The 70,968-nt window shown below is 40.1% G+C and overlaps 4 protein-coding genes across 8 annotated transcripts; 2 read left to right on the plus strand and 2 right to left on the minus strand.

Annotated features, from left to right (window-relative positions):
• Window positions 1-5,023: 5,023 nt before the first annotated feature.
• On the minus strand, window positions 5,024-18,461 carry LOC103710190 (exonuclease 1). The gene is made up of 14 exons (XM_008795833.3): window positions 18,207-18,461; window positions 16,129-16,248; window positions 15,693-15,816; window positions 15,365-15,502; window positions 14,989-15,198; window positions 13,403-13,578; window positions 13,233-13,305; window positions 9,816-9,939; window positions 8,587-8,801; window positions 8,437-8,491; window positions 8,027-8,352; window positions 7,888-7,927; window positions 5,412-5,631; window positions 5,024-5,325 (listed from the first exon to the last, which is right to left on the minus strand). Exons 1-14 carry the CDS (start codon window positions 18,365-18,367, stop codon window positions 5,271-5,273), a joined length of 2,037 nt encoding a protein of 678 aa, XP_008794055.2. The 5' UTR covers window positions 18,368-18,461; the 3' UTR covers window positions 5,024-5,270.
• A 12,303-nt stretch (window positions 18,462-30,764) lies between these two features.
• On the plus strand, window positions 30,765-36,165 carry LOC103710191 (glucosamine inositolphosphorylceramide transferase 1). Of its 2 annotated transcripts, XR_001879639.3 has the most exons (5): window positions 30,765-31,342; window positions 31,450-31,572; window positions 33,500-33,667; window positions 33,804-35,626; window positions 35,738-36,165. XR_001879639.3 is itself a non-coding variant. In XM_008795834.4 (4 exons), the coding sequence occupies exons 1-4, from the start codon at window positions 31,073-31,075 to the stop codon at window positions 35,487-35,489; spliced, it is 2,247 nt and encodes a 748-aa protein (XP_008794056.1). In that variant the 5' UTR covers window positions 30,765-31,072; the 3' UTR covers window positions 35,490-35,709. The 2 variants fall into 2 exon arrangements, 1 of the variants encoding a protein (XP_008794056.1); XM_008795834.4 differs by lacking the exon at window positions 35,738-36,165 and having other exon boundaries at window positions 33,804-35,709.
• Window positions 35,914-41,268, minus strand: LOC103710192. Of its 2 annotated transcripts, none has more exons than XM_026805862.2 (5): window positions 40,801-41,268; window positions 40,511-40,644; window positions 38,442-38,589; window positions 36,314-36,474; window positions 35,914-36,235 (listed from the first exon to the last, which is right to left on the minus strand). In XM_026805862.2, exons 1-5 carry the CDS (start codon window positions 41,108-41,110, stop codon window positions 36,194-36,196), a joined length of 795 nt encoding a protein of 264 aa, XP_026661663.1. In that variant the 5' UTR covers window positions 41,111-41,268; the 3' UTR covers window positions 35,914-36,193. The 2 variants fall into 2 exon arrangements, with proteins under 2 accessions (XP_026661663.1, XP_008794059.1); XM_008795837.4 differs by having other exon boundaries at window positions 36,314-36,420; window positions 40,801-41,264.
• Window positions 41,269-46,855: 5,587 nt separating this feature from the next.
• On the plus strand, window positions 46,856-57,606 carry LOC103710193 (methylmalonate-semialdehyde dehydrogenase [acylating], mitochondrial). 3 transcript variants are annotated; one of them, XM_008795838.2, is made up of 19 exons: window positions 46,856-46,914; window positions 46,997-47,094; window positions 47,212-47,286; window positions 47,381-47,542; window positions 47,639-47,717; window positions 47,927-48,081; window positions 48,325-48,388; window positions 50,603-50,682; window positions 51,122-51,187; window positions 51,449-51,499; window positions 51,627-51,778; window positions 51,942-52,032; window positions 53,357-53,437; window positions 54,059-54,136; window positions 54,338-54,373; window positions 54,443-54,486; window positions 54,584-54,662; window positions 55,007-55,097; window positions 55,214-55,542. In XM_008795838.2, the coding sequence occupies exons 1-19, from the start codon at window positions 46,890-46,892 to the stop codon at window positions 55,318-55,320; spliced, it is 1,614 nt and encodes a 537-aa protein (XP_008794060.1). In that variant the 5' UTR covers window positions 46,856-46,889; the 3' UTR covers window positions 55,321-55,542. The 3 variants fall into 3 exon arrangements, 2 of the variants coding, with proteins under 2 accessions (XP_008794060.1, XP_038990447.1); XR_005515283.1 differs by lacking the exon at window positions 54,443-54,486 and adding an exon at window positions 57,227-57,606 and having other exon boundaries at window positions 46,868-46,917; window positions 55,214-56,910; XM_039134519.1 differs by having other exon boundaries at window positions 46,868-46,917; window positions 55,214-55,565.
• The last annotated feature ends 13,362 nt before the right edge of the window (window positions 57,607-70,968 follow it).

The raw sequence follows: 70,968 nt of genomic DNA on the forward strand, positions 1-70,968 counted from the left end.
CATATTCTCCTACATGTGACCGTCTCTTTCTTCTCTCCTCATGACCTCTTCGGCCATCATTTCGTGGGGCATGATAAGGCCTCTCCTCCGGCTCAGTACCCTCTTCGTAATACTCTTTCTGTCTCACACCTCCTCTGACCCTATCTACACAAACACCATTGCCTTCGACTCTACTTCTCTTCTCATATTTTTCCTCACATGATAACCCCCATGGTCGGTAGCCGACCCACTAGCACCATCACTCTCTCTTCCTTCTCTTCCTTGGCCCTTTCGTGAGGCATGCAACCAAAGTATCTCTCTCTGAATTTTTTCTCTTTCTTCCTCACCCAACCTTCTTTCCAACCTCCCCAAACTCACATTTGTCTGCCTCCTTATTTCAACCATGGAGGTAAAGAGTTCCTCCAAGAATTTGTTCACTTGGTTAGATTGGCTTTCTAGGGTGTCAAGTCATTGTTGATAAGAGTTAGAGTTTCTTCTGGAATCCATCTCCAAAAGGCTGCTGCGGTGTCTTCTTGGAATACAGAAATCAGCCACCAATCACCATAATAAGCCTCGGCCCAGATGGCCAAGGATCACCCTTAAAAAATTCTACTATGGCGGCTAAATCACACGCAGAAATTTTCTGCAACAAGAACCTCCCTTTCGGCTGCACACAAACTCCACTTCCGACCTATGGTCGTCACCCAACGAATGAACCGACTCTCTCTTATGCTTCAACCCATAATCGACCTCCAATCCCCCAAGGTATGGGGTTTACAAATTAGAAAAAATTATAACTTGCAAGTCACTCACCCCAAGGCCTTAGATACAATGTTTGTTCTCTGAATCACTGTAGTTGGGAAAGGGCACAAGGTATTACCGATGGTCTTCCTTTATGTCGTCCCTAATGTACCCTACAGCAAAATAGTTGGAAAGGAGTATAAGGTACTATCGGTAACCTTTCTTTATGCTGTCCCTAACTGAACAAAACAAGGATCGAGGACTCTTTACAAGTCTCTCCCATCTCACAATACAAAATTCAGATCTCACAATCAACCCTAAATACTGAGCAACACATTCCCACGCAATTGATAATGATGTTGAATTTTAAAGATAACCATTCCACACAAAAGATATAGCATGTACAGCTCTTTTGATAATGTAGATCTAGTAGTGTAGGTGTGGTGTTACCTCCAGAGATCCTTCTCTCAAGGTTCTCAATGAAAGCACCAATAGTGATGGGGTGCGTCAGTTGGCCGCCTCCACACCACTGGGGTCCTAGGCTCCTTAACATCCGCCCTTAGATTTGGTAGTGTCGCCTTGACCGAGGATAGGCAACGTCGAGTTGATTTGAATGTTCGGCACACTTAAAATCCTTTTGCCCCAAGCCCAAGATTACTAGCTGCAGCTTATCTTGAAAATGGCACAAGAAAAAGGGTGGCTTCTTCCTTGGAATCCTTGATCAATCAAGGGGATTACTAGTTGCAGCTTATTCCTTTGGTCAGCCAAGTGGAATCAACACGTGAGGCACACGAAGAGAGAAAAGATTGTTGATTTGATTCTAAAAAGAGAAACACAAAATAATATAGGGAGGGGTTGATTTACCCCAACCTTAGCCCAAGCTCAAGCTGAATACAAAAGGCACAATGCTTTCCCAAGCTTTTTGGCCGACTCACACTCTTGTAGAAAAAAACAATACTTCACAGGATGCCTAACTCTTCCTGACCCAAGCCTTATATAGGCTTTTACAAGGACTCTTTGCTGAATTTGAAAAGCAATCAAATTTGAATTTAAATTTGAAATGAGGGAAAGGGGAGGGCGACATGTGGCGTGCATGGTTGCTTGGATGGAACTGCCGAGCGCAATCCTTGGGCTTGATTGCTGCTGTTATTCAATTGCAAAATTTTGAATTCAAATTCTAAATTTGAATTCAAATGCTTGCTAGTTGGCGCGTGGGTTGTTGCTTGTTGGCCTAGTTGAATGCAGCTTGATCCTTGGCTGCGGTTTTGTTGGCTGTAGTTATTAAGTTGCAGAATTTGAATCCAAATTCATAGTTTGAATTTGAATATTTGCTGATTGGCGAATGGGCTGTTGCTTGTTGACTGAGTTGAATGCAGCTTGATCCTTGGCTGCAGTTTTGTTGGCTGCAGTTATTAAGTTGCAGAATTTGAATTTGAATGCTTGCTAGTTGGCGCATGGGCTGTTGTTGGTTGGTTGAGTTGGATGTAGCTTGATCCTTGGCTACGGTTTTGATTGGCTGCAGCAATTTGAATTTGAATTTGAATTTGAATGCCAGCTTGTTGGGCGGTTGGCAAGCGCGGGTGGGGCGCTGATCAGGGAAAGGTTTGCGCGGGTTGTGACTGGCCTGCGCAATGGCCTCTATCTGCACGTGGTCTTGGCATAGCCTGCGCTCGGCCGCGCGTAATGAGCTCGGGCTGCTGGGCGTGAGGCGCGCTCAGGAGTGCTCCAGGCAGCATAGTCGGCGGATTGTGCGCATGGCGAGCATTTGAATTCGAATGGCCCCATGATTGTCGCCCTTAAATGCGTGCAGGCGCGCTTGCTGCTGATGGCGCGTGCATGTTGCTGATGCGTGCGAGTGGGCTGCGCTCCAATTTAGTCATGCCATTTGGGTGCGGCCTAGCTTCTATGGCCATCAGACGGCCGAACATGGTGACCGAGCCCGCATCAAACTACACTTGGATGGGCATCTTTGCCGGGCAATTTTGTGGGGGTCTCGTCACAATGGTGCACGTGATTCAGCCATTTGTAGTTTTCACGCCTAACCTTTGCAGCAGAAGACTGCAGTCTCTACAGATACAATTTTGCTTGGCATTAAAGAACCTGTTTATGAAATGATCAACTCAAGCTGATAACTTGGTCTACTATCTTTTTTTCCTGTAATTCTAGCCTGGCGAACTTCTTGTCTTCCAATCATTATTTTATGTTTTGAACTCTGTGTACTGAGTTCATTTTTGGCAGGCATACATAAAGTACCATGTGCAATTTTTAGTATTGTGAGTTTAGAACAGGAAATGTTGATGGTTAGGATTTTGCCCCGGCAACAGCACAGTCCCAACCGATCCAAGCAGGAAAAGCGAGCTGCGTCCCCCCACGAGGTATTGTCCGCTCTGGGGCAGATCGTGCGAAGCGAGACGTAGGTCCCCCGCCCCCTCAGGGTACAGGCCTTGCGAGCTCGAACGTAGGTCTCCCACCCCTCATGGTTTTGTCCCGCAAAGGAGCCCTCGTCCGGAGGAAAGGCTTTGAAACCCTCTATTTAATGCACAGATCTTTCTGTTGAACGGTCGATATGGGACTAAATTCGAGAACCCCTCGTCATTTCTCTATTTAAAATCGCTCACAGATAGGTTGTGTAGTATGAGTAATTATGATATTCGAACTGACAGCATTCAGTGCAATGGCATCCACTTTCTCCTTTGTACCATTAACGTTGTCACTTCCATGCAACCACAAAATATGCAAGGAAAAGCACATGGAAGATCAACATGTTGGCCTGCAAGCTGTTCAGTTACGATAGAATGTTTATGTTGAGGTGCTCGAATGGTCAGTTGTTGTTACTGGAGTAGAAGTTTCACTTAAACGATAATTAGAAAGTTTTGCTTGCAACCCCCAAGGCTTAGGGAATTTTGAACATAACCATCTGGGTCTCTATGTGCGATACCTAGTTTATCTGCAAAACACCAGGAAAGAAATTGGTCATGATTCATCTTCCATTGAATCATTTAAACAGTAAGGCAGCTGTCTTTCGCCTGCACCATCAAGAAGCAGGACTTCTGAATGAGCGGATTAACTGCAGCTCCACATTATTGCATACTTTGACTGGGGCTTTTGTTGTATAATGAGTGCTGTAATCTCTCCCATCCAATCCATGAGTTGATGGGAGGCAATAATGACACTTCTATACAATGTGTGGATTTTGTGCATATTGCACCCATTCATTGCTCAGAATAATCATGGGGACCTGCACCAAATTTTTCAAAGGTGAAGTTATACTTTCTTTGATACATCATATGGAGATTCACAGAATGGAAAGAAATGTGCATAAATGAGAAAGTTCATAGTAAAATGCCACTAGTTTTTTTTTTCTTTGGTTGTTGTAGAGTCATGGGTTTTTGTTTGTTAAGAACTAAAAACAAAAGGTGCATTATGGGGTTCCACTTGGCGAACATACACCTTCAGTCAGCTGACGTTCGTATCTTCACACTTCCCATTAATTAAGCATTGGTGTCCAAGTGGTGATTTGTAATGGAATTACAAACATACAATGTGCTTTTTCTGAGCAAATACAAATATAAACTGTTAGTTGATGAGATGGATAAAGTTGCTTTATAAGTATGTAAGCCTTTGAAGGATAATTTGGGTGGATTACCCCTCCCCTTTTCTCCAGGAGGAAAAAAAAATGCTGCAGTCAAGTCTTTGAAGAATAGTACGCTTGGCAACGCTTGAGAGATTTTAGATATGGTAATACAAGGTAGTATCCTGCAAAGCCTAAACCCTTTTTCTTGTATAACGGACCAGGTCTTAATTTTCTTCTTTTTTCCCCTTTGACAAGCCCTCGTGAATTGAAACAATAGGAAACCCAGGCTTTCCTGACATAAGAAACAACAACATAATTGGCAAACAGCAAGTCCTTCAGCTTCCTAGAGTAATCGCCAGACTAGAAGAAGCTGTAAGCTAAGGAGATTGCATGGCCTGCTAGCCAGTCAGCCTCCTTGTTACTATCCCCATACTTGTGGGTAGAGAGAATAGAAACACTCCTGAAATTTCCTTATCTAATTTTGAAAAACCATCGTAATAGGAACAGCACAGTTCCATAACCAGACTGGCTATGCCCCTTCAAGATTACTGCCCAAATTGAGTTAGCATATTAGCAGTGCAGTCTTCAAAGCGGAAAAAAAAAAAAAAAGTTTGATAAGCTCTGATGCCTTGAATCAGGAGACCTGACTATAGTTAAAGGAGTCATGCAAGCCTTTCAAGAAACAAAAACTCAGAAAAGCCAGTAATCAGAATCTGAATACACGCGATGAAATTTTTTTGGAGTACAAGTCCTTAATATGTTATTTCCATAATTAATTTTTAAATCCTGAATAGTTTTCTACTTACATCTGTGCACCACAACAAAATGGATAAGAAGAGGCCATACAAAGCCTACTTCCACGCAATGGATAAATGAACATGAACACTGGCTATTACTTACAACATGTGAACTCCGAAATGCATAGCTCAGCTTAAGGCAATCATCACATCCTGGGACTGCAAGAGGTCTCAGACGGTTATTTTCTCGGTTTATATGCAAATTTGCCGATATCAATGGGTGCAACAGCCGTCCTTCAACAAAAAAGAACTGTGTCATGTGTTGGATAGCTTATAAACTATCTAAGAATAACCAAAAACAAAGATCATAAAATTTATACCTTACTGGGCATGTATTCTGCACATCTTTTAGAGGAGCACGGAGGCCACTTGCACGAGAACCCGATGAAGTGTATCTGAAGGAAGATATAAGTGACACAAATTTTTCCATTGATTTTTCTGCTATATCAGTATAATTGTTCAAATGGGAAACGTCACATCCAAAATTTCCATCAGCCTTAATATTTGCATCTTTATTGTTTAAATTAGCCACATGACAACCTGCAAGATAGGAGCACATCTATCAACAACAATGTCTTTTATCAAACAACAGCATATAAACTCTTTCTTTTTTTGAGAACTAGGACAGGAGGAACGCAGCCACAAAAAGATAAAGGTTTATAACATATATAATAAAAAAGATAGAAATATTGAAGATTATGTACAAAAATGAAATGCAAACTACTTTGACAATATGTTGCATCTGAATAGCTTATATTATGCAAGAAAATGATTATAAGGTAGTCTTAAAGATTGAGATCCATTAATCAAATCTGTAGGCAAGACATATGGGGTCCTACATAGTTTTGAGCCCAACAGATAATTTAGTATCCAAGACAAATGCAGTAGTTCTTCTATAACTGCTCATTTGTCAAAAGTCCTGGCAGCTGTTGAGAATTGGCTTTGGTTTATCTGGTAGACTTACTGTTTATTCTCTGTGGTTGGTAATGGAGAAGGAAAGCGTGTATTCACCAGAACTCTATGAGTGTGGGCTCAGCTAGTGATGGCCGTCAGTTGTGTGTTAAGGAGCAGAATGCAAGGATCTTCCTACAGGGAAGAAGAAGTCTTTTTCTGGTGTCCTTAGATCCACCCTACCATTGTTCAAGGAGTAGAATAACTCGGGTAATTCTGGACAGCAGGGAAAATTCAACGCTTTACGAGGTCATGTTGGGAGTCTACAGTTGAGTGTATGAGACTCCAAAATCTGATTGTTGGGATTCATCTATCCTCTCTTGCAATCCTTCTTTTCTCTCTTTAATAAATTATGGAGGGCTTTCCAGTCCTTTTTTACTAAAAAAAAAGATAAATGTAGTTATTAATTCATTGAGTAGACAAGAACTCTTTGAGACACTTGCGCACGCCAACACTTGCAGGCATCCATGCCCTCTTGGTCAGATGTAGAGAATATATAATCAAAACTGGAATTATTGTGAGAATCTTGTGTTGGGGGGCAAATGCCGTACATGTACACTTGCAATGGGCACTTGTCTCTCCATTTGAAGTTAATGAAGATGTATTAGTATATATGTCTCTAACATGCATAAGTCCATAAGCATGATTAATAAATAAGCTAATACAACATCATTGATCACTACAAGAACATCCATTCACGTGTTTATCAAGCTATTTCCTGTTTTCAGCATTATGAAAAGTACTGACTCCTTGCTCTCCTCCTACATCACTCTTATTTCATGAACCAAAAGGTTAAGTTACTTGATAAGTTTGAGGGGGAGCATCAAAGTATCGCAATAATAATACCTTCGAAATAATTTAGGAATAAGAATATATGAGCATGGGTAAGATCTAGGCATGTTGTTGACATCAAGCAAATATAAGTTCCTTGATGTAGTGAATGAAGATGTATTAGGTATACATGTCTCTAACATGCATAAATCCAAAAGCATGATTAGTAAATAAGCTAATACAATGTCATTGATCACTACAAGAACATTCATGCATGCGATGTCAAGTTGTTCCCTGTTTTGAGCATTATGAAAGGTACCGACTCCTTGCTCTCCTCCCACATCACTCTTATGTCATGAAACAAAAGGTTAAATAACTTGATAAGTTTGAGGAGGAGCATGAAAGTATTGCAATAATATACCTTCAAAATAACTTAAGAATAAGAATCTATGAGCATGGATAAGATCTAGGCGTATCGTTGACATCAGTCAAATATAAGTTCCTTGATGTAGTGAATGAAGATGCATTAGGTATACCTGTCTGTAACATGCATAAATCCATAAGCATAATTAATAAATAAGCTAATACCACATCATTGATCACTACAAGAGCATTCATGCATGTGTTTGTCAAGTTGTTCCCGGTTTTGAGCATTATGAAAAGTGCTGACTCCTTGATCTCCTCCTATATCACTCTTTTTTCATGAAACAAAAGGTTAAGTTACTTGATAAGTTTGAGGGGGAGGATCAAAGTATTGCAATAAGACACCTTCAAATAATTAAGGAACAAGAATCTATGAGCATGGGTAAGATCTGGGAAAGATGCTGACATCAGTCAAGTATAAGTGCACCAAAAAAAATAGTTAAGCCATATATTTCTGAAACAAATATTTAGAAGACATCAAAAGCCAATTGGTTAAAGACGATGGCAAGACTACTTTGTTGTTTAACAAAAGCATATTATAACCAATGAAGACAGGTACAAATAAATTTGGTCAAGAATTAACAAATAATAATTTAGAAGAATCAAATAAAAGAATGATTTAATTTATTCGTCATTAAAACCATTGCATACCACTACTAGCTCCTCGTGCATGCTTCAATGGCAGAGGTCCCTGAATGGATATGTTGCATTAAAGAGTGTGCAGGAGCATAATTTGGTGAAAAACCATGAATCATTAACCCCAACAAAATAAGAAAATTGAGAAACATACTCTGTGCACATTAGGGACATCGATTAACTTTCTTTTCTTGCCAGGTGAGGTTGTCTTGGAAACAGGACAGTCTTCAGGGATCTCACAGGCATTTTCCTTATTTATGCAGGGCTCCTCATTTTGACTTTTGCAATCATTGGCATCCAATAACTTATTCCTGAAATACTTACTTCTTACTATGATTTTTCTGTTAACAGATTTCATATTGTTTTCAACAGCATCCATTGCAGAGTCACATCTTTGTTCCTTTTGTGATGCTAAAAATGATTTTAGTGCTTCATGCTTTGGCTCCATTAGTGAAGGATGTTGTAAACTGAAAAAATCACCTGGCACACGTGTCATTTAAACAAACAAAATAAGTTCAAGTTAATACCTAGAAATAATGGTAAATGAGAAATATTCAAACTTACCATTTAAAGGTAACCCCATAAGCTTCTCACTTTTACTGGAAAAGTTGACTTCCATCTGATATGACAAAGAAAAATAACTTGATTCAGATCCTTTTAACTATCTAACTATGAACATGAAAGGATGTATACTGAATTGCTAGCATCACTGACAGAATCCTCGGAAGGAAGTCTACAGCCAAAGTTTTCAGAATTAGGCAAAGAGCTTTCTGTTTGGTTTATGGCATAAGTAACTGTCTCTTCAGCTGAAATAGGTGAATCAGAATCATGATTTTCAGAGCTTGGAGAAGATGATTCCGTCGTCACCAATTGCTTTGTCATGACCATTGGGGCCCTGAATTTCCGCTTTGCTTCCAGTGATGCTAGACCTTTCAATGTTAAAGAATGTCATTATGTGAACCAAGCATATACAAGCATAAATTAATGTGTTTATGCAACAAACAGTAATCTATGAAAGAGCTGTTGTGGGAAGTAAAATGAAGCTTCAAACTCAATCAGTTTAGTGATGTTTCTCAGGTATAGCGATGCACTGTTGTAGACATGATGAACAATTTTATCAACACTATTCTGAATTCAAATAATCATGCATTTATAAAAATGAAAAGGCAATAATAAAGAAACCAAATGTGACAAACAGTTGTTAATAAATCCTTGCAGATTGAGTAGCATAAAGTAGCAACGTCAGTTATACAAAAACTTAATGTTACAGATGAACAACAGGTCAACAGGTAGCAGCTTTTTAAAAGAGAAGAACTGTAAAAGCTGTTCTAGCTAAACATACAGCTAAACAAATCAATTGCTTAGTTATCATACTTGTATATCATGAGTAACAGGCATCAAACTATTGGTTGTTGATCTGACACTATTAGATTTTGTAACTGGCAATCAGTTAAACATTCAAAATTATAAAAAAGGCTTAGAAGAAAATTTAGTTGGGGAAATATCGATACTAAAATTACTAATTACATCATTATGATGTCACTTATGCATAGAATAAGACTTAAGAGTTTGACATTTGAAGTTCAGAAGAGTAACCAAACAGATGACAAACTAGTGAGTGGTCACATCACCAAAGCAAAAATAAATAATAAAAAAATAAAAATAGAGTTCTATGAAAAAGACAGAAATAAGATAAGGAACCTAAAAGTATAACCGGTGATCTTCATATGACAGTTCTAGGAGTTTGCAAACAAAGCTCATAAATTTATAATCATCATGGCTATAAAAGAACTAGCAGCATGGTTACCCAGCTGGTAGATTTATATGATAAGGATCAACTATTAATGTAAATCAACTTTTTCCATGTTGACTCAAGGAGTTTCAGGTCACTAGATTATAATACACATGAACATGGTTAAAAGTAAAAGTTATTTAATGGATACAGAAGTAATTGGTCAACACATTCTTCTGCACAGGCAAATCTAGCTTTTTCCTTCCATTTGCAGGAGCAGATTCTTTCATTGAGTATTTCCCATCAAGCATCAAGCTACCGCATGTTACCTTCCCCTGTAAATAAAATCGTATATAGCAGAATCAGGGGATAGATGTAGAAAACAGTCCCTAAAGCTTATGAATCATCCAAATATGTATAGCATAATAGTGGCTGGTAATCATGACAATATAGAGAAGCAATTTATGAGAGGAACAAGATCAAAAAAATACATACAAAACTACATGAAGTAAGGAAAATGAAAATGAATGCACAGCAGAAGAATTTATGGACTAATAGGACAGCTATGTGAATTCAGAAGATACAGGCCAACAAATTCTAACTCCTATTCATCAAAATAATTTACTTTGAGACCATGGCTAGATTCCTAAACATTGCTAAATACTGCATACCAGAAGTTTTCATTTCTGATCAATCATGATGATATGCTATTAGCCTATTATTCTGGTAGGGAACCCATAAATCCAGTACATTTCATTAGGAATATTGTACAAGATCTAATCTCCTTGTCATAATCCAATAAGTTCAAGTCCTGAAAGAGCTGAAGCCATGAATAAATTGAAATAACATTTGTAAATGCTCACTACCAGCTACATATTGCAAATGTCTTGGTCAGAGAAAATTTTCTACCAGCATGTATCAGAAGTCAATCAGCATCATCATCAGTGATGACCCTTGTGGACAGTACTTGTGACTTGATGAGCATTGTAGTATTGAACAGTTTGACCCTCAAATAGACACTGGTGACCCAAAAAGATATGGGATGGCAAGCATTATTTATGTTTATACACAAATAGTAAAATAAAGTACCAAATCACAGAAGAGTATGAAAACCGCACAAATTCAGCATAAAATCTTAAAAACTATCTGATCAACGAAAATTCCAGGATAAGTTGCATAACTTGATTTGTCAAAATTTCTTATGGCCTATTTAAGGACAGGATAGCATGATTAGCAACGAAAAACGAAAGACCAGAATATCACAAGCATTCAGAGAATGGCCTTTGTCGTTGAGTGGGCTACCAGAATTGTATAGTGCTTGTGCTGCCAGCAAGCCTAAGAAAGACATCTTAAAAACAAAATAAAGTTGAAATGACTATCTGGTCTTGAAGACCACTTGCACAAGCATGGTTCGCATGTTCCTTATACATTGTCAATTGAAGAACGATATATCTGTATTTCAGAACTAGCTAGCCAAATCATCAAATCCATCAAGAATAGTTTACCTTAACAAATTATTCTCCATAGAATAATTTGAAAAGCTGGTTTTCCAGAATAACCTGTAGAGTCTCATTTCTTCCTCTTAGTATGCAATGATATTACCAATATAACAGCAACATTTCTAGCATACTTCAATATATGGTGAGTGCAAAATCTTTTACGTATCCCCAAGATTCCATCCTTATATCCGCAAAGGATAGAACTTAACAAAAAATAAATGAGTAAAAGAGAAAAAGACAGCACAGAACACCGTAAAGAGCTCGCCTTATCCCAACTGTCTAGGCCAACCTTATACTCATAGGCCAAGAATTTCTTTTAGGGCTACCTCCAATCAACGTCAGCAGAATAGGTACCGGGCACTGTACCGGTTGCCCAATAGAACGAGTCGGTATGGGCCCGCGTCGTGCCTGGCCGGGCCTGTACTGACACAGTAGAAGAGATGAGGGAGAGGGAGAACAAGAGAGGAAAAGAGAGGCCCTCCTTCCTTCCCCTCCCTCTCCCTCTCCCCCCGCTCTCTCTCACACTCTCTCTTTTCCTCTTTTCTCTTCTCCTTCTCTCCCTCCGGCGATGGCGTCTCAGTTTCAATGCCGGATCCGTCCCAGTCCACCACCGGTATGGCCTGGGCCGTCCCAAACCAGGTGATTCAGGACGGTTCCACAGACCTTGCCTCCAATGTTATTACAAGAGACAACCTAGACAATGTTGGCCTGCTTCCACCACTATTAGGCTAGTATGCAGCATCATCTAAAATAAAGGGGCACCCTAGGATTCACAAATGTTGAATTTTGGATTTATTTCATAGTTTGAAACAAGGTCCGCTGTACCGACCATATCGACGTACCAGTAAGCACCGATACCGGCACGGTACCGGTACCATACAGAACCGAACCGGTACTATACCAGTTTGGCTGGTTTGGGCCAAAAACCAAAAAAAAATTGAGGTCGGTACGAGCCGGTCGGTACGGGCCAGTACCGACCGATACGGGTTGCGAATAGTCGGAACCGAAAAATATAGCTGTACCATACCGGTTCCATTCAGTACCGGTACGTACCGGCCCGTACCAACCTGTACCGATCGGTACGGCAGACCATGGTTTGAAATATTTTTTGTCACTAGCTGTCAACCTAATGTGGCCTCCATCTTTTTTCATCCAAGCTTGGGTCCATCGTTGGTGATGTTGGAGCACAAGATATCATGGTTTAGAAAACAAGCATAGGATAGAACAAGTGACGGTAATGTTAGCACCACTTCAAAGGCTCAGAGTCTCAGAATCTAATTGATTGGTTAGGTTACTGCTCCTAGTGAATTATTTTATGATGATAAGCTATCAAGGGATGAAAAGAAAATCAAAAATGGCGATGTACCTAGCAAGCAAAAGCTTACAAATTCACAATAATCCTATCTAAATGGCAAACACTGAAATCTAGATGAGCACCTAAGGTCAGTTATCTACCCTTTCCACATCACCCCTGCATCTGTACCATTCTAAATTCTCCCTTCATTAAGGCATGAGTAAGTTCAAAGGAGTGAATTTCTTACGAAGACTGTTCACATAGGATAACTACTCAAATTAAACAAGCCAATTCGCTCATGGAGCTCAATATGACAAACTATCACCAGGCACAGCATACAATATAAACAAGAATAAAAAGTAAGTCCATCACCAATAAACTTGCACAAAGCAGATGGCTCATCAAGAAATTATGATATAAGTGGAATACCTTACATTCCATAGCCATTTTTATTAATAGCATGTTAAATTATTAGCATGCTAAAAAGAGTGGTATTTTTATCACAAACTTTTATAAGAAAACAGGAAAAAACAACCATATAAAGGAATGGTATTGATATATGACAAAAATAGGTCAAAGATGTTCCATATAAAGAATTAGACCATGAAGTGGATGATACTTCCCTTGGCAAGGGAAGATGGTTGTCAGTGTGTACACATGTCTGTGCACATGCATGCACACGACCTGCCATCAAAAAAGTTAGATGATGACATATATTGAATGTCTGAACCGAGTAATGGATGAAAGATACTGACTTTATGAAGCAGAAGTTCATAATAAGCACTAAAATACATGTGTAATCCATCATAAAAAAATCAAACCGATTCAATTATACCTGGAATGGCATCTTTGTTAAGGGATCAAGATCTCCTTGAGCTATGCCTTTAGCTACATTTTGTGGTAACCATGTATGACAAGTTAAGAAAAGATGTTATCACAATGAAAAGGACGTACATGAAAGTAATACATCTATAAAGAATTAATTAAACTTGATATCAAGGATATGGGCCCAAAAAATCCAAGTCTTCGCCAAGGCCATGAGAAACATTTGATAGATGCACAATGTCTTCTTTTACAGGATCATAAACTCTCTGATGCTGAAAAGCCCATATCGCTTTCTTGAAAGTTTCTTCATAAAGAGGTGGGACAGAGACAGCACTGTACCGTAAGTGCTTAATTACCTGAAATAAATAATCCATCAAACACATCATTCATTTGAATGCACTGAAGTTAGAAATTAAAGGTGTAGCTTCAATATGGAAGAACTGTTACAACCAACGGGGATAAATGACGTATATTTTTGTCCTCAGTTCTCCACTGCAGATCAGACATAACCACTGCCATTTTTAACATGTCATACAAACTTCAGATAGTCTACCATTTCAGTCCAAATATCACATTCAAGAGGTCCATAACTAGATAGTGAAATACCCAAGTTAGAGGGATGAGAAAGATGACTAATCTTCACTTTTTAGGTTAAAATGCAAGTAATCATTGTTTTCCCATATGCCACGTCACATTTATTGGTCAACACCTTGAATCTAGATATTAAGTAAGGCCTTTCGAAGTGCTGTCAGCTCAGAATTATTTTGCTTCATTCACTTTCAGATATATTAGTCCTCAACTGTAATGTTTAGTCAGCACAACACCAATCAACAAGTGCACCAGCTCAACCAGCTTTAATGATCACATAAGACTCAGGGAGGGATGGAAATAAACAAAAGCATACACATGGTGATACAAGGGAATTTGAGAATGCAGGCTCTTGCAATGTTGGAAAAGAATGAATTCACAAACTAAGTTACTATGATATTAAATTATCATACAAAATTTCTTCCCCAGTATTCTCACATCTCAACATTTTCCAAAGCACCACTTCACCTTCCCATACCACTATCAATTGGGCAACTTGGATTTGGCTTCTGTCATTAGTACGCTGAGAATCTCCTTATTCTTTTCTTGCTCTTCATATAGCAGCGAACTAATTAAACACATAAAATTATAACCTAGCATAGAAAAAACAGCCATGCAATGGGAAAAGCTAGCAGTGATGACAGAAAGTAGACATAATTGTGTTTTGGTTCTGAACAGCTGTCCTATTGGAAAAAACTAAAAGTAATGGTACAGACATGAAAACTATTACAGCTTGGTTCTTTCAAATTGGACTAACACTATCCTACAACTGAGAGTATTTATTGGAAATGGACAATGAAGATAAAATCATAAATTCAACTAAGAGAGCAATTATGACAAAATGGGGAATGAAGACATGAACAAAAATGAAATCCACTCCCTCACACATAAGTGCACTCAGCATCAGCACACAGCCACACATGCCAAACCCCCTGCCATGAGCACATGCATTTGAGTGTTGGTGCATCCCTTCATGTTCTAGGTTTATGTGACCAGTCAGCATTACATAATTATCATAGCATATTAGAGTTCACATAACAATAAAGAATGCATTGATAGAAATATTTCACTCTTATGAGTGCATCAGCAATTCAATGCTAAGTTACTCTTTTAGGTATATTATTTATTTGTTGTCAATAACAAACATTGAAACATGTGCATAGAAATTTTTCCTCTACCTTCTCATAGCTTTTTAGCTTCTGGACAAGTGCATGAGCCCGTTTGACACCCATACCAGGCAATGACTGCAGGTAGTCGCATCCACTAAAAATGCACATCTCAAGTAACATCTGTTTAGTAAATCCAGTAAAGTCCAGCTCCTTATTCTGGCCTAACTTTGAACTCTGAAACTCGACTCCCTGCCCAAATTTGTCCATTTTGAAGATAATCTAGAAGAAGTATCTTGAGAATTAGCATCTCATAAAACAAGGCAATGATAACAAAACAAACAGATTACTATAGAAAGGAGCACATAAAGAGAAAGAAGGGGGAAGCAGGGAAAGGTGCCATAGCACATCATAAAGCAGACAACCAGGTCATCTAACAAATACTTACTCTGGAACAGCCAAATGGAATAAAGTCTGAGTCCTCAGTAATGACTGCATCAACAAGCTTGTTCATGGACAGGAATGTCATTTGAGCATCAGCCTCATAAGGTGCCACAATATAATCAACTTTTTCCTGCTTCAAGACCTGCAATAGAGCATTCGTAATTTACTGTATATATTGCAATTATTTGTGAATGAAGATACAGACAGAGAATCAATTATGAAAAAGCATAAAATGGTTAGTTTTAGAATGGCAAGAAATGTGATTTCCATATTGAAAGTGAACAGTTCAAATAGTTGTATCTTCAAGATTATGGAATATTATTTTATACTACCTGTATTAATTCAAAAGCGATAGAAGGTGAAATATCAACAGCCTTTTGGTAACATTCATAGGCGGCAGAAGAATTGCCAGTTGCCTCATGTTCCATTGCACGCTCAAGATTTTCTTTCCTTGCCCTGCATTATAATAAGAGTTTATAGCATGAGTTAGGATTTTTTTTCCCCGACAACTGATAAAGCACGAACATGATTTACTATCAGGAGTGTCAGAGTTAATGCCCTTAAAAAAAATTATAAGTTGCACCTTTTCTTTTTGTACCTAATAGACTGTTAAAATGTAGCAACATTTTCACAGCAAGACAGTGGCCTCTATTATTATACTTCAATGCATGCAATCAAAATGAAAATATGGTGTTACAAATGTATCTTCTAAAGTTCTTTTTTTGGTTCTTGTAAAACCAGAACCACATAACTAATTTTGACTAGTACCTTGCCCGCTTCATTTCCTGGTCACTCTTCATTGGCAGAAGCCCTCCATCAAATACAAGAATAGGTTTGACACCATGATGCCGTAACATATTTACTCTATGCATGCAATAATCAATATGCCTGGAAATTCAAGATCATAGTTAATTTCATTTAATATTGTATAAATGAAATATGAAAAATAGTCATTATAGGTTGATATACAAATCTGTTTCCCAAATAGTCAATAAAGTAGATATACAAAGATGATACCAATGAGTTTCTGTGTTTCAACCTTCGAGGAAGCATGTATATTTCAAATTACTCTATTAAAGACTAGGCATGAATGACAAAATTAAACTTTGAGAAGCACCACTATGAAAACAAAAAAGTATGAAAGACTTAAATCCTAACTATTGAAGCCTTTGCTACAGACTTGCTGGCTTACATATGGTGAATATGAAAAACAGAATTACTGAAAGATGAGGTCAAAAAGGAATGTTTGTGGCATTGAAAATAGAAAATAAAAAAAAAACATAAGCTTATTGATGATTATTGCAAACAATATAAAAGGAACTCTAAATAGAATTTTGAATGGAAAGAAAAAAGGACATATTTGCTACTATGGAGCAGTGATAATTGGCAACTATTTATCTAAATAAGTGAGATGCTGTAATGGCAGAAATTGACACTTTATAACAAGGTTTAAAGCCATTGTTATCTTTTCGTACAACAAATGCAACTGTTTGGTTTTTTAGGGCAAACAGAGACATCAAAGTGACAAGGAGATCGCGAAACTAACTAGTTGAGTTAGAAACTCCATTCCATGTTCTCAGGGCTTCTTATACTTTATCGTCATGCACACTATTGACAATCAGGGAAATGGATAGTGTGAATTTACAAAAAAGGCCAGAAGAGTATAAATTATCCATCGTAAACTTGCAAGTCCAAACATGTGAACATATTCGCATGCATGAAATTAACATAATTGGAATACAAATTTCCATTCCCTGTTTTCAAGGGCTTCTTGTTCATTTTTCATCATTCACAAAATAACAATAATCATCAACCGAGAAAATTTGTAGCATGAGCATTTTTATAGTCCACATGAGCATGTTTATGAGGTGAGCAGGTATAAGATAAGTTTTGATATCTTGCTCGTTATTTCATTTAACAACAAGTGGCAAGGAAGTAGTGTACAATTATAAGATCAGATAATCTTTGCACTATTACGAGTTCCCTCCCTTTTCTTATTCATCTTCCTTTTGTGCAGGTTTGTCTTAATATCTATATAAGCAGGCACTAGGGGGAAAAGGAAAAATTTAAGAATTAGACCCAAGGAAAGGGGGAGAAAAACAGATGCATGTTGCATTATCTCTTCTGTGATTACTGCATTATTTTTCCTCTTTCAGTAAGGGGGGAGGGTGCATATTCGTTCCTTGTCTTGTTTATTTTAAAACGGAAATTTTTCTCAGCAAAAGTATGATAAGACGGGGAAAAGGAACCGACAAGTTATACCCAAGAAAAAGACGGAATGTGAAATCATCTTTCCACGACCACAAATTTCTTCCTTTTCTTTTCCATACGGGTTTGTTCAAAAGAAAATCATAGAGAAAGAGAACAAATATTCCAAACGAATTCGTCCCAACTTTAAGAAAGAAAGGCAGACCTGTGTCAAACTCTCTTTAGACGATCAAAAATCCCTTTCCCTCCTTCCTTCAGATGGGTTCGTAAAAACATAGAAGAACGCGAAAAGATTAAAAACTCGTAGCAGAAATGAGGAAATAACATTGACCCAACTTATAAATTCCACCTTTTGTTCTTTCTTTTCGTTTGAGATTTGTTTAACAAAAACCTCAATGCATTAAAAAAATTGGAAAAGGAAAATTGAAACAAAAACTCGCGGCCAAATGAGGCAAAGATTGAGGGAAAATGAATCAAGAACAGAAACCCAGAATCAAAAAAGGGAAAAGATTGCGAAAAGAACACAAATACCCTTCTTTATCTCGTATTGGTGCATGAATTGAAGAAGAATCACGAAACTTTCTCGCAAGAAATGAAACAAGAACCGGAGGAAAGGGATGGAAGAATGGATACAGTACTTGCAGGTAGGCAAGCCCTTGCAGAGCTGGACGCTGCAGGAGAGGGCGCCCTTGTGGAGCCAAGAATAGGTGTCCACCGCCACGGTCTGCCCTCGGAGCTCCTCCACGTTGATGGGCGCCATGATCGACTTAAGCTGGGGGAGAAGCCCCTGGATCCCCATTCCCAACCCCTCCTCTTCGATCGATCGATCGTCCTCTCTTCCCTCCCAACCCCAATCGATCGATCGTTCCCTCTTCTCTCTTCTCCTCTTTCCCTTGTTTCCCCTTCGCTCGCCTCGTAGCTTGCTTGCCCCCAAGAAATAATAAGAAGAGGGAGAGAGATCGGGCGGGAAACGAAATCGGGGAGATATGTCACGTGCTGTTCGCGTGTCCTTAGAGTTTTAGGTTTTGCCGTAAATGTAAAGTGGTACAATAACGGTCAAGTATTTAGCACTCGCGTTAAGAATATTTGGTCCCGTCGGGGCAGGAGCCGAAAAATCGAATCTCAAAGCACATTTGGCTCGTTTTTAGTTCTCATGATTTAAGAAAGGTCTACTCCGTGAAATAAACCGTTTGGAAAATAGTTTAAAGATTTTTTTGACGAAAAAAAAAAAAGAAGCATAAATATCCTCCTAAATATCAAATTTTGTATGAATATCCTCCTAAAATTGATATTTGCATGTATACTTTCACCAAACACTTATTTTGCTATTTTATCCCTTTTTTATCCTATTTTTTGCATATATACTCACACCATCTAATGCTGTTAAAAAATTAATATTTTCAAATTTAAAATAACTAAAATATCCTCAATGGGTAAATATTAATAAAAAATATTTATATGGATATACAAGCAAATAGTAATTTTATAAAAATATTTATATAATTTTGCATATTTAGAAAAATATATATACAAAAAAAATTCTGTCATTTGACTCTTGAAAATTCTATCACAAGCTCTTTATTTCTTCCACATATATATATAGAGAGAGAGAGATTGATAATCTACTCTCTGTTATGGTAGGTTATCAATCTATCCATTTTTCCGTAGACAAAAAATATCCTTACTTTTTATAACACTTATAGGTATTTATGTCTTTTTACAATTCTACATTAATTCACCCTCTCAACCCCCCAATTAATACTTTCTCTTTCTCTTCGGTATATATATGTTGGGGGGAAAAATGGACCACCCCACAAATACAATTAAAACACCCAAATCCGACAGCAAGTCGAGCTCATAGGCCGGGCACAGAAGGACGAGCTCCGAAGGCTGCCGAGCTCAGAAGGCCGAGCTCCGAAGACTGCCCAGCTCAGAAGGCTACCGAGCTCCGAAGGCCGAGCACAGCAAGCCGAGCACAGAAGGCCGAGCACAGCAGGTCGAGACCAAAAGGCTGCCGAGCTCAGAAGGCCGAGACCAGAAGACCGAGCATAGAAGGCTGAGCTCCGAAGGCTGCCAAGCTCCGAAGGTCGAGCACAGAAGGCTGCCGAGCTCAGAAGGCCGAGCACAGCAGCCGAGCACAGCAGGCCGAGACCAGAAGGCTGCCGAGCATAGAAGGCTGTCGAGCTCAGAAGGCCGAGACCGGAAGGCTGAGCACAGAAGACTGAACACAGATGGCTGCCGAGCTCAGAAGGCCGAGCACAGAAGGCCGAGCTGACCTTAGAAAGCCGACCTCGTCGTCTATATGCTGCGGCCATGCCCTGCAGCAGCCTCACCGCACCATGCTTTACTTGCCGGCCACGCCACGACATATCAATCAGGAACCATAACCTGCTACGACTGTCAACGCCTCATCATTCACAAGAATGTACTGCACTACGCGTCACAAGCAAGCTCTGGTTACGCGCCATCTCCTCCCATGATGGGAACGGGCCATCCACGACAACTCATTACTTCACATGCCCACGTCCAATCATGACGGTAACCTATTAATTCGCCCAGTCACATCACAGGTAACCCTGCCACTCTCCTTATAAAAAGGGAAGCTTCTTCCCCCCAGGGGAGGTTTTCGGACTTCTACATACAGTCCCTCTCCTTCTCCAAAATTAAGCCACCCTCTGACTTAAGCATCGGAGGGCCGGCGCCGGAAACCCCGGCCACCGGCATTTTGCAGGTCTCCTGGAGGACGCCGCCCGCCGACGGACCGCTACCCGCCATTCTCGCGCCGGAGCTCCTCCTCCTCAGCCGACGGCTGCCCCCGGGTCCAATTTCCAGCAACAGTTGGCGCTAGAAGGAGGGCCCGAGTCGTGACCATGAAGCTAAGGAGTAAAGGGGCCTCCAACGCCTCCCGGCGTCCCGCACCAAGTTCTGGACACTCAGTCCAGAACTCGCCACTAAGGCCTCCGGCAGATCAAGTCCCTCAAGTCCAACCAGAGGAGTTCAACCTGCTTGTTCAACAAGTACAAGCACTCACTGTGGCCGTTCGAGGCTTACAGCAAGTAGAAGACCAGCCTCTACTCCCTCCTCACAACCATGAGTCCTCAGGACGCCGCTCGCAACGTCATTTTTCTGTAGAGCGTCGCCACCACCAAAGCTCCTACCGAGCTCGACCCTTGATCCGGAAGGGCTTGTCGCGCATCCATTATCCCGCGAGCTCGCGCCGAAGCCTGACGCCTTGAGCCCGGGAGCACCCATCTGAGGTGGGGCCTGCCCCATGCCGAGCTACAACAGGAGTCCCACCCGAGCTCGGCAGAAAGGTCGAAAAACTCGAGCGGCAGATCGAGGCGCTCCACAGCCAGAAAGCAAGGCGTGAAGATGACTTTGAGTTCACCACCAAGTCACCTTTCTCTCGCCAGATCGAAGATGAGCCGGTCCCACTGAGGTTCAAAATGCCTCAGATAGAGCCCTACAACGGGACCACCGACCTTCTTGACCACTTGGAGAGCTATCGGGCCCTTATGGCATTGCAAGGGTCCTCGGAGGCCGTGCTCTGATAAGCCTTCCCTGCAACCCTCCGAGGAGCGGCTCGGCTTTGGTTCTTCGATCTGAAGCCGAGCACTGTGTCCTCCTTTGAGCAACTCGGCAGGCAGTTCGCTGCCAACTTCGCTGCCAGCCGACGCCAGCGGCAAACATCAGATTCTCTCCTCAATATCAAGCAAAAGGAAGGAGAGTCCCTTAAAGACTACATCGACCGTTTCACCACTGCAACGTGGGAGGTTCGCGATCTCGACTAGTCAATTGCAATGTCAGCATTGAAGACTGGAGCTCGGTCCTACAAATTTGTCTTCTCGATTGAGAAGAGCTTTCCTGCCGACTTTGTTGAAATGTCGGCCCGAGCTTGCAAGTATGCTAAGGTTGAGGAAGCCATGGCCTCTCGGCGGGAAGCAGCCGAACGACCTACCAAGATGCAAAAGAAGCACCCCGAGGAGTGCTCCCAACTAAGCAGCAGATCCCCATGGTACGAGGAGAATCCTCTTTGGCCCAAAAGTCCAGCTCGGCAGAGGTTTTCCCTCCAAAAATTCGAGGAATACACTCCCTTCACATCCACCCGAGCCGAGATCCTCATGGAGATTGAGGGTCAGGGCTACCTCCGACCTCCCCCCAAAACATGGTCGTCAGAGTTGCAGAAGCACTCGAAGAAGTACTGCCGCTTCCACCGAAATTACGGCCACGACACGGAAGATTGCTACCGGCTCCGTGATGAGATCGAGAGGCACTCATCCGTCGAGGTCGACTGGGTCGGTTCGTCCGTGACTAAAAGGGGGGAGCCAGAAGAACGGGACCCAGAGCTCCCTTTATGAAGACCAAAAGGGTGTTGAAACCCCTCATAGCCATGCTGTAGTTATTGCAAAATCTGACGTAAAAGGACTTGTGGATAATAAAAGCACTACGGACGTCTTGTTTCTTGATGCCTTCTAATGGTTGTAAAACAACTGGAGAAGATGAGCAACTCTCTGGCCGGCTTCACAGAAGGTCCCGTACCGGCGAAAGGGGTTCTCGGCCTGCTAATCACGGCTGCGCGCGCGCCCCGAGAAAGTACTGTGAAGCTAAAATTTTTTGTAGCCCAGGTTGGCTCAGCCTTCAATGCTATTATTGGCCGACCAGGCTCTCTCCGAGCTGCGGTCCCTATCTGCCACCCCCTCGTGCAGTTCTCCACTGGCCGAGCTTAACATGGAGAAAAAGACTCTCTCAATATAGCTCCTATATACTACATATCGATGACTCTGTGGCCTTGGGGGGCAGTGCCGCAGCCCAGAACTCAACGCCTACCTCCTAAGGGTCTCCAACGACTCTCCGCCGGTGCCGAGCCAAGTCTTGAGGGACTTTGAAGCTCGGGAGTCGTCAAAATGCCTCCAAAAGGTACGAGACGTCACTTCGGCTTTAAATAATTTCAATATTCAATATATTCCCAGGTCGGAGAAGGCAAAAGCTGACCTGCGAAAATCTACGTCTCCAACGTCACCCCGATCTAAGTGGGGGCGCACGGTCGCCAACGGACAAGGTCCGTCGTCTCCGGATATCTACATCTCCAACGTCGCCCCGATCTGAGTGGGGGCGCACGGTCGCCAACGGACAAGGTCCGTCGTCTCCAGATATCTACATCTCCAACGTCGCTCCGATCTGAGTGGGGGCGCACGGTCGCCAACGAACAAGGTCAGTCGTCTCCGGATATCTACATCTCCAACGTCGCCCCGATTTGAGTGGAGTCGCACGGTCGCCAATGGACAAGGTCCGTCGTCTTCGAATATCTACATCTCCAACACGCCCCGATCTGAGTGGGGGCACTACTGAGTCGACCACAAGCCAAAGAAGGCCGCTGAGTCAACCTGGAGCATTTAACTCCAACTGCATTAGAGGTACACCCTACTTGGCACGTACATCTCTATACATATTTGGCTATATTTCAGGATGATCGACGACTGGACTACTTCCTTCGCCCGAGCCAAAAAGCAGCTCGAACTCGGAAGTCGGGGGGTAGTGTTGGGGGAAAAATGGACCACCCCACAAATACAATTAAAGCACCCAAATCCGACAGCGAGCCGAGCTCATAGGCCGAGCTCAGAAGGCTGCCGAGCTCAGAAGGCTGAGCACAGAAGGCTGCCGAGCTCAGAAGGCCGAGCACAGCAGGCCGAGCACAAAAGGCCGAGCATAGCAGGCCGAGACCAGAAGACGGCCGAGCACAGAAGACTGCCGAGCTCAGAAGGCCGAGACCGGAAGGCCGAGACCGGAAGGCCGAGCACAGAAGGCTGCCGAGCTCAGAAGGCCGAGCATAGAAGGCCGAGCTGACCTCAGAAGGCCGACCTCGTCGTCTATATGCTGCGGCCATGCCCTGCAGCAGCCTCACCGCACCATGCTTTACTTGCCGGCCACGCCACAACATATCAATCAGGAACCATACCCTGCTACGACTGACAACGCCTCATCATTCCCAAGAATGTACTGCACTGCGCGCCACAAGCAAGCTCTGGTTACGCGCCATCTCCTCCCATTATGGGAACAGGCCATCCATGGCAACTCATTATTTCACACGCCCACGTCCAATCGTGACGGTAACCCATTAATTCGCCCAGTCACATCACAGGTAACCCTGCCACTCTCCTTATAAAAAGGGAAGCTTCTTCCCCCCGGGGGGGTTTCGGACTTCTACGTACAGTCCCTCTTTTTCTCCAAAATTAAGCTCCCCTCTGACTTAAGCATCGGAGGGCCGACGCCGGAAACCCCGGCCACCGGCATTTTGCAGGTCTCCTGGAGGACGCCGCCCGCCGACGGACCGCCACCCGCCATTCTCGCGCCGGAGCTCCTCCTCCTCAGCTGACGGCCGCCCCCGGATCCAATTTCCATTTTGCCGGTAACCCACCATTAAAAGCACCTTGAAGCGTGCAATAATTCAAAATCCCCCTAATCCACATCAACACAGCCAAAACTACTTTCCGTGCTCGAGTCTGCGAGCGGCTCGAGCTCAGAAGTCGGAGGGTAGTGTTGGGGGAAAAATATAAGTCGCCCCGCTTGCATGGACTTCCGAGCAGACCCCCCCCCCCCGACCTGGAGACGGCCAAGTAGACGCCGAGCAGACCCCCTCCGACCTGGAGGCGGCCGAGCAGACGACCGAGCAGACTCCCTCCGACCTGGAGTCGGTCGAGCAGACCTCCTCCGACCTGTAGGCAGTCGAGCAGACCTCCTCCGACCTGTAGGCGGTCGAGCAGACTTCCTCTGACCTGGAAGCATCCGAGCAGCTCTACCAACCCAAAGAGCTGACCTGTAGGCGGTCGGCGTTGGTGTCTATCGAGCCGAAATTGGGTGGCCCTTTTTGTTATGGACTGGACGATCCATTTTGCCCTCCATCAATATGTATGTATATATATGTATGTATGTACGTACGTTTGTTTGTTTGTATATGTTTATATATATATATATATATATATATATATATATATATATATATATATATTTATGAGAAAGAGAGTATCGATTGGGGGGTTAAGAGGGTGAGTTAATGTGAGATTGTAAAATGACATAAAATACCTTTAAGAGTTATAAAAAGTAAATGTACTTTTTATCCAATAAAAAATAGATAAATTGATAACCTACCTATATAATAGAGAGTAGGTTATCAGTCCCATATATATATATATATATATATATATATATATATATATATATATATATATATATATATATATATATTGATTACAGAAGTACCGGTGAGACACCCAATTCTACGGATATAAGATGGCCTTGTGAGTAGTGGTCGACTGCAGCCGGGCTTTAGTCGAGCGAGAAAAAAGAAGAGATAAATCTCGTAGCGCACAATACAGCTGCTATAAAGCGCCCGGCATCCCTGCCAGAACCGGCAATCGTCGAAGAATTTTGCCAGAGCCGACGACAAGCACTGGGCGCACATCAGTGGCTGGAGGTCCTTTGTGCACTGCTCCAGCCCGTAGATGGTCACATATGGCGTGAACCCAGGTCAACATTTAAACCCGGGCCATCAGGAACCATGGCTCAATGACTTTTCAAATTACACTAGTTGGATGAAGATTTATATCTAAATAAGAAAAATAAGTTTTTGTTGTAGGTTTTCTTTTGAATCCCTAGAATCCATAATATCATGGACATTTGATCATTATTAAGCTCCCAAGCCATTTCATCCGTACCATCCATTACATCCTTGACGGATTGATACGGAGACATTTATGATACTCGCATTCATCCTTACCCTCTGCCCTTCTATTTTAAGTTTGTATCGTGTTCGCATATGATGGCTCCAGTCTACTCCAGCATGGACATCTATTTCGGTGCTACGCCAAAATCCATGAAGCTCACAATCATCCTTACCTCTTCGCCTTTCCATTTTAACATGCATCGCATTACATGTGCCAATGCTATAATCTTTCCAAGCTATTAAGATGAGAAGACATCAATTACAATGATTTTTAAAGATATAAAAAAATCAAAAATTTATAAATTGCATTACTTGAAAGAAATTATAGATTAGAATTACATCTTTATCGAGTGTTGGATGATTTAAAGAAGGGTTTGTAAGTTTTTTTTAAAGTTTTTTTGGTACGAAGTAGGAGTTAGCTGATTGAAAGAATAGAAACAAGAAAAAAAAAGTCCAAAGACTCAAAATACATTTGAGGGAGGCTTCCTTCTCAGAAATTTAACACCATAGGCATCCGCTACCAAAGGTGTATGGAACTTAGAGAAGAGTTTGTGAGCTGCGGTCACCACCTTTCTCTTCCCCTTTGTTAAAATATTGCAAAAAAAGAGAAAAATAATAAAAAAAGAGAGAGAGAGAGAAAATATTTTTCTAGTTTATCATATTCGATACATTTCAAGAGTTATATATACTATTATATAGACTTTATAAAGGAAAAAAAATATAGATTACGCTAACAAATATTAATGGCTGATACAAGTTGTTACATAATCTATAAAATTACTCTAACATGATCATATTAATAAAAAAAATAATACATGCCGATATAGGATCACACTAATGAAGAAAAATATTATGGTTTGATACAGATTATTACGTGATTTTGAAATTACGTTAACATCTCTTCTCAAATTCAAGATGGCACTGTAGGTGCCGAATTAAGTTTGGAAACTAGATCACAAATATACCCAAAAACTGACATCCCAGATCAAGAGCTGAAAACAATTGAAAAGCTGACATGATAGAGTAGGGGCTGACATAGCAGCCTAGAAATTGATGTGGCAGCATAAAGGCTAACATAATAGATCAAAAGTTGACATAGCACCACAAAGTTTGATATGGTAGATCAATAGTTGTTATAGCAGCTCAAAAGCTGATGTAGCAGATCACGAGTTAACATAGCAACTCAAAAGCTGATATGACAAATTGATGTGTCAAGTTGATATGACAATAAAAAATTTGACATGGCAAACCATAAACTGACACAATAACTTAAAAACTGACGTGGCAAATCAATAAGCTAATGCAACAAACTAGTGTGTTTGGCAATGTTGATGCAGTTAACTGATGTGGCAGACTAATGCGCGTACTGCTATGGCTGACTAACATAACAAACTGATATATGACCGATGTGATAGACTGACGTACGTATTTGCCAATGTGACTGATTGACTTATCTAATGATGTGACAGTGAGCAGATACATAGAAGATGACAGTTGTAGTGAGGATATAGCTTAAAAAAAACAACTAAAGATTGATGATCCTCATAGATGGAAGCACCATAGAAAAGGAGCAAAAGACCTTGAACTAAATGGTGAAGGAGTTGGAGGCAGCAAATAAAACTGGAGATGGAGAGAAAGGAATCAAGCGACGGTGAGAAGAGACAATCGAAGATCCGAAGTTGAGAAGATAAGTGGTAGAGAGGACCTGCACATTCATTAGAGAATAAATGATCTTCAGATATTAATCTACCAGAAATAAAGGATATGTAGATCTACTAAGAAATAAGGGATCTTCAAATGTTTATTAACTAGTAAATAGAGGATGCAAGAAAACAAAGGATCTACGAATCTACCAGAAAATAGAGAATCTTTGGTTATTGATTCGCCAAAAAAAAGAGATTGATAGATCAATAATAGGGGTCTTCAAAGCTTCTAGTCATGGTGACGACAAGCATAGCAAAGGTGGAAGAGATGATGGTGGCAAATTAGATGATCGGTGGCTCTGATACTATGTTAAAATATTTGCAAAAGAAGAGAAAAATAAATTTTATTTCTCTGTTACATCACATTCGATACATCTCAGGAGTTATATATACTAGTGTACAGACTCCATATAAAAAAAATTTAGATATAGGATCACATTAACAAAGAAAAATATTACTAGCCGATATAAGTTGTTAGATGATTTCTAAAATCACTTTAACATGATCATGCTAACAAAAGAAAATAATACCGGCCAATACATAATCACAGTAACAAAGAAAAATATTATAGCTTGATATAGATTATTACATGATCTCTAAAATTATGTAATACCGTTCCCATACTCTTAATTTCTTTTTTCTCTTTTTTTAAGTAGGTCCATCGTATTATGTCCCTCGCTTACTTTTTTGTACAACAAGTGTAAGGGGAGAAAGAGAGGAAAATTTAAAAGTTGTTTTTCAAAAAATTAGCATACGTACTTCCTTAGAACTAGACACTCCAAGGGGATGAGTGGAAAGTGAACAGTAATTTCATAAGCGCCTTCCCCTGCTCTCTGCCCAATCGTTTACATTCTTTCCTATGTTCTTTACTCGTACATATTACACATTCCATTTGCTAGTTGTCCAAGATTATTATATAATATAGAGCAAGTAAAGGTTATGTATTGCTCTTTTTGACCTTTTGATCTTTATACTTGAATATTAGTCTCCATTATCTTCTTTTATTTATTGAATGTATATTTTTTCTCACATGCACGCGCATGCATGCATGAAGACATATGTATATTTACGCCAATGCATGCTTGCATGCATATAAAATTTGCACATCTTTTCATCATGGATGAATCATTATAAATTCACTCAAAGATAACCAAACACAAAAAAAGCATGGCAATTAAAAGGGAGGATTTTTTTGGCATTTACTCCAATTGATATTAAATATAAAATCACTTGTCTCTCAAAGTTCTTTGTTGTATTAAACAAGTCATTTGCATTGTAAATAGAATATGAGTGATTGTAACAACTAGTATCAAGTCTAAGGAAAAAGCTTGAGAAGGCAAATAAAGAGCCCAATAGCTACAACACTTATAACTTGGAAGCAAAGAAGCAAAAAATGCTGGGTTTTCGACGATAGGCGGGAGACTTCGTGGAGTGTTGCCGAGAGAACCCGCATTCAGGCGGGTGAGATCATTAGGATCACTACAACAACTTTATTTAGGATGGTTAGGAACATTTGGGACCTCCGTTTGGCTACTTCTGTGGCCAAGTTACTCTTTATCTCTTGGAAGCCCCCACTCCTTGATTATCTAAAGGTGAATTTTGATTGCAATAGTCTTGGAGATCGCGACAAGGCTGGTGTGGAACTTGTGATCAGAGATCATGATTCACAGTTGATTGCTGCGAATAGACAGAACATCGGTGGGTTATCAGTTATACAGGTGGAGCTCAGAGCAGCATGGGAGGGCCACTTTTGCGCCAGACGGAGGCTGGGGTCGAGCACATCATTCTTGAGGGAGACTCAACCATAGTGATTGATTGGATACAGAAGGAGGGATAGAGGGGGGATGGAAGTCTCCTGCTATGTGACATCCGTCTGATGCTGAGAGACTGTTGTGCCTTCCAAGCAGTGCACGTGTATCGGAAGGCGAACAAGGCGACAGATTGGGTCGCTTTCTATGCTGCGCAGCACTCTAGAGAGGCTCTTTAGCTAATTTGGCAGCACCTCCTGGCCTTTGTGTCAGATTGTAACTTTTGATTCTGCTGACTATACTTACATTGGAGTAGGGTGGGTAGCCGTTATACCAAAAAGAAAAACAAAACATGCTAGCTGTAAAATATAATATCTTTTATATATTTTTCATTTCAAATAAATATGGACAAAATGCCAGATACAAGATTTTTCCAGAGGTGGCAACCAGCATAATTTAGCATCTATGTGGATAATTCTGTAGATTTTGTGGGATTGGGAATAGTACTTTTACATCAAAGTATACCTAGCATGACTTAATCCATGACAATTAGAGCACTCCCAGCTCGTTCCGTGAGGAGAAAAAAGATATTTGCAGGTTTTTGTTTCCTCACTGTCCAAGTCCCTCCCCTCTTCAATCCTGGCTCCCATCCCCCCCACCCTCCTCTTTCTCTCTCTTTTTTTTTCTCTCTCTCCCTAATCTAGTATTCCCAATCCATAGAATCTAGTAAAATTTCATAAGATTATCCAAACCAACCTTTAGTGTCCAAAAGCTCATCCCAAAACATGACACTTCAAAGCCCCTTAATGAGGAATACAGGTGCGTATTGGCCTTTTGGCATTATATAATTTTTTATTTAATTTTTTCTCACTGGAATATTTTTTCTGCAAAATTGATACATGAATATATAATACCTGAAAAAATAATTTTTTCATATTTGGTTGACTATGTGAAAGTGATACAGAAAACACATTTTTCAGATTAATTTATATTTGGTTGAGTATATACTTTTTTTCAAAAAGTTATATAATATAACTATTATACTCTTAATAAAGTTATATAAAGTACCCAAAAAATATCACATTAAATAATTATTTTTAAATCTAAAATATTTAAAAATAACTACTCAAATTATTTATTGAGTTGGATTTTTAGAGTTCTAACAATGTTAGTAGTTAAACTTCTTTATATTATAATATTTTTAATAGTTATTAATATAGTTTTATATTAAAATTACCACAACTTTTTGATATTATGATAATTTTAATAGTTTAAAATTAATTATTAAAAATAGCTATTAAAAAAATTATGATGGCTTAAAGATATCTTTGGTAAAAAAAAAGTTACCATAATTTTCGGCCTATAAAAAATTAGTTTAACCCATAAATACAGAATACTTATTTTCATAAAAAAAACTACTCTTCTAATTTTTCTCTTTTAAAATCTTCAACGAGATATATTTTTTTATTTTTTGTTGACTTTTTTTTTTTTTCTCTTTCTGTGGCCCAAACGGGTCCATAATCTACTTTGTGGATGTCACCTCCACATCCTCCTCTCACGAGTCACGAGCAGTTCTTCTCATCCAACGAGTCGAATCTTTCGTTTTTTTTCCCTTGAGGATATCGTTTCTCCATAACGCATATCCCTCCAAAGGCATTCTCGCATTCTCACCCAACATTATTTCGAAGCCTTTGGACAGATCCCTCTCATCTGCTTTCATGACAAGATTCCCTTCTATTTTTCTTGCTTAATTTGAACCCCTTTTCCGACCAGAGAATCCAGGCCAATTCTAACCTTATTTTAGCAGTGTCCTCCATCATTACTACTCTAGAAGCCAGCGATGTCCAGCTCACTCATGATGCCATAAATCCATGTGGACGTCTTCTAGTCAAAAAATCTAAACGGACCGGGTCCAGTCATCTTTCTTTTTTTTTTTTTTTCTCTCCTCCTCTTCTTGGTTGTGACTCTTAAGAAGTTTCTCGTTTGGAAACTCGAGACGGCAAAAAAGAACAAAAAAAAAAAAAGAAGGAAAAGCCGCCGCCGCCGCCGCCGCCGCGCTTTGTTTTCTCCGTTTCTCTCTTCTCCTTGGGTCGCCCTTCCGCGATGGTTCTCAACGTCAGCTCGTCAACGCCACGGCCAAGAGGCGGAAGCGAAGGAAACCGAACCCCCGATTAAAATAATAATAATATAATAATAATAATAATATCTCCTAGTGTGGACAAATATGAACGGAACTAAAAATCTTTGGACCTCAAGGCCCCAGGCTATAACTTTCAATTAGTTTCAACTTCGTTGGAATCGCGGGCGGAGACTGTGAGGGGATGGTGGGGTGAATGGCTGGAAGGATGAGCGCGAGGTGGAGGTGGGAGCAGTGCCTCCGGTCGACCACTTTGGGCTTCTTCTTCTCCGCCGCCGTCCTCCTCGGATCGGTCGCCGCCCTCTTCGCCTGGCTCACCTTCTCCCCCTTTCCAAAACCCATCGCCTCGGTCTCCTCCTCCTCCTCCTCCACCGCCGCCCTCGGCTGCCGCCCCGACGGCGAGGGGTCCTGGTCCATCGGTATCTTCTATGGCGACTCCCCCTTCTCCCTCAAACCCATCGAATCCGTGAGAGTCTTCTCCTGTTTCTTTTCTTTATTTGTTTTCCAGTTTTTTTTTTTTGTTTTTCTATAGCTTGGTATGGATCCTGATTGGGATTTGGATGGTGGGGACAGTGGAATGTGTGGAGGAACGAAAGCGCGGCGTGGCCGGTGGCGAATCCCGTGTTTACTTGCGCTTCGGCTTCGGAGGCTGGATTTCCGAGCAATTTTGTCGCCGATCCCTTCCTCTATATCCAGGTGCGTGATAGATTTCACCGTGGAACTATCGAGCTTCTAGTGTTTGTTTGATTGTTTTCTGGAAGACTCGAGATCCCGGTTCTTACGCCCATATGAGTAAGTTTGCTTTATTGTTAATTGGTGGCGGGATCTTGGGTTCATATGCTGTTGTGAAGTTGTAGGTAGCGATTTAAATGGTTTAATAGCTGAGAAAGAGCGATTCTTCTTCTTGCATGAACTTGTGTGTGCTGGTGAAAGTAGTGAGGTCAAAATTGCTTTGTTCTTTAAGGATTTATTATTTAAATTTTTCATATAGAAGTTTAGGCGAGTCACTTTTAGTAGAATCTGAGTTGTTTTGTTTTTAATTTCTTTTAGAGCTCGGAGCTGCCCTGTAGTATGGAATTCAACTATAAGTGCGTCATTTGATCTTAGATTCTTGCTATGGTTCTTAGGGAAGGATATTGGATTTAGTTGCATTGACTGTAGAGTTCTGGTTGTGGGGAGTGGAAATTATTTTCACTCTCCTTAAAATATTGATTGCAGCAGAAAGCCAATTTTTTTTGAGGGTTTCATGTGTTTGTTCTCTTGTCTAAATGAGCTTAGGATCTTTCAGGTATGTTATAAAGAAATTCATATCCTTTAGGAATAGCTGACCCTGTCAGTGCTGGGTCATGTGATTGAAAGGTGCTGGCATGTTCATCTCAAGATTTTGTCGATTCATCTCTCTTCATCCTGGGTCTGGAGTTCTGATTTTTGTGAATGCTTGGTTTTAGTGTTCTATCCTCTCCCGCTTCTGATCTCTGTCCTAGCTTTCCATGTTTATATTGCAATCAAGGTTTGACTCTGGAACAAAGAGTATTTGAAGAGATCTGTGAAGCATCATTCCCTCTCTCGTACTTTCTCTCTTTCAAAACACGGAACAATTAATAGCAAATTATTAGAGGGAAAGTGAAGGGCGAGCCTTGGTTTTACCTAATCCATCCCATGAACAAATATGTCCTCTCCAGTGTTCTTAGAATGTCGTAAGCTATTAACAGTGAATAAATGCTATTGCTCTAATTCTGTTTAGTCGTTTTTTTTTAGCTTCCCTTCTCATTTCTGGTTTTCTTTTCTATGGTCATGTGTACCTTATTCTTGAAGATTGTATACTGTCTCCAATCCAGGGGACTTACTGAAGACACAATAAAGCTATCCGAATTCGAATTGAAGTGTGGCTTCTCTGAGCAGTGTGTATCTGGGGTGTGTGTGCGTATATAATAATTGGTTGTGGATGGATTTTTTCTGTCCTGCTTCCTTTCTCTGAGCAGTGTGGCTTCTTTTTTCTCATTTTTCTGTCCTGCTTCTTTAAGATGCATAGAAATTCAAGAATCTACAGCATTTTTTCCCTCCTCAAAATTGCTTTGTCATCTGACCCAAGAATAATGCAACTTGCCCTGCATCTTCAGGCAACCTGGGGAGGGAGGAGGGTGTGTTTCATATTTATGTGTGCATTCATTATTATTATTATTATGCTTGTTATCTCACAACCTTCATCATATTTGGTTGGACCCTACCCATTACCTTTATTACACTGCGCCCTGATCACACTGCAATTGCCCCATATGATCTGCGACGAGCTCAGATTATAGAATATGTCTGATGCACTGGATATGATGTGCCCAACCTGGGATATGATGTTAGGCATATTTGAATTCTAGTTGGTTTTATAAGGTTGCTCTTGTAAGCTCCGTCTTTCTAACTACTCTGAGTCTGCAGATTAATGTCATGTTTTGGTGTGTGTGGCATAAGTAGGGGAACTTGACATGTTTATGGAGCTACTTCATCAATTCTTTTATTCTCAAGAAATAAAGTTCACTATCCTTTAATTACCCAAAACTAGTATGTTTAGACCAGTTCTGTTGTTTTCTAGTTGCTTTTCTGATAGTCTCTGATGGTAGCTTTTGTCCAGGAAGATACATTTTATTTGTTTTTCGAGACCAAGAACTCTATCACATCGCAAGGAGACATTGGTGTTGCTATGAGCAAGGATAAGGGTGTGACATGGCAGCACCTGGGTATCGCGTTGGATGAGGAATGGCATCTTTCTTATCCATATGTTTTCAGCTATCAGGGTCAAGTAAGATCAAATTTCTTCTTTATTGAATGCAAAATTGTCATTGCTTGGATTCTTGATTGTTGAAACCAACAAATTCCTTTAGCTTTCAATTTTTGATAACTTTATGTTTCTTCTTTTTCATCTTTTGAATTCTCAGATCTACATGATGCCTGAAGGCAGTAAGAAAGGGGAGCTCCGGCTGTATCGAGCATTGAATTTTCCCTTGAAGTGGAAATTGGAAAAGGTCATTCTGAAGAAGCCCCTTATAGATTCATTCATTATTGACTATAATGGTTACCACTGGCTGTTTGGGTCAGATTTCAGTGCTTTTGGTGCCAAAAAGAATGGAGAGCTTGAAATCTGGTATAGCAGCTCTCCTCTTGGTCCTTGGAAACCTCACAAGCAGAACCCAGTTCATAACACTGATAAGAGCTTGGGTGCTAGAAATGCAGGCAGGCCATTCTTGTACAATGGCAAGCTCTATCGCACGGGGCAAGATTGTGGCAGCACATATGGGCGGCGGGTACGTGTTTTTAGAGTTGACGTTCTCACCACAGACGAATTTGAGGAAGTTGAAGTCCCGCTTGGCATCGATGAGCCCCGAAAAGGCCGTAATACTTGGAATGGGGCTCGTTATCATCACCTAGATGTGCAAAAGCTTCAATCAGATGAATGGGTTGGAGTGATGGATGGTGATCGAGTTCCCTCAGGTGATTCTGTTGGCCGGCTTATTAAGGGCTACACAGCATTTGGGGCAGCTATTGCTCTAGTAATATTGTTAGGGATGTTGTTGGGTGTAATCAAGTGTGTTTTACCCCTTAGCCGGTGCCTTCCCATCTCAGGAAAGCGAAGTGATGCCTTCCAGGCAGGAGAGAAGCATCGTCATCTATATTCTAAGCTTAGATGTCTCTTTGCGCATGTGAACAAGCTAGGTTCTCCAATCCAAGGAAGAATCAAACCTACCACCTGTACAGGCCGATCAGTTCTAGCTGTTATATTTTTGTTCATGGTTGCATTAACCTGTATTGGCACCCATTACGTATATGGAGGCAATGGTGCAGAAGAGGCTTATCCGGTGAGAGGACATTTGTCTCAGTTCACACTGCTTACCATGACATATGATGCTCGCCTGTGGAATTTGGAGATGTTCGTGAAGCATTACTCAAGATGCTCTTCAGTAGGGGAGATTGTGGTAGTGTGGAACAAGGGTGAGCCTCCAACTCTAAGTGACTTGGATTCCACTGTGCCAGTTAGGATCAGAGTGGAGAAGAGGAACTCTTTGAACAACAGGTTCAATGCAGACCCACTGATAAAGACACGAGCAGTTCTTGAACTTGATGATGATATCATGATGACATGTGATGATGTGGAGCGTGGATTCAAGGTCTGGCGTGATCACCCTGATAGAATTGTGGGATTCTACCCACGGCTCGCAGAAGGGATCCCACTTAAGTATCGGGATGAGAAGTATGCTCGGGGACGAGAAGGGTATAACATGATACTAACAGGAGCTGCATTCATAGATCATAATGTGGCATTTAAAAGATATTGGAGCAAGGAGGCAGAAGAGGGAAGGAAGATTGTTGACAAGAATTTTAACTGTGAGGATGTGCTTCTGAATTTCTTATATGTGAATGCAAGTGAGTCAAAGAAGACGGTAGAGTATGTGAAGCCTTCCTGGGCTATAGACACATCAAAATTCTCCAGAGTAGCCATTAGTCGTAACACAAAGGCACATTATCAAGTAAGAAGTGAGTGCCTTGTTAAGTTTTCAGAGTTATATGGGAATTTGGCTGCCAATAGATGGGGTTTTGATGGCCGGAAAGATGGTTGGGATGTATAGTAGCATGGGCTCATGGCATAGTTTTGTCAACAGTTTTGCCCATTCCATCATGTTACTCTAGTTGCCATCTATAACTGTAATTTATTTTGTGTTATTTTCCATTTTGGGGAATATAGACAGCTGGGACTGCTTGACATGTAAGATTATTTTCAGAGTTAAACGTTTTTTAGTTTTCCCCAATATTGTCATTTTATCAATATATGCTTGTCCAGACCTTCAATTACCAATTTTCTTTGTTAAATTTTCAGTTACCACCCGAATGCCAACCGACTTCAACATTCAAGGTTTCATGAAAAAGCTATGCAACTGAGCAAATTTGCATATATATAACAACCATCCAGGCCAAAGTAACCGATGAGAATCGATAAGGAACGGTTTATGATGGCCTCTAATTTCTCCAAAAGTATGTTGGTGTTTCTGCTCATGTTAGAAGCTTATTTATTTTGACACACTGACAACTTTTTGTCATTAGTCATCTTCCACCAGTAATGAAGAAAGAAGATTTCATAGATGATTGAAAATCTTAATACAAGTGTTCTGCAATGAATGGCTGTTGTTGGAGAAGGCATGCTGCGATGTGAAAGCCAAATTATGGCAGTCTAAATTGGAGACGTGGGCAATGGTGGTAGACAAAATGAAGCCCTTCTACTGTACAGTCATTTGGAAACTGATGAAATGAAAATAGTGGAACCATGCTCCTCTGATCAGAATTTGCAACTGTTCTTCAGAAAAATCACAATCTCTTGCTGCAACCATCAGAAGATGGAATGCTTTAGTCAGCCTGTTTTTATTTTGAGAAGGTCAGGTGCAGAACTGTTACTTACTATTAAGCACAGAAGCACACAACCAGCTGCCCCAGGAAACAAGGCATACCAAAGATGCAGCTGATGGAACTTCGCACCATCGATGAACAAGATCGGTAAGCTTGCAGCTACGATTCCCCAAACACATAGTAAAACACAATCAGTTATGCAGTGAAGAAGTGCTGACATATAAAGGAAGCAAATGTTAGGCCAAAGGCAACCGATTGCTTTAACTCAATAATTTACATGTCAGTTTTTCCCGCATGTAAAGCTTAGGCAGTCAATTAACTCCACAGGATCCATATTCCATTCACTAACTTTATTTCAACGGTTTGGACAGGATCAAGCTAATTCCACTGGATGGATGCATTCACATCTAAGCCTTTATGTCTTTCTATATTGTAAAGAAAATAAAACATTAACTATCGAGTGGTTTCATATACTAAATTACCTTGATTCTTAGAATATAAACCGTGCAATTATGCAAAGAATTTAGCATTTCTTCATTAATTTTTGATGCAAAAAGCATTTGAATTGGCTACTTAATTAATCATTTATGATTATGAAAGCAGCTGTTAAGATCCAGAAGAGGACTTGACCTGTTTTCCTTACTTTTGTTATAACTAGTTTCTCCTTGACTAGTTGAAGTATGCATTAGTTTCATATACCCTACTGAGTGACGGCAATGCCAAGATTCAAACGAGGAATTGGCTAGACTTAGTAAAAAGAAGTCTGAATTTTTAATCTTTGAATTTTGGATGCACTTGAACTTCTAAGATATCATCCTTAGCCCTGGTCAAATTTAGGGCCTGGTCCCCAAGTACTCAAATATTACCAAATAAATACCATCCTAATCAAATTGCTCCATGAATACCATTTATACTTTTTCTCATGCTTTTCCACTATTTTGATTTTGTGCTTTTTAGTCTCCATGAAGGGCATATTCTTCGAACTTCATGCATGAGATGCAATATGCCCTTTCAATTCGCGAAACCCTACGAGGTATTAAGAATCTTTAAAATTCTGAGGCCATGAACGGGTAGAACCTTTTTAATACAGGATGCTGTCCTGTATGTCACAAGTACTGTAGACTAAAATAATGTATTCCAGCAACGTGTTCATGGCTCTTCTAGCTATTTAATACAACAGTCAAATATCTTGTACTATTGTTATATCACATACGGTTTGCCTGAAACTTTTGAGAATCTGAATACAATAGTAGCAGCTAAAACAGTTGTTGCTACCTGCTAAGCAGAGGGGTGTGACCATTAGAGCAAGCCGCACTTTATATATAAAACAGATTAATTCTTGTGAAAGGGTGGGTCAAGTGAATAAATAGTTATGGTTTGAAAACTATTTAAATTTTGAGAATAAGATTAACCAAGTTGTGTGTGGCCTTCCACATGTAAATCATTTTTCATTAACATCTGTTTCTATGTACCGATAAGATAGAGGATGATTAAAACACTGATGTCGTGATAACCAAAGATGCTTGCTTTTAATATATGTATCATCCTTCCGGTAAAACTAATTTCAGACCATAAGAACTTATCAAGTCTGAAATGCATTATATCATAATTCTTTTTGCTGTAAGTATTTACCTCAATGACCGTGTTTTATATTAGATATTTTACTAAACATAAACTGCTTTGCATGCATAAAAGAAAGGCTAGGGTCTTATTATGCATATATTATCTTGGCATATAAAAGAATGGTCAGAAGCCACAAACTGTCAAAGAATCTTTTCTTGCAAACAGTTGTCAACAAAATTAATAAACTAAAAGATACTGAAATTTGTTTTATGATCCGAAATTGTTTGTCCCGTAATATATCAGGCTCATTTATTTTATTTAACCCAAATCCAGAAGCTTGACTCATCCTGATTAAGTTCAGAGACCAGTCTGGTCTAGATTACTGCAAAAATCAAGTCATATTTGGTTTGATATGATTTGACCCAGTTTTGCTTGAAATTGACTCGATCATCCAATAGGACCTGTTAAGCTTAGTTTGGACATGTCTTCAATTAATAGGTCTAAGTCAGGTTGAAGTTTTGTCTGTCTGGGTTGAAACAACCTATCAATAATCTCAAGCCATACTTGCAGCATAATCTTGATGTATGGCGACACATCGCAAATTGTGAGAAAAATACCTGGAGGATGGGTGGCACCTGTGATGATCATGAATGCTATAGATGCAGCAAGAGCAGTTCCTCTAGCCAACCAACCTGGCCCAAATATTGACAATGCTAATACCCCAAATGCTGCACAACCAACCTGGGCAACGAACATGTTGTATTTCTGCACCACCATCCAACTTCAAGATATCATCATATAATAAAAACAGTTACTAGCACTGTTGGCTAGCTAATTTAGTTTAACAGTCCATTTAGCTAAAATAGATCCCTTTGTGTCGCATGCCTACAGTTCAATCTTCATGTCTGAATTGTAGTTCAATCAGTTTCAGGTCATGCAAACAAATTATGGATGAGCAAATAGATGCCTTGCATTAGATAATGCACAAGAACTTTAATTCTGTGTAGGTAATATATGATTTCTAATAATGCCCACTTGTTAACATAAAGCCTCATAATGCCCACTTGTTACCGAAATGTACAACCAACAGCAAGGCATGGAATTTGATGAGGTTTCAAAGTTAACATATCTTCCACTCTTTGTATTGTTCGTTCTAATGAGTAATCTGACAGCTAGATATAATTTACAGTAATCTTCAGCAAACATTCTATACATTCAAACCCTTTTGCAACCTCAATGGGTAGGGTTGCACAATGACGGACCTTATGGCAAGAAACTTGGAAAGAAGGAGAAAAGGAGTTCACCAAGTGAATTACCTAATGTTTTATTATTCAGTTCTTCTTCCTAGTAAGTGCGGTCTCTCCTATAGCTTTAGGCCAAGTTACTCGAAAAGACCCAACCGAATCAGTGTCCCTTTGTTATGATCAATCCAATTCAAAATTTCTTAACACAAGAACAACCTAAAAGTTTCCTTGCATAATTCACATTCCTTGAGCTGATTCTAGGATAAAATTTTGAGCTTTCGTGATGATTAAGAAAGGCAGAACGCCAAACTAGTTAATTTTCGGGTCCAATGTTAGCTTTTCAATGAGTGGATGAATACCTTACAGTATTGTTGGTTTATGCCTCCAGGAGGAATCAGTCCAAGAATATTCACATATCATGCCTTCCATCTTGCATTGCCTTTAGTTCTCATTTTTGAATTGCTTCAAGAGAATTTGAGGGCCCCAAAAGCATCTTGTGCTTGGTTTATTTGTTTCATATTCTCTGGGAAAGCATCATACTGGACATCCAAAGGATCAATAGCTTCTCGTTATCGATCAATTATGGCAGCTGATTACTTGCTTGTTTAAGCTGAAGGATCTATGGCTCCTACATTTCCTGAGAACAAGCTGCTCTTGCTCTAACAGACTACACAAGAGGCAACTCTATCCTCTATCTGACTTGCTCAACTCCAAACAAATATGTAATGCAGGTCTTCCCTCTTCTCGTATCGGGTCGGGAACGAAAGCTTTCTAATGTGGGCAGAGACTTCCGGATCGACTGTAACTAAAGGATCCTCTGGTTCCACATTCTATCACTCTGGGTGCTTTCAATATTCTTCTGGACGACAGCTTGCCACAGTAACGTGTAACTCTTTCATTTTATATCTCAACAACTTCACCTTCTAACAATTACTCATCCTAAAATCTTTATGTGTACAAAGTCTTGTTCGTCTATTAATTCATTACACTATTTACCCACAAAAAGGGGGGAAAAAGCATAGTCCTGCAATCGAACAGTCTGCAGCAATAGCACAAGATTCATTATAACAACACTACTATAACTTTAGGGTCTAACTTCTCCTTCCCTGCTTCTTCCAAAACCAAACTTGCATACCTGATGTTATAATAGCAACATATCTTGATGATTAAAAGAAAAAAACTGCCACTGTCCATTCTAGCTGATTTCAAGCAATGGCATATGTGGCTGCTACTACACATACTTGCTCATCTTATCTTCTCCAAGAGCTAGGCAACTATTTTTTTTTTTTTTTTTGTGGCCTTCCAATTTCATAGTAAACAAGAAGAAATCAACTGCAACTTCACTCAATTCCTAAAAGTAATATTAGTATCATGCCCCATCACCCATGGTCCATCATGGATGAGCAAATGCTTGCTAGTTTTCAGAGATGATAAGTCTTTACCTGGGCAGCAGGGGAATTGGGAGCAGCAAACAACACAGCACATACAGCCCCCAACGGTGCAATGGTGAAGGACAGTCCCCTCGGAGCCATCACCTGGTCAATCCTCCCCAACAACGCCATCGCCGCAAAAGCACCTGCCCCATCCAATCCAAAACCCACATGCTTCTAATTTTATCTTCCATTTACCATATATTCAAGCTCATTATAAAGGACAACATGAACCTTTTTCAAGCAGACGTAATCATACGCAGTTCAGAAGACAAATCACATTCTAGAATAGGAGAGTTCACCTGCTGAAGGCCATACGACATCGCTGAGGCTGACTCTTGAGGCCGGCAGTACTCCTTTCTCAGGCTGAGGCCACCAGCTGAGGCCGCCGCTGCCGGTGTCTCCGCTCGATCTGATGACAAACTGGCTTCTGTTGCTGCTGTTTAATCTAGCAGCAGATCGATCATCTTTCGTTCCACTCTTCTTCCTCCTCCAGAGAATTGGAATAAAAGATGGTGGACTTAATGATGAGTTATAGCAGTAGGAAGAGGTGGAGGTATTCTTTGGACCACGTAGGCTATTGCAGTAACCTGGCTGGTGTTGGACAGCCATCCCTCTCTCTTGTTATTTTTGAAGGAAGAGTTTGGGAGAGGGAAGGAGGGAGGTGGGGTTAGTATATAGTCGATGGGAAACGGGTCAGAGCCAGGGGAGCTCTTGGAGAAGACGAGAGGGTGGGGTAGGAGGGGGGGCGAGGAGGCTCTTCAGTGGCTCCGAGAGCCAATGAAGGGGCGTGGATAAAGTGTATTCTAACGCTGGGCCACCTTTTTTTTTGCCCTTTTCTATATAATATATTGTAATAATACTTCATCAAAAATAGTTAGTCAAAAAAATATTATTTAATTTTTTATTTTTTATTATGTAGTATATAGCCAATATTAAGTTAAACATATATTCATATAAACTTTTATATTTTTTTATTTTAAATTCTAATTTTGCTAGATGTAAAATTTAAAATCATTCAAATCTAACCACGTAGCCAATCCTAATGGTCTGACGTATAGATCATGCTAGATTTATCCTGATATCATTTATAATTATTTAATATTTTAGTTAAAATAATTAGTTAAAAAATATTATTTAAATTTTTTATTTTATATAAAGATTCAAAATTTATTGGGATGAGGAATATATATATATATATATATATATATATATATATATATTCTGTCATTTTCACGGCCTTGCGCTCTTTTCTCCACCAAAAATTATATCCTAGCTGCGTGACGCATCAACTTGGTGGCTTTTCTGGAAAAGAACGGGCCCTGGCAGTAAATTAGCCAAGCTCATTTGCCATGGGGAATTGTTTTTTAAAAAGACAGGGTACGACTCTTTCTCCTGGTCTGACTTCGGGCAGGAACAATATTTACTTCCCCTCTGGTGCATTAATTTAAATATCCGTTTCGCTCTTTGTGGGAAGGAAACGTACGAAGAAAGAGAGCGTTGCATGGCCGCCAAAAATTAAGGAGTTGACTTGAAGGCCATGAATAAATGATGCTGGTGAAGCTGAGCCGGACTCACCGATGAAAAAAAAGCATGGGTAAAAACGGAGGCCAGTAAAAACTGTTCCGCAAGGGTGAACTTATCCCTTCCTTCTCTTACCTTTTTTTCTTTAGAAAAAAAAAAAAAAAGCATGTTCATGGATAAAGATGCATATCTTCCTAATGGGGTCATAAATGCTCTTTGATCCGATCCAATATTCCTCTTATCGTATCTTGGCTATCCTCTCCTCTTGCTGTGGTTAAAGCGAATTTTTGATTGGTCTATTGTTGATTCTACTGGTGCCGGCTTTATATCAAGGAATCGCATTGATCAAACATTATGTACTGGATTTAGGAGGTACAATATCCCAAGATCAATTTACCATGGCTGGGAATCATTTCAAGGCAACTCATGTATGACTTTAGAAGATCTCTGCATCTACTATTTGTCATACTCCTCTCCTCCGTGACATATAGTTATGGACATGGCTGCAGGCATGTTGTAGAGGGTGCCAGCGTGGACAAGGCACGGTGCAGTAGAGAATCTTGGATCTGCCAAAAGACGCCATACTCCTCGATACTTTGGAATTCCTGAGGTTGCCATCAGGTGGTATTGGTTTTTAGAGTTGGATTAATCCGCCCATGATGGGTTGACCCGATCCACTTTATTTGAAAATAAACAACCTTTCAATGGCACATATTGGATATCTCATAATTACTAAAGATAGTTAATTTCTGTCTCTATATATATGGGCAGTTGCAAAACAAAAAAATAATAAGAGAAAGGGGAGAACAATGTATAAAGAAAAAAACAGAAGAAGAGTAATTTTTCTCTATATTTTTTCTGACAAAAGGAGTTCTTGAGTTGTGATCAACAAGCATTTTTCAATTATGTAATTATGCTTATGGCTAGTAATACAATCCGATCTACAACAGGTAAGTATGTTTTCAATCTGTTTTGATTATGATAAATTTTCCCACATGTGGATACCTTGTTGGGGTGTTGAGAGAAGCAATGGTTAGCCATGGCTGTCACATGTATCATGGACACAGAAAGCTTGATATTTGGGATAAACCACCAAGGTATATGTGGATGCTTAAGGATTCTTCATGGATTCGAGGAGGGGCGCAGTGCTTTGGAAGCACTCCCAAGTCCCCAAACCTATAGGTAGGAGCCACTATGGCAAAATTGCGAGATAAGGTGGTGCTACGCCTAGATGGTCTCATGCGATGCTGCTCGGGCAATGTTGGTTGGATGTGCTAGCCATATTATGTGAAGAGGATTTTCGCGAGATTTGACATTGGGGAGTTGTGAGGACCCATGCGGGCGTGTGTTTAGTCTCACATCAGTTATTCGTTGGATAGATTTTAGGTACTTATACAGGATCAAGAAACCAAATAATAACTTCTGGCTAGCCATTTTGGGTGAGATCCTGAGTTGTTGCAGGAGTTGTTCGGCTGCCAATGCATTCTTGATCTTTGTGGTAGAGTGTAGAGGCAATGTGGGACTAATGGGGCAAGGCTTTGTCCTTCCTTGAAGGAAAGTCTCATGAGCATTATAGGGGGGCATATCTTATGGGGATGCGCAAGGGCGATCAATTATGGACCACAAGGGCGGATGAAGGAATATTAGTCAGGTATTGTGTCATGGAGTTGAACTAAGGATTAAGGACCGCTAAGAGGTTTGTGTAGGAATAGTATGGCTCAAAGGTTGAAACAATTGAATATATTTATTTGTGTGGGAAAAATTAATGCGCACGTAATGTCTCGGGCCGCGTGCGCATTTGCTAGCGGGCGTTCATTGGCGTCTGCTGGGACTCATGTGGGCGCGCGCTAGCGGGCGCGCACTGGTGCCCGCTAGTGCATGCTGTTGCCAGCGTTTGCGGGCGCTGGAACCGCGTCCGCGGAAAGCGGATGCATGCCCGCATCTGCTGGCCACAAGAAGATCGCGGACGTGTCTGCAAAAATTACAATAAAGCTCCTGCTAAAAACCCTATATATATCCCTTGTTTTTCCTCCTTTCGGTACACGAAAAAATAGAAAAAAATGCTGAAAAAATTATGGAGAAAACTTCTTCCTCCTCTTAGCCACTTCTGATTTTTATTCAGCAAAGTTTATTTTATTTCTTTTATTTTGTTCTTCGCTGGATCTGCAAGTCCGATCGGATTCGATTTGGCTTCTTCCGAGACGTACCAAAGAAGAAGTTTAGGGTCGTCGTATCTCTAAAGAGGATTGTCGGGAGATCCGTACGTAGGGACAAACACTTCTTTGAGACAACATATACACGCTTAGACCTGCCTTTAATCAGGCTATTTCCTCAAACTTTTATTTTAAATTTAATATTAGTAGATCCGTAGAATTTGCAATTTTGTGTTTTAAATTTATTAAATGAATAGATTTATTTTGTGCAAGAATAGAATTTTTTTTGTACTATAATAAATTTATTTTGATACCGAATAATATATATAAATATATATATAATTTTTTTTAAATTATTTAGATGATATATTGCTAACAATTTGGTAGGTAGACTCGGATGTTAGCGCCACGACAATGTGCAGTGATGTGCGAGTAGGCCATGAAAAAGAATGCTAGAAAGGTACGGTCATGGGCCTTCATCATCAGGATAGAGTGCAGTGATGTGCGAACATGCCATGAATATTATTGAGCGATATGGGTATGGATGGGAAGGCATACCCAAGATGCAAGATCGAGATCGTAGCACGAGAGCTTGTGGAGGAGCTGGATGGTGAATCTCGGGAGGGCTTGCATGTGCATGATCTACCCTCTCCTTGATGGGATGCAGGGCATGTTAGCTTGATGGTTTGGTTGGGCGACTACAGGATGGTGTTCCCATAGTCTTATATATAGCCATGACATTGCATGGTCGTGTAATGTAAGTTTGATCTGTGTATTTTCGAAGCATAACATTGTGGCTTGTGGATCGACAGTATAGTGGATATATTGTGGCATGGAAGTACTTTGCTGGAAATTATGAGATTTAAGTGAGCAGTACTTGGCTCGTGGGGGCAAAGCCATGGAATCAACCTAGAGATAGTGAATTGTGGCGCATTTTTTGGAAGAGTTTATACTATAGCATGAAGGTGTAAATGAGCATTATGTTTGGCCTAAGGGGTCAAGATTGTTTGCAGGCACTCGAGGGTGTCCCATATTTTTAGTTTGATAGAGTTGCCAAGCAAGAGCATAAAGGTATATATTTGGCTATGTGGTTGGACTGCTGTCCATATATATATATATATTGTGTGTGTGTATGTGTGGTTGGACTGCTGTTTCTATATATATATATATATATATGTGTGTGTGTGTCGTTGGACTGCGGTCTCTATATATGTGTGTGTGTAATGAAAGGACTCAAGAGGCTGATCTTGGTACAAAGCATGCTAGGGCCTGCACCGCTTTCCACACGTGTCGTGAGGGGGAACAACTGATCGATTGGCTTGCAATGAACTGTATTGGAAATCTAAATTTCTTCGTGGCTGTCGACTTACCTATATCCACATATTGTATTAGTGGTGATAGTTATTTTGATAGATATATCAAGGCTAGCAAAGCTAAAAAATGAGAAGGTGCCTCGTAATCTCGAATAACAAATCAGTTTACTTTGTTATTATAGCTGGCATTAAAAAAAAAAGATTTTCTATTTTCATTTGACTTGATCGAGATAGGATCTCTAAGTGTACATGTTACTTAGATTCATTATCAAAAAAGATTTGGTGGATATGATAAATTGATGTCAGAAATGATGTGTCTTATCTATTGTGTTGCTAAACTTGCAAGGGATTTTTACGGCCATTTGGCTTGATGTAGGTGGGTTGAGCAAGAGCCCAACCAAAGTCACTTTGTCTATTCTTTTAAAATTTTGCTAGGTTAGAACTCAGTTTGGCTCTGTTCCAGACCATTCAAATACTTGAAGTAGGATTTCCTATCCCAAACTTAGTTCGGATACTCAATTATAGCCCCCGTGAGTACCGTGATGGTCGAGGATAGAAAATCCTACTTAAAAATCTATATATTTTGGTAGTCTTTACTATAATTATCAAGTAGGTGGGTATATATATGAACATTTTTGGTAGTTAGGTATTATATTTTACTATAATTTAATAATCATAACTTAGTAAATTTAACTCTATCTTTAGTTTAAAATCTATAGGCCGTGATCAATAAATATATTTTTAATTTATTCTTAGTATGCTAACACATTTGATATGGTTCAAGTTTTTTTTTTTTTTTTTTAACTCACTTGGTGCATAGATTTAGAGTTGCCAAAATGGTTGAATTTTGGTTCATAGGCTTTTTTTATATTATAAATCAAATATATGAGTCTTCAATTTAGATGATATATATTAATTTTAAAATCATTAAATTTATTATAAAAAAATAATATAAAATACGTAGTCCAATTATTATTATTTTGTAACATTTTAGTAATTCAATGTACAATTTTGATTAACTTATTCTTCCTTTTTGGTAAATTTTATTGGATACATTCGTTTTTTTTGGTAAGGTTTCTTCTGGTAACATTCCTTTTTTGGTAATTTCATCTTTTAGTTACATTCTTTTTTGATAATTCGACACCCGAGAATTACCTGGCTCAATCCATAATTCAGCTATCTCAACAAAAACAGCACCAAACCCTGCTTGGATGACATGGCAATCAACTACTGGCACTGGGTCCAGTACACAATAATATGGGTCCCATCAGAAGGGACACGTCGGACGAAAAACTCTGTTCGCTGTTTGACATCACAGCCATATAAGGTAAATACCGAAAGAGCCCTTCCGTTTTATATCCAAAGAGCTCGCCCTCAGCCATTGTCTTCTTCTTCGCGAAGATGTTACGGTCGTCGCTCCACCGAGGTAGTGATCTCACGTCCTCCTCCCAAACCCTAACCCTATTTCTTTTCTCTAACTCGATCCCTCTTTCTCTCTACTGTTGTAGCTACTGCTTTCCGGCCATGGAGATCGCCGGCCGCCACCCTCGGTATCCTCCGCTTCTCGACCTCGGCCGCAGAGTCTCCGAGTCACGGGGCCCCTCCTGTGAGTGTTAGATTCAGTTCTCCAGTCAAATTCTAGAGCTTTCTTTTGATCTTTATGTGCACATGCTTGCCTTTTTTTTTTGGGAAAAAGAAGATATGATTTGATATCGAATGGCAGCCAAGAGTGCGGAATCTCATCGGGGGGGAATTCTTGGAATCCCAATCTGAAGCTTTGATCGATGTCATAAACCCAGTATGATCCGAAATCCCTCTATTGCTTCCACTGAATAACTGTTCGGTTGTTCCATTTATAGTATTGATTGATTGATTTCTGTTCACGATGGTAGGCTACGCAAGAGGTGGTCTCTAGGGTTCCGCTAATTACTAACGAGGAGTTCAAAGCTGCAGTGAGTGCAGCGAAGAGTGCTTTCCCAAAATGGAGGAACACACCCGTCACCGCGAGGCAGCGGATCATGTTCAAGCTCCAAGAACTCATCCGGAGGGACATGGTGAGAGTGTTGTAGATTTATATAACTGAGGGTTTAGCTGTGTTTTTATCTCTCTAATGCTGGGACTTCGGGGTGCAATGATGGTGCTTGTCTCAGGATAAGCTTGCCTTGAATATTACCACTGAACAAGGAAAGACGCTCAAGGATGCCCAGGGTGATGTTTTTCGTGGCTTAGGTCAGTTTAAGATTAATAAAGTCTCCATCTTGATTTAGTCTTGAAGCTAATTTGATGCTTGAGTCGATATATATGGCTAATCTAGCTATGCAGCGTCCAGAAATTGTGGACTTTAGCGTAGATTTTAGTCATTGAAGTTGTAGGTAAGATTTGTTGATTTAGTTATTAGAAGAGGTCAGTCAATAACAGTTGCGTGTTTGCTCTTGCAGAGGTGGTGGAGCATGCTTGTGGAATGGCTACTCTTGAGATGGGCGAGTTCGTTTCCAATGTTTCAACTGGTATTGATACATATAGCATTAGGGAGCCACTTGGCGTGTGTGCAGGGATATGTCCGTTTAATTTTCCTGCAATGATTCCATTATGGGTATGCCTACATTAACCCTTTTCAAGTATCTTTTCTTTTTCCTTTCCTTTTCTTTTTTTTATTTTTTTATAATGAGGTCCATGCATCAGTACATATTTTACTGATCGATCTGCAGCATGCGAGATTTGTTTAACAAGACACATCTAGATTGTTTGTCACATATCTCCTTTAAGAAAGCTGAACTCTTTTGTTTTGGATCTGCTTTATAAAAATATATTTTTTCCTATCAATTATTGTATGCAGATGTTCCCTATCGCAGTTACGTCTGGCAACACCTTCATTCTAAAGCCATCAGAGAAAGATCCAGGTGACCCATCCTATTCTGTTATTAATAGTTTGTTGGTGTATAAATAGAGCAAGAGTATTATGTTATTAATGACATAGAAGATGCATATAACACAGTCCTATGTAACTTTGCATGCAGACTTCTTATGGGTATCATATATGGCCACTATAGAAATAACAACAAGAAAAATAAATTTTATTTAATCTTAAACTTTAGTTCCAACTTTTCGAGGTCTGGGAAATCACTTAGGGGTGGAGGGACGGGAGAGGGTGGGGGCCCTGGGGGCACGTCACCCATCCCCTCCCCAAAGCTGGGGAGAAATACTTGCAACCCTTTCAGTTCAGAGACACATGCTAGGTGTGCCCCCTCCTCATCAACTCCCATGTCAAGCCCCAAGACTCCCTTGTCTAGCTTCTAGGTTCAGACAAAATGCCCCTCCTGCACTGGGAGTAAAGACTTTGATGATGCAATAGATTTGGTATTTGAGTGCTGGTGCAAGATAAATTAAAGAACTTGTCGACTTATTTGAGAAAAAAAATGGTCAAAGAATTAATTCTTTTGTGGACAAAGAACTTGCTTGGCACAGTGAATATTTTTTGGAGTATGGAATCTTTGCGTGCAACCCTCTCGAAAGGGTTTATTGTGAAGAAACCTACAGAGTTGCATCAATAAAATTTGTATTTTAGGGGAAGTTAATTTCCAACCTTCAGTCATAGATGATTATGTCTTATTTTACACCAGCCCAATCATTTTTGGATTTTTGTGTTATAGACAATTATGTCTTATTTTACACACATGAGCTAAAAGCTTAATAATGGCAAACACAAGGCCTGCAAGATAAGATAACTTGAGCGCACTCTTGTATACCCACCCTCCTTGCTTCTGTTTGTATAGTTGAACTTACGGTTTTAACTGAACCTTTTGAACCAACCAAGCATTTCTTCCAAATTTAATGGTCGTACCCAATATGAATCCATTAACAAAAAAAATAAGTGTATGCATTCTTAAAAGAAAAGTGTGTCGTCCATTGCTAAATTGATGGGAACTATTTTGATTTAAATTTGTTGTTTATTGACCTCTACTAGTATAAGTGCAAGGCTTAGCAGTAATACTCTCTTAGGAATGTTGACTTCACAATTTGAAATATTCCCATAAGATCTTTGTTTCTACATGCTTGAAGGGACTTGTTTATTTATTATTGTTTTTTTCATTTGCACTTTTCCATGCACACATGCTCTATCCCCGACATGAACCCACTCTTATCGTATAGTGGGATGGAATTTACAGGCTACTCACATGCCTAGTACATGCAACACACTAGTGATCCCCCACAAAAAATTTCTGGCTACGCACATGATCTTGCCCTCTACACTGAAATCTGAAAGATCAAAATGTTGAATTTTGCTGGAGTGTCTTCTGATGCTCATTTTGTATCATGAGCATTCATCTTTATCACCAATTAGATGAAGATAATCACAATGTGCTGCCCCACACTTCACATTTTTAATGGAAAGCGGACAGTACACTTCTTATTTGGAAGCTGTCATTGCTTAATTTGTGAGTTAATTTGTTATTCTATGCTGCATGTATTCTTTAAAATACCCTGCACCGCCCCCCCCCCCCCCCCCCCCCCCCCCCCCCCGCGGCCCCAGGAAAGGGGAAAAATCCATTCCATGAGCTGATTGATTGCATCAAAGGTTGATCATCTCCTATTAACGTCAGTCCTGAAAAGTTCCAGCTTCTACCAAAAATAGAAGTTCTGGTTTCTCTGACATGTGCTGCAAAATAATAAGAAATCTCATGTTCAAAGTCAATGAGAAGTGAGATGTTCATTTAAATTGGGCTTCTGGTTCATATTTAACATCCACTGACTGAAAATAGGTGGAGCTAAATCCAGAATTTACGAATTTGATAGTAATTCACAGTTTAAAGTTCATCATCAATAGTTTTTAAGTTTTAGCTTCAAATGCAAGTGCTGAACATCGTAATTTTTTTTAAAATTTTTTCTCATGTTGAAGCAAAGCGAAGTTGAATATGTTATCTTGAATTGGAAGTCATAAAAGGTTATCTATGTATCTTCTGTAATTATCATTAAGGCTTGTAAACTATTTGCATAAAATGTGTGTGTATATATTTTTTTTTTTTTAAAAAATGAAAAATGAGTTGATACACAGAAAATGAAATTAAACAGAAACTGTTACATGAGGTTAAATCATTGTGTTGTTCTTCTTTCAGGGGCAGCCATGATGCTTGCAGAGCTAGCAATGGAGGCTGGTTTACCTGATGGAGTCTTAAATGTTGTTCATGGTACCAATGTAAGGATTGCTTTAGCAACTTGCATATTTTGCACTGTAATACTGTTTTTAGGCTTTAAAATATGTAATTCAAATGTTACCATTCTATTATGGCACTTGTCTAGTTTCAGAAATATACCCATCAGGCTCTGGAAATCAGAGAAGCACCATCTCTGCAGAGTTGCTTGGGGATTCACTTATGTTAGATTTCTCCTAGCCATGTTAAACAAATTCAATTAATATACAGGGAATATGACATTTATCCATTGTTTAGCATGTACTTTGAATAGTATATTTATCAACTCTTGTATCAACTGCACCTTATGCAACTGATACAATTACTGTTGAGATTTGATAGGCATTCCTTTCAAGATATTTATATATTTCCTGCCGAGTTAATTTGTTGTTTATCCACCCTGGGCTAATTGTTTAACTTCTGACATATCTTAAATCTGGACAGGACGTAGTTAATAATATCTGCGATGATGAAGACATTAAGGCTATATCATTTGTTGGTTCAAACACGGTAAGTTAACCATTTGCTAGGCCTAAACATTTTATTTATTGATAGTAGACATTAGACCTAATTTACTTTTGCATGGGATAAATTATCAACCAGATTATGGCGGAAATGTTGTTGATCTAATTTGATATAGAAATTTGTTGACGCAAGTTTGTTGTTGTTTAGATGGTCCTTATAGATGTAAATGTAAGTGGATTAAGGGGCATGATGTTTGATATTCCAGGTTTTTTATCCATATCAGACTTATTTTGACTTCATTTATAGGCTGGGATGCATATATATGCCAGAGCTTCTGCTAAGGGAAAACGTGTTCAGGTAAACTGGTTTCTTTATCTGAAAAGAATGCTATCAATTGTTTTTCCTGCTAAACATTTTTGGTTAGTGCTTGCCACATATAATACATATCAGATACATGTGCTATTGATTAGTTGCCTTTCTTCAGTCAAACATGGGTGCAAAGAACCATGCAATCATCATGCCTGATGCAACTGTAGATGCTACTTTAGATGCGTTGGTTGCTGCTGGTTTTGGTGCTGCGGGGCAAAGGTGCATGGCACTCAGTACTGTAGTTTTTGTTGGAGGCTCAAAACCATGGTAAAATTTATTTGATTAAAAGTTTTTTGCGATAATTATGCTGCATTCTTATGTATTTTGGTATTGAATATAATGGTAGAAGTCTATATATGTCCCAAGTGCTGAAGCATTTAGAGTTTGATTAGTTGAAGATGTCACTTCTTACTAGCATTAATATTTTCAGGGAGGACGAACTTATTAAACGTGCCAAAGCACTGAAGGTAAATGCAGGAATTCAGCCTGGGGCAGACCTTGGTCCAGTGATCAGTAGACAGGTGTGGTTTATAAGAATATTGAGCTTGTTATTTTATGGATAGATAATTATACACAAGTTGTCATGTAGTAAGTCTGGCCATCAATTGATACTATGCAATCAAGCAATTGACAGCAAGCTATCTCGTCTATATTGAGTCATTTATGTCTTTATACATGGGCCAGGCAAAGAATCACATAATGTTTTCTGTAAAATGGAGAACTTTTTCGGACTCTTTTCATTTGCCTCAGTTTTGGATTAATTTCAACCACAGATTGTAAATTGAAGCCAAACATTCTGCTTCAACAAGTTTGATGGCTATGTTAGGATGCCTTATTGTCCTGAGAAAGTTCCCATGTTATGTTATCGTCATTGCATTATATAAATGCTGCTTTCAAATTAAAAAATATCTGCCAAACTATTAACCTACTTACAGATCCATGCTGATTGTGTCATTGACGGTAAATTGTTTAGTTAGAGATGACATGCTGGCAACAATGAGGTAGATCACTCACCCAATCGCGGAGGATATGGAAATCCTTTCCATGTTGTGTGAGGGAGAAAAAGAGCATGCTGCGACTCAGAATTGTAAACAACAATGTACTGCCTCTCATTTTGGAATTCTTGTGTTGTTACAAATTTGTTGTTTCAACTCTAAATCACTAATTACTGAAGAGGAGAAGCATGATTTGCATGTTTTTTGGTTGGAAATTACGGTTGGGTGGATAGAGTGGAATATGCTTTTGGATCAATGTAACTGTGACATTCTTCTCAGAGGAAAAAGATGCCTATAAACAAGTTAAGGCTGTTAATGTGGATGAGTTATAAATGGGCAATGAAGATGAATACAATAAACAGGCACCATGAAGATGATGATATGAATGTGATGTGTTGTGCTTTGAAAGGAGGGATTAAAACTGGATATAACAGATGGTAAACAGGACCTAAAAAAAAAGGGTGGCTTGGCTATGTGTTTAAAGCCTTGAAAAGAGAAGAAGAGCTAAGATAACTGGAATGGAATTGTGAGAAGGTTCTAGAGAAAGTTTACGGTATTGTTATGATAAGGCTTGTTATTGTGGCTATGCTTTGATTAATATTATTCTCAAATCATATTCTTCGAGCCATCAAATATTTTGCTGAATTTTTGGTCTATAACTTGAATGATATGTTCTATTTTGCATCAGCAAACTATGATTATGTACTATGTTTGTTTGCTTTGTTCTCTCAGTGATTCTTCATTGGCTAGTTGTGTGCTAGATTTACGTTATCTTCAGTGGTCTTATGGACCTTGCATTTCTCTTGACATTTTTGTTTCTTGTATCTTTTGACTTGCTTCTGTTCAACAGGCAAAGGACCGCATTTGCAGATTGATCCAAGGTGGCATTGAAAGTGGGGCTAGAGTTGTGCTTGATGGCAGGGACATTGTGGTAACTACTTGGACCCAGCATGCTGATCTTTTCAACATTTAATCTTGTTTTCAGTAGCATATTCAACTTATTACGTGTTTTCCGTGATTAATTGAATTTTATTTCTATTGATGCTGCAACTGTTGAAGGTTTAACCATAGAAATTTGGAAACCGCATTGGCATTAAGATATTGATATATTACATCACAGAAAGATAGTAACAGGAAGTCTCATTTAATTTTCGGGTGATATTTTTAACCTTAAGAAGGATTAGAGGTAATTTCAGGATTTGCTTAGATGTTAGCTCTTTTCTGTCTATTGCTATTGTCAATGTCTTGTATAACTATCAGTAAACTGAATATATCTATATATAGTGAGCAACAAGATCTGTTGTTTCTATATAATTTCATAAATGATATTCTAACTACTTTCTTTCTTGCATTTTGCAATACAATTGGTCCATTATGATGCAACTGAGGAGCTTTGTATTTTTACTATGGCTTTGAGAAGTGGTTAACGGACTAGCAGTTGTTGCTGTTTTAGTGGTAGTATTGCATCTACTTATTTGTGGAACTAAAAGTGGAATCAGCAATTTGCTTCCATATGTACAATATTAATGTCAGTCATTTTGGTCATGTGTAGGTTCCTGGTTATGCAGATGGGAACTTTGTCGGTCCTACCATTCTGGCTGATGTTACAAGTCATATGGAGTGTTATAAGGTATAAGGTTTACACCTTCACCATTCTCTCATTTTCTAATAATGAATATGCATCAGACTGGGTTTAGAAAATTCTGTACTTAATATTGTGGTGGCATTCAAGTAGTTGGACCCCATGCTCTTCCAAGTATAATATGACATCATTTCATTGGTATTAATCATTGGAGTAATATTTGATGGTAATGTTTCTGGAAATTAACAGGAGGAAATTTTTGGACCAGTTCTCCTTTTGATGCAGGTATGCCCAACATTGGTGCGCTTTAAATCTTTTCCTTATTTGTCATTTCTAATCTTATTCTATCAATAGGCTGACAGTCTACAAGAGGCTATCCATACAGTCAATAGTAACAAGTAATCTTTCCCCCCACCCACCCCCACCCCAACTGATGCTTTGACTTGTGATTATGTTGGTTTTTATTAACAGATCCATTCTACCTTGATAACTCAGGTATGGGAATGGAGCTTCCATATTTACTACGTCAGGTGATTCTGCAAGAAAATTTCAGAATGATATTGAGGCTGGCCAGGTAAGCTGTGCTAGACAAACATTTGAACGCCATTGTGGAGTAGAGCTAAAGCAAACCTTTCCACAAAGTCAGAAACTGATAAAAAAATGCTAAATATTCACATAATAGTTACAAGTATGGAAATTTTAAAGCAATGGTTAATAGCTTGAAAGTTTTTTTTTTTTTTTTATGTAAAAAAAAAAGCAAAACTACAAAATGATTGCTTTAAAATTGTGAAACATGCTACTGTATAAAGTCGGGACTTGTCCCTAAAGTATGTTGCAAGCGCTTGTCTTGTTTGTTACCATGAGAAAAGTTATCTTTAGCATTTGCAAATTTCTTACATGAGAATTGTATATGTGAAGGTTGGCATTAATGTGCCGATTCCAGTGCCACTGCCATTCTTCTCCTTCACCGGATCCAAGGCTTCTTTTGCTGGAGATCTAAATTTTTACGGTGCGACCATTTCCTGTGCACATGTAATTTAGATGTTAATTTACAGTTTTTCAGAAGTAGATGCACATCTAGGATCTCTAACGAGTTCACGCTTGCATATATGATCAAATTGACAGGCAAGGCAGGCGTGCAGTTCTACACTCAGATCAAAACGGTGACTCAACAGTGGAAGGATTCACCAAGCCAGGGGGTGTCACTGGCAATGCCCACATCACAGAGATAATAAAAGCATCCCTCACTGTTTTATGCATTGTCACTGGAATGCTGCATGTACTTTCTAATGGACTTGCACTATAAATATGAAAGCGTTTTCTGATTTTGTTTTTTTTCTTGGATCAGTGACACAGTAGACGCAAAACTGTACATGTTTCCATCAGTCTCTAGCATGATTCCTGATGTCATTCATGCGCAACTACTGAATAACCAATCTGATAGTTGTCCATAAGTTACGCCACCATTTTCTCTCCCCTCTCTCTCTAGTTCTCTGAGTAGTTGAAGAGCTCGACCGATGCCTAATTCGTGTTTGTCCTGATGATTCTCTTCGTCTGTTGAGCCGATATTCTTGATAACAAGGCTTATTCGGAATATATAGGCTCAATTGGCTGGCACTCATGTTGGCTATTTTTCTCTTAAACATGCTGATGCATTACATTTATTTACTGCTTCCAAGCCTGCAAGGCATGCTGTTGGTTTTTTTTTAAGCTATAAGATATGCTGGATTTAGAGACTGGCTGATAGTTAATTTTCAAGGATGAAGATGAATTTGGTTTAAGGGATCATAAGGTAGTTTGGTCTGACAGAAACTTATGATGGATCTGCCATCTAGCTTCTCACAGACAAGTATGACTGACTGTTTTCTCTCTACTAGTTTGGAGATGTTGGAACATGAAGGTCATATAGCTGGTGAAGAATGGTGGAGTTACATTAACAATTGTCTATACAACACATATTAGGAAGAAATAAAAAGAATATCACCGTCACCATATAATTATAAATACCGGGAACCTACGAGGATGACATTTATGATGTATTATGACATTCTTTGGTCATCTTGCTGCAATTGGCAATGTATATGTAGGCTTTTGTGCCATCATTTAAAATAAAAAAAATGAAAAAAAATGTAATATGACAATTTTATTTTTTACTAATGTTGGGTTATACCATCGACTCCTCTTTTTTTACTGATATTTGCATCAATTTTAACAAGATATAAGTCTTTTCATTTTTAACCCTTAGCAAATTAGCTTATGCGTCGCAACATTGCAAAATATGATGCGGCACAACGTCTTTTGATCCTCGTGACGAGGGCAAAATCCATGAAAAAATTGCTCAATATCTGGCTTCAAGACTTGGTTGCCATAAATTGGTCACCCAAGCAGTTTCCTCTTCGATCTTAAGGACGTTGCAGTGTGCTATTACAAAAAAGGCAAACAAAATCAGACTTGACTTCCAAAAATCTTCTTGATAACAGCACCCAGTCGCAAAATTAATTAATATTTTATGTGCGTGTTTTCCCTTCTTGGCAAATTGGTGTACTTCTTTTATGAGGGAGATGATGGCGATGACGAGCTCCCGCCTTGTACTCTCCTCCGGCCCCTCCGTCGACGAACGCACCGCCGTAAGCGGCGGCGGAGGAGCACGAGGAGGAATTGACGGCGGCGCTGGGATGCTGCCCTTGCCCCTGCGGTGGCCCAAGAAGATAACATAACGAGCGGTTCCGATCCCTTGCGAAGCGCTTCGTGAAGCTCCGCCTCAGCTCCTCCTATCGCCGCTCCTATGGCTCTGCCGTCGTCGTCGGACTTGCCCCCGTCCTGTACGTATCCCACCGTGCCGCATTTATCCTCTCCTCGCAGCCGGTTTTCCCTTCGGATCTCCAATCTTTTCTCTGGATTTTAATTGTGTAATTGGATTTTAACATCTGTTGTTCGTTCGCTGAATCTCTCAAAATGGTACATTTCGTTACGATTTTTTTTCTTCATGGGCAATTCTTGTCCTTGTTACTTATCCCTCAGAGAGTTTGCTGAGGTTTCTAATTGCGTAATAGTTTATATGTGTGCTTGTGCTTCATAAATTCTCTCCTGGAGAGAATTAGTGTTGACATAAATTGACGGATTGTTTGCTTTTGCTAGATGGTGCTGAGACTCCGCAAGAAATCCGTGACCCCTTTACTTCGGTTGTGCGTGTCAGCCCAAAGAATTCTCTGGGATGCAATTAATAGATTCTGTTGAAGCAGTTTTCCTGATGAAGATTCCCATGAGGTTTCGTGCACTCAACCCTCTACTTCGGTTGTGCGTGTCAGCCCAAAGAATTCTCTGGTATGCAATTAATGGATTCTGTTGTAGCAGTTTTCCTGTTGAAGATTCCCATGAGGTTTCGTGAACTGAATGGGGATTGGGGATCAAGAGGAAATGGTTTCCCAAAATTGGTTACCGTCGCCTCGCCAGATATGAGTCCTTAATGGGATCCAGATTTTAATCCAACTTGGTGTTTGTCTGAAGGGTTACGTTTATGCCATTGTATGTTTGTCATCTAGAAAAAAATGGTTTAGTTTGCATCATGATTAGAATCTACAGTTGAAACACGAGGCAAAAAGTTTAGAGTAAAATGAAACCAAAGCGATTCAATAAAACAGCTTCCAATACTAATTAGTGTAGGATATTCGTTAGAGTAATTATATTAAAGCTTTCACAACTCCTCATTATTCCCAAAGAAACCATGTGTGCTATGCATGAAAAGTGGTTAAGTTTGCATCATGATGATGAGAATCTACAGTTGAAACACGAGGCAAAAAGTTTAGAGTAAAAAGAAACCAAAGCGATTCGATAAAACAGCTTCCGATACTAATAGTGTACGATATTCGTTAGTGTAATTATATTAAAGCTTTCAGAACTCCTCATTATTCTGCAAGAAACCATGTGTGCTATGCATCAAATATTAGATTTAGTTTATGAATGCATTAGATAAGAAATATTAGAACATTAGACCAATCAACAGCTGCAAAGATCCAATCAATTAACAACTAACAAATCAATAGGAAAGCGAACATTTGCTTTTAGAAGTCTACTGCTAGCTAGCTAGCTAGCTGGCTGGCTGGCTAACATTTCCTTCCTTATCCCATTATGCAAGGCTTTAACATTACCTAGTTGAATTTCGTCAACCTGTTTCTCCATTCTCTCTATGTAGCTTGTCTATAGATTAGAACCTTCCTCATCTTTAGCACTGCTTGCTGTTTCAACAGTATTCATGTTTCAATATGAATCCGGCTTGTTGAGTAATCAAACTCCTTATATAACAAACATATACTCATTATGAACAAATATTTAAGAGGAAAAGGAAGAGTGAATGTGTAAAATTTTGTAATCTTAAAGGTTGTTATCTTGGTCATTTTGGTCAGCAGCAATATCAAGATGGAAGGCTGGAGAAATTTAAAAGATCTAACTATTGATTCTTGTTTTGTTTGTTTGTTGTAAAGGTAAGCATTTAAATCATAAAAAGAAAGAGCTCTTGGTTATAATTTAAAAGGAGAAGACAAACAGAGCATCCTTTTTTTGCTTTTTGCAGGAGGAATGCGGGGAAAAACATGTCGCTTCATTTCCTAGAGAGCATGAATGAGTGAAAGGGAAGACCTAGAGGAGTTATTATAAGTTAAGACCACCAGAAGAAGGGCAAAGGAGTATAAATAGGACTGCTTGTGGTCCACCTATCCAGTTCCCCACCTGGAGAGTAAAAGGAACAAAAAGAGAGAAAAGAGGATAGAAACATAGTAAAAACTTAACATAGGAATGTAGCAACTATTTTTTTCTTAATCAAGAGATTGCATCATTTTCAAAAATCCTGAATCTAGTGACTTTTCTCACCTTCAACACAAACCAAGCAAGAGTCGTGAAAGCATGAAGAGCTTTTTCCTCTGAGAAACCTCTCTGTTATGTCAAGGAGGGAGTGAAAAACTGAGGAAGAGGATGAGTGGGGATACGAATAACAGGAGGTCGGAAAATGCACGAGGAAGGGTTTTATGCCCTAGATTACCGATGAACTTTGCCAAGCAAGACTAAAGAGTAGAGATTGATTGAACAGAACCCGTCGATTCAGTAAATATCCCTTTCTTTTAACCTAGATGTGTTGCAGTCTTAGAAACCTACTTCCTTTTAAGCAATTGTCTCATGATACAAACTAAACATTTCCCCTCTAATTTGTGCTTTATGAGAATTGAAACTCCATCTCTTAAAGCAAAGTATTCCATTTTTGAAAGAACTTTTTCTTTGGGGGAACAAATAATATGGCTAATTGGCTATGCATTTCACTTAAACTTATCCTTGGAAGGGGCATTGTATAGTTATTTGCCTTTTCGATCTTATTAATTGTTTTGAAGGTAAGCTCGCATTCAGATATCTTGGTCACCCAACCTGATTGATGATGTGTTGATGATTTTTAACCCAAAAAAAAGAAGATATCCAGTGTATTCTATCAATAACCGGTTTTAACTTTTGCTATTGTTTAACACATTTTGTATTTTGGGCTTTGGAAGTCTCAGAAAACCAATATGTCAATTTATCCAATTTTTCTTTTAATGTCATCAAAAGATTTTGATAGTGAATTTGACTAATTGTTGCAGAATTACGATCCCCTGTCCCCACCCATAGCTTGGTTATAAGATTTATTATATTACTAAAATACATGTTTTGACGTTCTAAATATATTACAATCCCTATCCAGTCACTCCATATGAACCAAGGTTTGCCATCTCGGTATTGGACCATGTATTGGTGCTACACCAGCATTGTGTTGGTACAGTATTGTATAAGTTTTTCCGGTGTACCGAGTGTTGGTACGCCTTCCGTACTGGGTAACGGTACCAGATCGATATGGTATGGTATGGGGGGTGCCGTCCGGTTTAGCCTGGTATGGTGCACCATCTAGTTCGGTCCGGTGCAACGAACCTGATATGAACTATTGTACTCTCTCTCTATCTATCACACACACCCACATTATCCCTCACTCCTTTCTCCTTCATTTGATTATTTGTTTACTATGACATATTTGTTTGTTTTTTGATGGCAAATCATTATGGTTAACTTGCTTTTTGTCTTGTTTAAATTTATGATGAATATAGCCTGCTCTTGAACTTGTTTTCTAAGGTTCAGGGAATGGAGCTTCAGCATCAATATAATGGCACATTCTTTTATGTGTTCATATTAGATATTTTTGACTATAATTAGCAGCCAAAAGAAAGTTTGTTTTATATTGTTCAATTTTTTCTATGGTTTCTATTTCCCGTTGCAATCAATCCATTTAATGATGGTTACATTTGATAAATTTCATTCTAGATGCTCCATGCAACATCCACAAGTTTTAGTTTGGTGTGTTTCATTCTTCCTGTGGTTGAAAGAGAATTCAAAGATCTATCTCTTCATTATAGTCAATAATGTAGTGTCTGCAGCTCAGCATATCTTGCTGTTTCAAATTATTATTCTCATTTTAAAATCAAGCACATATTCTGCTAATTTATTGAAATCTTCTACTGCAGGACCCTGGTAATCTTGGTACACTAATAAGATCAGCTGTGACTTTCAAATGGGTATATTTTCAATTCTATTATAATGATAGATGTTGTTTCCCCCACCATTCCGATGTGATTGCTTATTGAATATTCTTTGGTTCTTTTACCAACCATCCCTGCATGTTTTTCTTTAAATTTATTTGAAAAATCCATTTTTCGCAGAGTCCAATTGCAGTAAAGAAATTTTCTTGATAGAAACTTCTAGGACAATTTGGATGCTTCAGAACTCATTTTGACTTTTCAGCGACTTGATAAACTGGCCATTACAAAGGAATACTGTCAAATATTATGAGTGTCTCTACTTATCCAGAAAAGACAGAGACCGAATTAAGGATCTTGCTATGAATTGCAGCGTCTTTTTTGCAATTCATTTAAATCATCCAGAGTAAAAGGTTTATGGATTTCTGCATGTCTGTTATTCTTCAAAAGCATGTGTCATCAGCATATTTCTATCATATCTTTGATTTAGCGTGCACTAACTCCACTCCTCAACAACTGATTTATCCCAACCATCAACAGGATTGCATTTTGCTGCTTCCTGGTTGCTGTGATCCTTTCAATGAAAAAGCCTGCCGAGCAGTGCGAGGAGCTTCCTTTCAGTTCCCTGTTGTTTCTGGTAATGGGTCTCATCTTAAGGCTTTGAAAACCAAATTTAAAATGAAAATGTTAGCTGGCGATCCTGCAAACGTTAGTGACGGATCAGACCAAACATCTTCACTATCTTGAGAACCTGCAGATGCATTGGCAGGTATACATCCCTGCTTCGCGCTAGGCAGTGAGGGGCTATTATCCTCATAAGTGTTGTGCCAAATTTCTCATTTTAAACATCGCTAAACAGTAGCTGGTTCTGTACACTGGAAAAATGGAGACGCCACTATATTTTTAATAGATAGGTGAGATGCTGACTTCTCCTTTGAGATTCTGTTAAGGAAAGACAAATGCAACTGATCATAGAGGTATACAGCTGAGTAGAAATCTGAGGACTTTTGAGAGTTCGTTTTTTTGGCTCATGGTTTCATGAGGTTCACCTGATTTTAACTTGAGAAGGAGAAGTTCACCAATGAAGATATCCATCTAACATGTAGCCTGGACATACATGATGCATTCTGCCAGGAAAGTTGTATATAAAGTATGAAATCCTAACAACAGGTGTTTGGAATGTTAGAATATTGGCGAACACGCATCGACTTACAAAGGCAACAAGGTAATACTGCTACACAGGACTGCACTGTTGCTGATCCACCATTGATGTTGAGACATCGAGGGTGGCTGCCACTCACTAGCAATTGTGCTAGAAACTTCAAAATTATTGTAGTGAGGAATGTAAAGTCTTAATGTGGTTGGTAGAAAAGCTCATGGGGTTGGGATTTATGTGCTGTTTGATTGCATACTGTTGAGAAAGCAATAATGTGGTTGTTAGAAAAGCTCGAGGTGCTGTTTGATTGCAACTTGAGTGCGAGTTGCATCAGCTCTTTGTTTTTTCTTTTTGGTGTATATGATCTCTTTGTTCAAGTCCCAGTCTTCAACCATAAGCAAGTAGTTTGCTTTATGAGAGTTTTCTCAGTTGTGTCCATGTCCCACCCATTGTTCTATCTCATCTGCCAACTTCATCTCTCAGTAAAGGTCGCATATAAGAGTCGTGGGCGGTTAGATATCTTGTGTTAGTCGTTAGGGAAACTTGGGATCTCCTTCAACCCAATACTTCATGCATTGTTTTAGGAAGAGCTTTCTGAATGGGTTGTCTTGTTGAAATGACATGCAAGTTCATGAGCCTCACCTCTCAATCAAGCTGTCGCATAAGATGGTCAGGTTGTTGGGCTGACCACATCTTTATATTTAATTTCCAGCCGGACAGTCTCTTTCAACCCATAACTGTTTTAGTATGATGTTCTTCTTGGAGGCCCAAACACCACATTCCGAGGAAAACTACTCGTCTTGGTTGATATATGAGCATTCTATGCTGGTTTGCTTATTAATGTCATGCTCACCAAAGTATATGTGTACACATGCACACACATGAGGGTTCGTTTGGTTCATGGGAAAAGAAAGGGGAAAAATATGGTCAACGGGAAAGTAATGAGGTACTTCTTGTTTGGTTGGAATTTTCAAAGGAGAGAGATGGAAAAGTTGTATTCCCTTGGAAATATGATTTCCACATTTCATGAAAAAGTCTTTTTCATGAGAAACATGAGAAAATTATTTTTCCATTAGCCGGAAATCACTCCATTTTTATTTTTTTCCAAAAAGGTCCTTCAGCATTAAAGAGGCATTAAAGACCTAATTTTTATTAAGGATATATAGGAATTATATATAATTTTTTCAGAAAAGTGGATGGTCAACCAAACATAAGCAAAATCTATCACTTTTCCATGGTCAGCCAAACATGCCAAAAATACTTTCCCAAGCACTTTTTTTTTAGGAATCTACTTTTCAAGAATCATATTTGTAGGAGGGAAAATGCTTTCTGCGAACCAAACGAGCCCACAAGCATGAATATATGCATGCGCTCGTATGAGCACGAAATGTGATGTTAAGATGAAAACCATGGAGCCAAGGGAAGTTCCTCCCTTGATGCTGTATACGCCGACTTATCCTTGATATAATAATCTGATGTCCAAACTGAAATTAGGGTAACTTATTGAATTACAATTCCGTGAAGAGTGTGTGATGGCAACTTTAAACGTCTCTTAAAACGACGTATGGCCACATACGAATCCAACACTAAGCTGATGTAGAGCACACTATGATCACCGCTGTTTTACATAAACTAATGCAATTGTAAAGTAATTGAGTGATTTGTTTATAAGAGTCAGAATCCGAACGTATCATCCTAATTGGTTTTGAGAATAGTTTTCAAGTCTTCCACATGCCTCCTCTCTCAGGTAAGCTGACATGAGAATATCCAGGGTCTGCTTTTCTCTTTGGTACATGAATTCAGACAACTATCAGACTTCAACTTTCTTTAGATTAATCATCTTACCTTTTCTTTCCTTTTCAAGGAAAGGGTCAATAACTTTTATTATTATTATTATTCTCAATTCGGTTGTGTATTCTCCTTCAGACTACTGTTTTCATATATACTTGCTAACAGCAGAAACCTCTTATGTACTTTTTTTTTTTTTTTTAGTGAAAACGGTAATTTATATAGCTCTAGCATGAGTACATCCTGCCAAATCAGAAGAAAGTAAAGAGTACAATGAAAGCAGAAGCTCTACTGTGGACGTCCACAAGAACTCTCCGGAATGTCTCGCAACGTAGGAGGCGATACAGTCTGTAGCCTTGTTCGCCTCTCGAAAAGCATGTACAACCTGGAACTCGCCCAGCTCTGCCACCAGTCTACGTGTGTCACGAATAAGGGGGTGGCCATCTTCGTACCTATCCGCACCCCGAATTCACTCAATCACCATCGATGAGTCTCCCTCGATGTACGCCCGCTCGGCACCGAGCACCCGTCTCACATATGATATATCCTCCCAAGCTGCTCGAAGCTCTGCCCCGACAACGGTAAGACCTGGAGTACGACGACCTCCTGCTGCAACCAACCGTCGCGATGGTCTCTGATCACAAATCCAACACCTCCTGATCGCCCATCCAAAGCCACGCTGCCATCAAAGTTCACCTTGAGAAAACCAGGAGGTGGGGGCACTCAAGAAACCCCTTCTGTTTGAGAAAAGCTATTGGTAGCAAACTCGTCTTTGGTGTAGGCTCAAAATGTGAAACCAGACTCAATAAGGTGAATAGAGTAGCAAGACCATCATCAGATACTTCTGCAATCAGATCTTTGTAAACCCAACTTGTATCCACAAGGCTTCTCAGTGATTGGTTTTTTTTTTTTTTCTTCTTCCGTGGGTCATTCTTCTTAGGAGGATGGTCTTACAAGTTGGAAAATTTCTTGGAGCTAATCCTTTTATCTCACCATAATGTTTCTAGTGCTCAGCCATAATTATCTCTTTTATGTATGCTGCATTCAGCCATCTCCTTATCCCCAAACTTCCGCACTATTCTGCTTCCTCTCCACAATTTGATTACTACTTTTAAGATGAACCATTCCCCACTTTTTCTCTATTATTATAATGCAAACAACGAACCTTGAACTATTGTTCTGAATTTTTTATGGCGGAGTTTCTGTTTTCAAAGAGCTCTATACACAGGAGATCTTCAGGAGGTTTGAGGAGTCTGAGGAGGCCATTATTAGATTACAGACTCAGGAGGCCATGAGGGGGAGTTTGGCAGAGGAGAAGATGGGGGAGCTTAGATCACTCCTAATCTTGCATGACTCCCTCTTGAGACAACAGGAGATCTTTTGGAGACAGAAATCGAGGGTATAGTAGATCCAGGAGGAAGATCGAAACACTAGTTTTTTTCACCAGGCGGCAGTGATCAGGAGGCATCGGAACAGGATCAGGGCGATCAGGGATGAGGATGGGCAGTTAGTGGAGGATCCAGATATGATTCGAAGGGTGCTGGAGGGTTTTTTCAGGGCCAGATGGTCTGAACAGACGGGTACTGGGATCTCAGAGGGTATCATACCGCCACTGGCACGGGTGGCAGAGGAGGATACGATCGCACTGATTAGGCCGGTATCGGAGAGGGAGATTAAAGAGGTGATGTAGCCCCTTGAGGAGGACAAGGCGCCGGGTTCGGACGGCTTTCCACCGTTATTTTTCTGGAGGTACTGGATGATTGTTGGTCAAGGTGTGACGGCTGCCATACAGCAGTTTTTCAGCACAACCGTGATGTCTACAGATTGGCAAAGGATCCTGGTCACTCTGATACCGAAGCGACAGGATGCTTCTGAGCTTAGTCACTTTCATCCGATCAGTCTTTGTACTACCTTGTACAAGGCGACGGCGAAGTTACTAATTGTCAAATTGAGAAATATTCTTCTGAGACTGATCAGCCCAGAGCAGGGGGCTTTTGTGGGAGGGCGGAGTATCACAGATAATGTTCTTATTGCCCAGGAGTTCATGTTTGATTTTGGTAAGGCGTCGAGTAGGAGGAGTTTGATGGGGATCAAGCTTGACATGGAGAGGGCATATGATAGGATGAGATGGTATTTTGTGCAGCAGTCTTTGTAGGGGTTTGGCTTTCCCAAGGCATGGATCAGATGGGTTATGGGATGTATCAGGGTTCCTTCCTTTGCCATCTTGGTAAATGGAACGCCATCACGGTATTTTGTGTCCTCTGGTGGGCTGCATCAGGGTTGTCCCCTCTCTCCATTACTGTTTATTATATGCGCAGATGCACTTTCCAAGACCCTGCGGCATGCAGTGATCATCCAGGAGCTGGAGGTTTATAGGCCTGTGCCGGATGCCATACTGATTTCTCATCTACTATTTGCCGATGATTGTCTTCTGTTAGCCCGGGCGACTAGACAGGCAGCATGGATTATTTGGAGGATTTTTCGAAATTATTGTTCTATATCTGGTCAACGGGTCAATTCATTTAAGTCAGCAATTTATTTTAGCCCGAAAACCAAACCGGATGTGAAGACCGCTATACTGGAGATTTTGGGGGTGGGAGAGCAGGAGGGCACGTTGAGGTATTTGGGAGTGCCGATCTCTAGTCAGCGTCTAAGCAGCAGCGATTGCTCTTCTCTCGAGATCAGTATCCGGCATAGGCTGGAGGGGTGGCAGATACATTCACTCTCCTTGATGGGCAGGATTATCCTGGTACGGTCAGTTCTTTTCTCAATCCCGATTTACCTATTTTCTAACTCTCTTATACCAGCAATGACAGTTAGGAATATTGAGCAGATCTTCAGGAACTTTATTTGGGGGAGGACCGGAGGCAGAGGGGGCATCCATCTTATGGCATGGGAGGTTGTATGTCAGCCGACGAGATATGGTGGTTTGGGGGTGCAGTCCTTGGTGGCGAGGCGGGAGGTTCTAGCGGCACGGCACGCCGCTAGAGTTGTGTTGGAGCTTGATGGCATGTGGTCCTCACTGATGAGGGCCAAGTATGGCGTTCTAGTGCCGGGGGCCCGTACGGGCGTCGGCACTCACCGATCTGGAGGGAGATTTGTGCTAGAGCAGGGTTGGTGCTTCCTGCGATTAGATGGGCTATTGGTGATGGTCGGTCCATTGATATGTTGGAGGATCGCTGGGTGACGGAGCAGCCTATGAGTAGACTTTCGGTTACAGTGGACACATCGAGGTTAGTCGGTCTTAGGGTCAGAGATTTGATGGAGCCCGGGGGGGGGGACCGTTGGAGGGTGGAGCTGATTAGGGAGGCTTTTGGGGAGCAGTTGGCAGAGATGATTCTGGCCCTATCTGTTTTTGCCCGAGAGGGGGGTGGATAGATTAGTCTGGATGCCGACAGGGCGATTGCAGGTGCGAGCTAGGGATATTTACATGTTGTTGAGCCGAGAACCAGCCCGACAGATAGAGGAAGGATGGATTTGGAGGATGCGGATTTACCCGCGTGTGACGCTCTTCATCTGGAAGGTGGCGTGGGGCTGCCTACCGACTAGGAGCTTGCTAGCACGGCGAGGGATGAGGATCACTCAGTGTTGTGAGAGTGTACGGAGATTGAGGAGACGATTGATCATGTTCTTCTGTAGTGTCCCAAAGCTAGGGGCATTTGGAGCCGATTGCCCACATTGTTGCCCCATTCAGTCGAGTCGACAAAGGATTTGATTCATTGGTTGAGAGTGTCCATGCGGCGGCCTAGCACTGTTGAGGCCGGGATCTGGTGGGCATATTTGGCTCATTCTATTTAGTTGGACAGGAATGCGGGTATCTTTGAGGGTAGGCGGTTACCCCCGTGGATGGTGGTGGACAGAGTCATGCGTCTTGCCAGGGAGGTTTCTACTACTACCATTAGGTTCTTTTCTGAGATGGCAAGGAACACCTGGGGTACTCTTTCTGCTGTCACAGCACCTAGGTTCACCTTAGTCTCTTGGGTATCCCACCCCTTGGTCATCTTAAAGTGAACTTCGATGGTAGTATGTCGATGGACGGGGTGTCAGGAGGAGTTGGCTTTGTTATCAGAGACCATCTCGGTAGTTTGATAGCAGCTGGTGGTCGCTGCGCGCCGGGACTTACTGCAGTCGGTGCAGAGCTGCGGGCAGCCTGGGAGGGGATATCCTATGCGAGGCGGGTACTCCATGCTGAGCATATATGCCTTGAGGGAGATTCCTCTGTGGTGATCGAGTGGATTCGGAGAGTGGATAGATATGGAGATGGTCATCCTCTCATCCGTGAGATTCGGAGATTGGCTCAGGAGTCGAGCGATTTTCAGACTTCACATGTTTTTCGGGAGACGAACAGTGCAGCAGACTGGATTGTTTCATTTGCTGTTCGGCACTCCGAGGAGGTCATTTGGACATCTGTAGGAGATATTTCTCCCACCTTGTACTCTTTACTTTATTTTGATATGGCTGGATGTACTCAAGTCAGAGATATATGAATTGCCGTTTTTAAAAGAAGAAGAAGAAGAGAGCTCTATACACACCCTTTCTCTTATGAAACACATCTTAACTGATGAATCCATTGTCCAAGAGAAAGAATGAAAGGACTGTGTTTTTCTTTTCTGAATTTAAAGCAAGGGAGGCAGGAGTCACCCAGCTTCATTAAGATGATGAAAAGAAGCTTACAAAGGATGAAGGAGAAAAAGGACTAAATTATGAAGAAAAGCATTTATTATGTCCCATCACAACCATTACTACTTCCTCATTTGTCACCTAGTTATTTATTTCGTCAACGCCTCGTACACTACCCATGCCTCGCAATAGTAATAAATGATCAGAGTGGAAGGTCACAGTCAGACAATTGAAGCTTTTTCTTTAAGGAAAAAAAAAACTAAGAGGGGGCAAACGCCCTCCGGTACTATCAAAAATTAGAATCGGAGTAGGTAGGAATAAGAATCGGAATAATCACGTATTTAGCTCATGATTAGAATCAAAATTGGCATTAAAAAATTAATTAAACAAAAAATAATTTTGAAAATCAATCAAACATAAAAGGTATTTTCAAAAAATTAATTTTTTATACAAACTTAGTGGAACGTGATTTGAATACTGGAGGAAAGAGCTGAGATTGGATTTCGAAGGTTAGAGAATGGAAATGGAAATAAAATTTCTATCAATCAAATGGCTGGAGTGTAAGTCTCTCATTTTTATAGTCATTTCAGAGTCCAATTTTTTCCAATCAAATATTTCTTAAATTTATCCTTGTGTAGAATGTGACCATCTATTTTCATACCGAATCAATGATTTAGCTTGCTCAAAGCATATGCATATAACAGCTATTAACATAGTGCACAAATTGGGGATATTCATCTGAAGTTAAGAAATAAGTTATTTTTCTATTGGTAAAAACTTGCGTCTAAGACAAAATAGGGGGTTTTTCAAATATCTCTGATAAAATTTTGTTGAAAAGGTGTCGCAGGCGAGCCACGAACCATTGCTTTTAAGTAACATCACGCATAAGACGGAGAGACGTTGGAGGCCAAAAATCCCGGAACAAGTTTCTCCATCTGATTGAGTAAACTGCTCATCATAAACTCATGTCAATCCGTCAAAAAAAATAAATAAACAAATAAAAAAGCTTGGAATAAGTAACAGACAATGGCTTGGTTTCGAGCTATAAGCACGCCATGGTAGGGACCCACGCTTTACTTATGTTCTCGCTGAGAAAGCAACTGGTAGACGGCAAGGGAAGCTAACTTATATTATCGCACTTGTAGATATCCCCCGATATAGTTTTGGTGCAAAAAAAAAAAAGAGGAAAGAAATAGAAAGCTCGAAAAGATGATGGCTACAATAATAAACCAAGCCGGCCAACCAACCACCATGAAAAAATGCCGGCATCTTGAGATGAAAGATTCAGGTGGAATATCTGGGCTCTCATCCAGGGGCGGCCCAATACATTCTGGGGCCTTAGACGAATCCAATAAACAAGGCCTCTTTTTTTTAATAATAATTTTTTTAATAAATATAAAATACTTAAAAAAATATATAAAAACAGATAGCTATCAAGTACACTATTTCAACAAAGATACATGAATCTAACTAAGATAGACAAGAAGCCTTTTCAATTTAATATAATTTTTGAATGGAAGCACGTAAAAGTAATTACTCTAAATGAAGAGCCATGAAACTGATTAAATAACTAAGATAATGCTTGGCAATACTGTTTACCATGTCAAGCAAGAGCCCAATAGGAAAAGGTCATCCCATGGCACTTCATGGTCAAGGTAAAGAAAAGAATTTGTCCATAAAGGAATCTAAGAAAGTAGGGTCATTATGGAAAATTCGCTCCATCTAATTAATAAAAGTCCCATCCCACCATCTCCCCTTCAAGTGAGTACCCAACCGGCAACTGCAACATCACAGCACAGCAGCCATTCAACCCCCTCCCTCCTTTTCTCTCTCTACCACCCAAGAGGGGAGAAGAAACCGAGAGGAGAAAACTAAAAGAATCTCCACCCTCCAAGAAGTCCATCTCCAATCCCCCCATCTTTCTTCCGGATGGCCTAGCTGGATCGGGAGTAATGTGAGGGAAGCAAAACCAAGACCAAAACCAAAAAAGAGAAGGGATGAAAGATAAGAGTGGCTTTAGGCGTCTATCAAGCCAACCAAATCCCTCCTCTCTCTCTCTCTCTCTCTCTCCCCACCCAAAACAAAACTACTGTCCCCAACTTCTCAAATTGCCCCTCTGCGGGCCAGGAAACTCTCCACCTCCTTTCCATCAAGGGGGAAGACTCGTAGCCAGCTCCAGATCCCGTTTTATATGGAGCCTTTGCTTCCTTTTGGTCAGCCTCCCAAGGGCCTTCCATTGGCCCGGGGCCTTAGGCGACCGCCTTGGTCGCCTAGGGCTCGGGCCAGTCCTGCTCTCATCTTGCTTATACTAGGGAACATACAGTATTCTTCACTTGGGAGCCTCCACTTTTGAGCTTCCTTAAGGTTAATTTTGATGGATCCGACTCGGACGGAGATATAAGGAAAGATGTGGATTTTGTCATCAGGGATCCGACTAGCAGGCGGCTGCCAGTTATTTGACATCTCGGTCCCTAGCGTGGAGCTGAGGGCTATCTGAGAGGGCCTTCGTCACGTGCGATGAGTGCTACGGGCCAACTCAATCATCTTGGAAGGTGACTTGGCCACGATGATTAGTTGTATCCAGGAGGCCTGAGAGGTGGTGGCATGGGCCATCCCTTACTCTGAGATATGGTTAGGGATGGAGGGGCCTTTCAGGCTAAGCATGTATTTAGAGAGGCTAATGAGGCTGCGGACTGGATAGCTGCCTACGTGGCCAATCATTCCGGAAGTACCATGTAGGTTGAGAAGGAGGAGTTGCCTCGAGCACTCCG

This window comes from Phoenix dactylifera, chromosome 16 (assembly GCF_009389715.1).
Source record: "Phoenix dactylifera cultivar Barhee BC4 chromosome 16, palm_55x_up_171113_PBpolish2nd_filt_p, whole genome shotgun sequence".
Classification (NCBI taxonomy): Eukaryota; Viridiplantae; Streptophyta; class Magnoliopsida; order Arecales; family Arecaceae; genus Phoenix; species Phoenix dactylifera.

Bases quoted from the DNA above. Each gene is read 5' to 3' on its own strand.
- LOC103710190 (XM_008795833.3), bottom strand. From the start codon at position 18,367: ATGGGGATCCAGGGGCTTCTCCCCCAGCTTAAGTCGATCATGGCGCCC. The intron at 7,928-8,026 runs GTATGTTTCTCA...ATATCCATTCAG, and splicing joins ATGTCCCTAATGTGCACAGA to GGACCTCTGCCATTGAAGCA. The intron at 5,632-7,887 runs GTATGCAATGGT...CCTATCTTGCAG, and splicing joins TGCACGAGGAGCTAGTAGTG to GTTGTCATGTGGCTAATTTA.
- LOC103710191 (XM_008795834.4), top strand. From the start codon at position 31,073: ATGGCTGGAAGGATGAGCGCGAGGTGGAGGTGGGAGCAGTGCCTCCGG. The intron at 31,573-33,499 runs GTGCGTGATAGA...GCTTTTGTCCAG, and splicing joins ATCCCTTCCTCTATATCCAG to GAAGATACATTTTATTTGTT. The intron at 33,668-33,803 runs GTAAGATCAAAT...TTGAATTCTCAG, and splicing joins TTTTCAGCTATCAGGGTCAA to ATCTACATGATGCCTGAAGG.
- LOC103710193 (XM_039134519.1), top strand. From the start codon at position 46,890: ATGTTACGGTCGTCGCTCCACCGAGGTA. The intron at 47,543-47,638 runs GTGAGAGTGTTG...TGCTTGTCTCAG, and splicing joins AACTCATCCGGAGGGACATG to GATAAGCTTGCCTTGAATAT. The intron at 54,487-54,583 runs GTAATCTTTCCC...TTGATAACTCAG, and splicing joins CATACAGTCAATAGTAACAA to GTATGGGAATGGAGCTTCCA.
- LOC103710192 (XM_026805862.2), bottom strand. From the start codon at position 41,110: ATGGCTGTCCAACACCAGCCAGGTTACTGCAATAGCCTACGTGGTCCA. The intron at 40,645-40,800 runs GTGAACTCTCCT...TGGATGGGGCAG, and splicing joins TGTCGTATGGCCTTCAGCAG to GTGCTTTTGCGGCGATGGCG. The intron at 38,590-40,510 runs GTAAAGACTTAT...ATGGTGGTGCAG, and splicing joins CCAATTCCCCTGCTGCCCAG to AAATACAACATGTTCGTTGC.